This window comes from Benincasa hispida, chromosome 8, assembly GCF_009727055.1.
Source record: "Benincasa hispida cultivar B227 chromosome 8, ASM972705v1, whole genome shotgun sequence".
NCBI lineage: Eukaryota > Viridiplantae > Streptophyta > Magnoliopsida > Cucurbitales > Cucurbitaceae > Benincasa > Benincasa hispida.
Window position 1 is genome coordinate 24,352,781 of NC_052356.1, and position 72,089 is coordinate 24,424,869.

General features: G+C 33.4%; 4 protein-coding genes across 7 annotated transcripts; 3 read left to right on the forward strand and 1 right to left on the reverse strand.

The window, feature by feature from the left end:
* Positions 1 to 20,801: 20,801 nt before the first annotated feature.
* On the forward strand, positions 20,802 to 21,509 carry LOC120082490. Its single transcript, XM_039037681.1, has one exon. It carries the CDS (start codon positions 20,867 to 20,869, stop codon positions 21,356 to 21,358), a length of 492 nt encoding a protein of 163 aa, XP_038893609.1. The 5' UTR covers positions 20,802 to 20,866; the 3' UTR covers positions 21,359 to 21,509.
* Positions 21,510 to 47,579: 26,070 nt separating this feature from the next.
* On the forward strand, positions 47,580 to 49,794 carry LOC120083331 (psbP domain-containing protein 1, chloroplastic). Of its 2 annotated transcripts, XM_039039044.1 has the most exons (4): positions 47,580 to 47,787; positions 47,869 to 48,297; positions 49,239 to 49,491; positions 49,654 to 49,794. In XM_039039044.1, exons 1-3 carry the CDS (start codon positions 47,650 to 47,652, stop codon positions 49,458 to 49,460), a joined length of 789 nt encoding a protein of 262 aa, XP_038894972.1. In that variant the 5' UTR covers positions 47,580 to 47,649; the 3' UTR covers positions 49,461 to 49,491; positions 49,654 to 49,794. The 2 variants fall into 2 exon arrangements, with proteins under 2 accessions (XP_038894972.1, XP_038894971.1); XM_039039043.1 differs by lacking the exon at positions 49,654 to 49,794 and having other exon boundaries at positions 47,581 to 47,787; positions 49,239 to 49,555.
* Positions 49,496 to 52,902, reverse strand: LOC120083330 (AP-3 complex subunit mu). 3 transcript variants are annotated; one of them, XM_039039041.1, is made up of 8 exons: positions 52,696 to 52,902; positions 52,469 to 52,568; positions 52,164 to 52,268; positions 52,003 to 52,092; positions 51,098 to 51,345; positions 50,601 to 50,810; positions 50,269 to 50,476; positions 49,496 to 50,063 (listed from the first exon to the last, which is right to left on the reverse strand). In XM_039039041.1, the coding sequence occupies exons 1-8, from the start codon at positions 52,728 to 52,730 to the stop codon at positions 49,818 to 49,820; spliced, it is 1,242 nt and encodes a 413-aa protein (XP_038894969.1). In that variant the 5' UTR covers positions 52,731 to 52,902; the 3' UTR covers positions 49,496 to 49,817. The 3 variants fall into 3 exon arrangements, with proteins under 3 accessions (XP_038894969.1, XP_038894968.1, XP_038894970.1); XM_039039040.1 differs by having other exon boundaries at positions 52,164 to 52,274; positions 52,696 to 52,900; XM_039039042.1 differs by having other exon boundaries at positions 52,164 to 52,274; positions 52,483 to 52,568; positions 52,696 to 52,899.
* A 10,518-nt stretch (positions 52,903 to 63,420) lies between these two features.
* On the forward strand, positions 63,421 to 71,225 carry LOC120083218 (ribosome biogenesis protein BRX1 homolog 1-like). Its single transcript, XM_039038877.1, has 9 exons — positions 63,421 to 63,647; positions 63,976 to 64,209; positions 65,449 to 65,590; positions 66,006 to 66,084; positions 66,191 to 66,315; positions 67,990 to 68,091; positions 69,889 to 69,957; positions 70,042 to 70,140; positions 70,882 to 71,225. Exons 2-9 carry the CDS (start codon positions 64,007 to 64,009, stop codon positions 71,011 to 71,013), a joined length of 951 nt encoding a protein of 316 aa, XP_038894805.1. The 5' UTR covers positions 63,421 to 63,647; positions 63,976 to 64,006; the 3' UTR covers positions 71,014 to 71,225.
* Positions 71,226 to 72,089: the final 864 nt, after the last annotated feature.

Consider the following 72,089-nt stretch of genomic DNA (forward strand, 5'->3'; position numbering starts at 1 on the left):
GATTAATAGAACTAAATTCACTTGAAAAATGCATAGACATAAACAAAAAAGAAACTTATAACAATTAAACAAAAACAACTCAACTTATTAAAAAAAATAAAGTCAACAAGGTATTGAAACTCATGAACTAAGATGAATTATTCAATAAATACCTTAAACAACTCAATATAAACAACGTATCAAAACTAAGAAAAAGACGACTCAAAAGAAAACTACTTATCTATCCAAGCAAGTCTATCAAACTAAAAAAGAAAAACTAAGAACAACCATTTTCATTTGACAAAATATAGAAACATAAACAAAAAGATTTATAAATGTTTATTCTTTGTCCAGTCTTATACAAACTCTTTATACCGGATACCCCCATTCACATGTCTTCACATGAATGATTTAGATCAAATCGCTTGTATCACTTACAACTCTTGTAACACTTACAAAGTAGGCCGTATCCGTAGTGTCATTAGGATAAGACACCCAACCTTATCCATACACTGCAAACCTTTTAGGTTATTACTTGAATATGATCTACTTATATGTCTACCACATACTGTTCAAACTACATTAAATACCTTGGATCTTAGTTTATTGGATTGAGTTAATATAATCTAAATGTCAAATAAAATACTTCTTATTTTATTAAATAAATAGTTTGTATTTACAAAATACAAACTACGAGATACATGAGATTTAGAACATTAATCCTAGCAAACCGTTGATTCATGGATGCAAATGTATCAACTTCTTGTATTTCAACTATTGTTTTTGTGATAGTAGTGTATTATGTATCTCCCCAATTTTGATTGTTGTTCGCAATTGTCCATAATTTCCTAAGCTTCGTTCACAAATTTTTTAAAGTGAAGATCTTTCCTCTGGTGCATTCACCATTGTTTTTTAGGCTTGATTCAACCCATCATAAAATTGCTCCATCACGATGCATGTTAAAATTTTGTGATGCAGACATTTTCTTACTAACTTCTGAAATCTAATCCATGCTCCATCGACAGATTCAGATGGAGATTTCTTGAAGGATATGTTATCTCCTTTGTATTTGGCATTTTTGTCAAACAGGAAGTGTTTTCCAAGAAATTCATCTGCAATGTTATCCCATAAGGTAACGGAGTTAGGAGGCAATGAGTCAAGCCATGCTTTAGCATCTCTCGACAAAGAATAGGAAAATAGCTTTAGTCTTAATGCATCTTCAGAAACACTATTAACTTTAAAGAAGCAACAGATTCTCATAAAAACTTTGAGATGTTTATGGGGGTCTTCATTAGATAGCCCGAAAAATTGACAAAATGAGTTCAACATTTGAAACATAAGAGGTTTCATTTCAAATGTGAGCATATCAATTGGCAAATCTAGAATTCCAGTGTCCAAGGTTTGAAATGCAGGAACTACGTAGTCTCTAATGGCTCTATCTTTATCATCTGCTATGAAGATAGAACTCTAGGGGTTTGCTTGTTGTAGGCATTGGTCTCCATTCAGTTGTTCCCTGTTCATGAGAGGAATATGAGGATCGTCTCCAAGAGAAGGATCCATTTGAATTTGTCGCATGAATGCGGCTTCACCAATACTCTCTTGTGTGCTCAATTCCTTTTACTCTCGACACTTTCGCCTTTGTTCCTGTCTCCAACATCAAAAGGTCCTTTATATTTCAGGATTTGGTTGAAAAAGGTAGGGCTTTCTTCTCATGTACCAACCCCTCCTTAAAAAATAAACAACAATAAAAAGGAGTTAGATTTTTCCTGAAACAGAGTCAATGCAGTCGCATTAACCAGCTACAATCAATTGTAAAAATTTCGCTAGTCCCGACAACGATACTAAAAACTTGATCAATCATATGTATGAGCAACAAGATAGTATGGATAAGTGAGGTCACAGTACAAGCATAAACTACCGATGAAGTAATAAACTTTGAGTATTCCAAGTATCGAATTCCACAAGACTAGATTAATTTTAAATTGAATATGACTACAAATTAATAAAACCAAGGTAACCAGTAATAAGTTTAGATTGTGATGAGTGAGAAAAAAAAGCTTAAAAACAGTAAACAATAGTAACCGAACAGAAACAAACAATATTTCAAACAGTAAACAATAGTAACTGAACAGAAACAAACAATATTTCAACCTTTCGAGTGTTATGCCTTAAGTGATGCAGCCGCATCACATCTTAACAGTGAATAACACGTGAATAGAAAACTACACATATTTGGCCTTATGTCAAGTTCCTTTAAGAGATCTAAGTAGCTAATACATAATGTTTCCATGGTTAGCTGAATCTTAGATTAATTCAAGTTCAGTTTCTTTATCCTATGGTATCCCTTATTTCTAAGACGGCGTGTCAGTCCTATTTCTAGGCTCGAAGTCCCATATCCCTATGTGACATCTACTTACACCCTAACCTTCTTAACATTGGAACTCTGCTAGATCGTTAAATGAGTGGTCAGTTTAACTTATCGATTTTATCTTTTAATTCAACAAAGAGAATGTGTAAAAATAAAGTAGTGTGATATAATGCATGTCCTAAGCCATAACAACCCTAGGACATCCACATCGCCAAACCCATAGGAAAATTTAGCTCATGATATATGATAAAATAACTAACTTTATTAAATCATAAATCATAGCTACAATATAGATTTCGATCGATGAAAATAAAATAAAAGAACTACAATGAAGAAATAAATATATGTGCTGAAAAATACAACTAAGGGGTCTTGAAACAGATCCCTCAATTCCTTAGTCTTTCCCTAGGTTGATTCCTCCAAGGAAGAATCATTTCTCATCACACACTCTCACGGGATGAGGAAACTTAGAGCTGCTATGCCTTAGAGGAACTTTCATTCTTGAGGCTATTGACTTCATAAAATCAAGAAAATGTCCAAGGGTTGGTTAAATGGCAGAAACAGTGAAAGATGATGATGATTTCAGTGATGGAGAGTTATATGTCGAAATGGATAGCTTCTTCTCTTTTTTTAGGCCTTAAATTGGTTGAGGAGGGCCAAAATTCATGGCTTGAGAGTTTACCAGAAAAAATCGGGGCTGCCCAACTGATTAAAATGTAAAAATAGCACCTGCTTTTGACCGATCCGCAATCTAGAAAATTATGGCTTACTGATGCGGCTGCATCAAACAGAAATCAACAATCTGTCCTCAGTCTCCTACAAAAATCTATAAAATCAACTTCAAATAAGAAAATAACAACTTTTACACTAAATCAAACCCTCATAAACTCATTTAAACTAATTAAGACTAAATTTAGGGGAAAACACATGCATAAGACCATTTTTCTCCATAGAAGTGTACAAATAAATGCCTAACATGTATTTCATGGCATGTATTTGGATGCAAACTTGATATTTTGAGAATCTATTAGACAAAAGATTAAGAATTCAGGGACCAATTAGTAATTTTAAAGTTCAAGGACCATATAAATCTAAAAATTCATGTGCAAATTTGTGCCCCTCATGACATGAACACCTAGATCTGCCACAGTTTGAGTGCTGAATTGATTATTATAGTTAATAATTATTATATAGTCTGTGGATTATAATAGTTTGTGGATTATAATATTTTGTAGATTATAATAGCATTTGGAATGCAAAATATTTTGGTTTGAGTTATAATAGTTTGTATATTTGGAGTGAGACTATTTTAGTTTGGGTAAGTGGGTAAAAAATAGTAAACATTGTAACAAAGAGCCAAAGAGGATAAGTAGGAAAAGGTAAACAGTGTAACAAATAGAAATTTGAAATAGTAATATTATAATTAATTGTATGTTATAATAATTGGTATTATAATTGGAGCATCAAACATGAAATGGACTATTATAGCCTACCTCACCCATTTAAAGTTGGAGCCCCAAACACCCCATATAGAAATATATATAATACTGCCTTCTTTACTCACTATATAAAAGAATATTTAAGAAATAAAATACTATTTTATCTCACGATGTGCTAAATATTGAATGGAAGGATAAATGGATAAATTATTATTATTATTTTAGAAAAAATACAAGTTTAGTCTTTAAACTAACTTATTTTTAACATAAACGTTAACGAGTGTTGAATAGGACATTCAACTTAACTGTCTAATAAGTGACTTTTAATTTTTGTCTAATAAATCTCTAAGCATTTATACGACATTTTTTATAATTCATAAACATGTTAAACATAAAATGGAATTCAAGGTTAATAATAAATGTCCTTTTGGCTACATTGCTAATTTAATAAAGCTAAATTTTCTACTTATTAAAGAAGAAAAATTTTCTTTGCCACGAATTTGGAAAATAATAATTAAAAAAAAGTTGAAATGTCATTCTACTTGATCCAATCGAGGGATTCAAACTACGAACCTTGTGGTTACTAACACATCATATACTAATTGAACTATGATTCGGTTTGGCCAAATGTGTAACTTTAGTCTTTATGCTTTTAATAACACTTCAATTTTATTTTTATTATTATTAATTTTTTTTTTTGCAAAGATATTGGATTAATTGTACGGAATAGGGGAATTAAACCTCTTGATAGTACAAACACTATGTCAATTGAGTCATACTTACTTTGACACATTTTAATAATGCTTAAAATTGGTCTCTACTATTAGTTTAAAAATTAAGTGATATTAGATATAGCATTAAAATTTGTATCTTATAAGCCCTAAACATTCAATTTTGTGTCTTGTAGGTCCATGAATTATATAAAAGATAAAACGTCAAAATATGTCAATGATCTATTACACACAAAACTAAAAATTTAAGGAAATGTTAGACACATAAAATTGAAAATTTTAAAACTTATGAAATACTTTTTAAATTTTATAGACCAAATAGACATAAAATTTGAAGAGGTTGCATTTATTTAAATTTAAGAACTCATATTAAAAGACACAAACATGAAACTTTAGGAATTACACTTCTAATTTAACCCAAGTATTGTTAGTTTAAAAACAGGGAAAAAATAAAGTGGAGAGAGATTGACCGTGATTACAAATATTTTTCTAAACAAAATTATTATATTTATAAATTTAAAGAATAAAGAAGTTACTTTGATTTGTTCGATTTTAAGAAATGTTTGTTTTTAAATTTAAAAACAAGAAATATAAATGGTTATTAAATGAGTCATTACTATAATTTGTTTATACAATAAAGATAAAACAATCAAGACTTGACATCTCTAAATTGATGGATAAAATTTATAGAATAAGAAAGATAATTAGAAACCAACCACTCTAGGAAACTAGAATATCAAGAATACAAAATCATGATAGCCCACGTCTAGCAAGAGAATGAGCAGATAAATTCCAGTCCTGTTGGATGAAGCGAAAAGAAACGGAGAAAAAAAAGGAAGCCAGTTGCTATTAATCATATTTAATCAAAATATGACAATCAGAGAATATCATATAGACCGACACCTGAGACCGTCTAACAAAAAGAAAGCCTCTCAATCGCCACAATTGTCTCGACACTCAAAAGAAAGAAAAAAGAATCATGATTCGTAATCAACAGTTTTAACCCTTGCAATCTCATTAAGTAAAATCAGACCAAAGTCCAAAATATCCACACCCTCCTTACTAGATACATCCACAAATAAAACACAAGAGCCAGACACCCAAAGGGCTCAATAGTGACATCCATCCTAGAGCTCACTGTCAGTCCTTCCGAAACAACGAGGATATAGATAAAATTGTGCTCCCAAAATTTGGAGTAATGGGTTTAAAAGAGATCAAACGTGTAACCCAAGGATCATAAAACAATTTAATTGATCCCCATTCGCCAAACTCCTTACGATTCTTGAACAAAAAAAAACCCTTCAAGAAAAAGGAACTCTGAGATGAACCTCTAGTATCCAACAACTTCACATTAGGAAAATAACGCCATTTCATGATTTTTGCTACAATAGAAGTTGGATTAATGAGCACCCTGTTGGGTTTTACGTCCTAAAACTCGTAAATAGTAATTGTTATTAATTGATCGTCATCAATTAAGAGTTATCGGTGTTAATTCAATAAATGTTATTGATTGTGTTGTATTCTATTTATCTTACTAACCCTAAATCCAATAAGCTAACATCCAAGACTACCTTATGAGTCTTTAACTGTATGTGGAGACATATAAAGATCAATGTTAAAAAAATAGCTTAAAGGGTCTATAGTATAGGGATAAGGCTGGGTACCTTATCCTAGTGATACTATGGATACGACCCACTTTGTATTTGATACAAACACAATGATTTAATATGTTCGTGTAGGTGACATGCGAGTAGGGATATCCTATGCAATGACTTTGCATAAAACTGGACCGCGAAATAGTAACCACTAGATGTAACATTGTTAACTAGTTAGGTTCCTATTTCAATTGGATGACCTAGACAACTTAGTCTTAATCCTGAGTGTATTATGTGAAGGAACCCGATTAAAGGTCCTTGAGTAAAAGCGGATCGTCCTAATTTCCCGATTTTCACAGAATACAAAATTTTAAAGAAGAAGAACATACAATTATGCATCTAGTACAGAAATTACAGCATGCTAAAAAGAAATGCGAAAGAAAAAAATTGGGTTCAAGAACCCTTACCTTTGAAGATGGTTATTCAATGGATTCCCTTGAACAATACAGACACCACCACGATGGCTACATCGGTATTCTCTGGGATGATAACCCAGGAATTGTAGGCTCTGACTATTTTGATAGAGAGAGAAGAATTTTGATAAAAGAGATGAAGAGAAGAAAAGATCTCACAAGAAAATTTCTTTGTTATCTTTTCTCCGTTTTCACACACTACAGAGTAAAAGGAAGGGAGGGAGTTAATAATTAGTTTTTCTAAATAAATTGATGAATTAAATTAAATAAATTTATTTATTTTATAAAAATGTTTAATATATATATATATGATAACTACCTTATCATATAATATATATTAAACTATATGTTATATCAAATATAACATATAACCTATAGTTTCTATATTGTATCAAATATAATATAATCTATAGTTTCAATTCTCTCCAACCAATAGCTTTTAATATAAATCTCATTTATATTAAATTTAATTCTACGAATCCAATTCATATAATTAATATTTGAATCATATTCAAATATTTATTTTGTCTCAAGTATGATTTATATTATAATGTATCAAATACATTATAGTAATTATATCATATATAATTAAAATCAAATTAATTATATCATATATAATTAATTCCCTCAATTAATTTGAACAATTCAAATTAATCCAAAAACTGATTCTCATTTATTCTCGTTGAGTTACTGAGGGGACCTCATGGACCTCTAGCTTGAAGCTCCAACGGTATGTGAATAATTAATTAAAGTCCTTTAATTAAATTATTGGACTTTAATTAATTATTCACCATCCATTAACTGTAGGCACTCAGACCAACAGTTGCACTCTTCGCATTATAGATATATTTCTATGTCCATTGGATATAACCAGTTAATAGTATGATGATCCTTCACAAATTGCTCGTAAGTACATCTGGACCAAAATTACCATTTTGCCTTTGTAGTTACATCTAACTTCTTAAGTACCACTGATCCCTCTAATGAACAATAAATCATAGTCCAACTATGATCAGTGTGGTGCCACATTGTTCAAACCCCGAAATTAGTCCTTAAGGGATGAATTTATCTATTTACCTCGATGTTGGGGAAGGAGTGAATTCCTTCTTGTGTAGTTGTGTTCCCAACTCCCTAATCAGATAAATCTCCAAAATGGTTGGTTTATTGAATCAACAATCTGGTCATTCTCACCCATATAAATCAAACGGTCGCCTTCATAGGTAGGAGTTCACAACTCATCCAAGATTTAGGTCATATTACCTATGGTCATCCTGGTGAAATGTAAGTCTCTATTATGAACGGCGTTATACAATGAGACTAAACATTTTCTGGTCCAGTATTATACAAACTTCTTTGTATAGAATATCCCCGCTCACATGTCTCTACATGAATGATCAGGATCAGATCATTTGTAGCACTTTACAATAATTGTAACATCTACAAAGCGGGCCATACTCGTAGTGTCATAAGGACAAAATATCCAGCCTTATCCATCTACTACAGATTCATAGTGTTCAAATAACCCGACAACCTGAACAACTCGGACTACCCAACCCAAAATGTAAATGTTGGGTTGGGTTGGGTTCATCTTTTTCTATTTTTGTTGGTTTGGGTTGGGTCGTAGGTTAGCCAAAAAAAGTTTGGGTTGACCCAACCCAACCCGAATTTTATATATATTAATAATATATATACATCTTTGTTTAAAGTTTGATTACTCTTTATTGATCACTTTTTTATTTTTTAATATAATTCTTTTAAAATTGTTATGATATTAGTCTTGTTTAAAGTTTGCAATAAATATCATAGATATTTGATATATAACATTTGAATTTTATGAGATTTTAATTATTAGTCATGTGTTGTATATAAATTTACATATTTTTAACTAAAAATAAAAAATAAGTCATAACCTGCCAATCCAGGTTGGGTTGGGTTGGGTTGAGACTTTATTTGGGTCATTTGGGTTGACAACCCAACCAACCTGAATTTTCATGTTGGTCCTAACAACACCTTCAACCTAACCCAACCCAACCCATGTACACCTCTACTACAAACCATTTAGGTTATCACTTAAACATGATCCACTTATATGTCTCTAGTACATGTTTAAGGTACAAGATAACCTTGGATATTAGTTTATTGGTTTGTGGTTAATGCAACTAAAAATGAAATAAAATATCATATGTTTTATTAAATAAATAAGATGTTTGTACATTAAATTACAAACTACAGGACCCTACGAGATTTAAGGCACCAACACCAATATTATGAGTTTATGTTCACGAGGGATTGTCCTTTGATTTGTATAGGTAAGAGTGGCCAGTTCACCAACTCGATATGTCCACCATTTTGGGGACAAGACCAAGTGGGGAGTTGGGAACATAATAATACAATATGAAATTTACTCCTTCCCGACTTCAAAGTAAGTAGATGAGTGTTCCCTTAAGTGGTGACTTCGGGACTTGAACAAAGGGCCATACCCTCTCATTGGCCTCAGAGGGGTTTCTATTTATTAGATGAACCATAAACAAGTTGTTCATTAGAGAAGCACTAGTACTCAAGGAGTCAGAGGTAACCCAAGGATAAAATAGTAATTTAACCCAGTTGGCGTTACAAACACTCGTGAAAGACTAACTTGTTGTTATTGGTCTATATCCATGGACACATAAATATATCTGCAGTGAGAAGAGTGCAACTGTGGGTCTTTAGTGGAGTGTACCCACAGTTAACGAATATTGATTAATTTAGTTCATGAGTTTAGCCAATTAATCTCATATCGCTTGAGCTTCTGATCTGCAGGTCCACTAGGTCCCCTTGTTAGCTCACTAAAGGATATTAAAGAGGAATAATTTGAATTGTTCAAATCAATTTGAGGAAATTGTATATTAATATGATTAATATGTAATTGATTATGGATATGATCTATAATTTAAATTAAGTTGGAATGAAACATTTGAATGAGATTCAAATAATTAATTCAAGTGAATTAGATTCACAAAGAATTAATTAATTAATAGAAAGGTGTTGAACATTAACATACGATGTTTATAGTAATTAAATAGATACGTTAAATTAGATTTAATGTATAAATGGTTATTTAATTAATGTACTAATTAATTAAATAAGTGTTATTTAATTAATTGTGCACAAGGGTAAATTAGAAAAAGACTTGCAAGATTTTTTTTTTCCTTTTTTGCAATTTTTACCCTAGCCACCAAAGAAATCCTCTCTATTCTCACAAGATTTCTCTCATCTTCAACCCTTTTCAATATTTGGATACCACCTATCCTTCTATTGGAATCCTAGAGAATAACAAGGTTATTCTCGTGGTCGTGTTTAATATTGTTCGAGGAGATGTTCATGTTTGAGATCGTGTTCATTGGAAAAGCGAGAGGATTATTTAGAAGCTCGGGAATCTTAAAAAATAAGAATGGTTCTTTCTTCTTATTTTCCTTCTTCTCAAGCATGCTTTTAACATGTTTATTTTTCTATACTCTGTTTAGAACACAGTTTTTTGTTTCTTTAAAAATGAAATTTCAAGATGTAAGACGTTCACATGCTTTTGCTCGAGATTTGATCCCAACACCCCCTCGACGCCAATGTTAAACTTCACCAACTCCTTGAAATCTAGTCTCCAATTCTCCTTAGGGAGACACAATTTGTCCCAATAAGCCCAATATTTTTTTTGCTTATTAGGATAAGTGCCCCACCAAAATCTAGAAAATTGACCCATCACCTCTTTACAGAAACCCACAGGAATCCTGAAGCACCCTAGCAGAAGTGGGGATCACTTGACCCACACATTTTATGTTATACAGAAAGGTGAAAATAACTTCAATCAGTTACAAATCTATTACATTCAAGCTACCTTTAAATACATTGTGTAACTAATTGTAAAGAGAGGGAGTGAATATTGTAATTGAGTGATCAAAACTTATCATGTAGCAATCTTGAATAAAGACTCCCATTAGTTTCTCCGTGGACGTAAGCTTCCCTTGGCTGAACCACGTAAAATCATCGTGTTCATCTTCTTCCTGATCATCTTCCTCTGTCGTGTACCTTTGATCCACCGATCGTGTAGCTTTTAGCAGATGATCGTCTAGCTTTTAGACAACGATCGTTTACTTTTGCAAACCCCATCGTGTAGACGACTATCGTTTAGTCCCCATCGTCTAAACGATCTTCAATAAAGCCTTCATCGTCTAGACGACCTCCAGCTTTACTTCCCTTCGCCTAGACGACCGAAGACTCATCGCCCTCTACGATTTTCGGCAGCCTTCCACTGATCCTCTCTTTTCTTTTCTCTCGTTCTTTCTCTGCAAAAAGAAAAGAAAAGATAGTCATTCGAAGTGTACATTCAGCAGAAGTGTGAAGCTTTTAATCTCAGCCATCAAAGTGTAAGGTCGAGATCTTTCATCACACGGATTGTGCTTTCAACACATTGTTTTGTGTTTGTGTGAAGAAAGAAGGTGGTTTTCGGTATTCGTTTAAGGGCCTGTGTATTGTCAAAGCCCAAAGATCAAGTAAGTATGTGCATTTCCAGCACATTATTCTCATTTCAAGCCCAACAAGTGGTATCAGAGCCTGCAAGAAAGCTTCAAGATTAGTCAAGATTCAAAAGAAGCAAAATCTTGAAGATTTTCAGTTGAAATTTGAAACAGATATGGCAGTAGCAAGGTATGACATTGAGAAATTTGATGGGAAAAGCGATTTTGGTTTGTGGAAAGCCAAAATTAAGGCTATCTTAGGACAACAAAGGGCACATAAAACCCTAAAAGATCCAGCCAAGCTATCAGGCACAGAAACAGAAGAAGAAAAAGAAAACATGGAGCTAATTGCTCATGGAACATTGGTTCTAAACTTGTCTGATAATGTCCTAAGGCAAGTGATTGATCAAGAGACAACTTTTAAGATGTGAAGCAAATTGAATGAGCTATACGAGACCAAAAATCTGCCCAACAAAATTTTCCTAAGGGAAAGGTTCTTTACTTTCAAGATGAGTGCTTCTAAGTCTTTAACAGAGAATCTAGATGATTTCAAGAGAATAACCACTGAATTCAAGACTCATGGAGAAGAGATTGGGGCAGATAATGAAGCATTTGTGCTTCTTAACTCATTGGCTGATTCCTATAGAGAAGTAAAGACTACCTAAAATATGGGAGAGATTCCCTAACTACTGACATCATAATTTATGCTCTAAAAATCATAGAAATGGAACTGATTACAAGCAAAGAAGATAAGCCTAGTGTAGAGGACTTGTTTATAAAGGGTAAGTCAAAACAGAACAATAAGGAAAAAGGAAAATAGAGCTCAAATGAAGAAGGGAAAGAGAAGTCCAAGTTCAGATGCAAATATTGTAAAAAAAACTTAGACATTTAATCAAAGATTGTAGAACATTGAAGTGGAAAAATGAGCAGAAAAATAAGCAATCACAACCATAACCCAAAGTCCAACCTAATCAGTTAGGTGAAGCTTCAGTTTGTGAGGATTCTTACTTTTATTCTAATGCGTTGGCTACCTCTAATTGTAGGGTAGAAGAAGAAGCTAATAAGAACCTAGATTGGGTTCTAGAATCAGGGTGTTCTTTCCACATGACACCACATAAAAGCTGGTTTAGTACCTACAGAGAGTTGGATGGAGGATCTGTTTACATGGGAAATAATAACTCATGTCCAGTGGTTGGGATTGGCTCAGTCTCACTAAAACTAGAAGATGGAACAGTCAAGCTCTTAAGAAATATCAGACATGTGCCTAAGCTGAAGAGAAATCTAATTTCACTAGGCCTGCTTGATTCTATTAACTGTGAATACAGAGGGAAGGAAGGTTACTGTGAAGTTTTGAAGAACAGTAAGCCTATCCTTAAAGGGGTGAAGATTAATGGAGTGTATATAGTTTAAGGAGTTCATAAAGTTCACTCAGCTTTGATTGTACTCAAAATCAGCTGTGAAGTTTTGAAGAACAGTAAGCCTATCCTTAAAGGGGTGAAGATTAATGGAGTGTATATAGTTCAAGGAGTTCATAAAGTTCACTCAGCTTTGATTGTACTCAAAATCAGCCTACTGAAGGAGATCAATAGCACAAAAGACTCTAACACATTAGTGCCAAAGGTCTATAAGCTCTTGCCAACCAAGGTATTCTACCTGGAGTTCATCAGAGCCTATCCTTTTGTGAACATTGTGTAATAGGGAAGGCTACTAGGCAGAGTTTTGTGAAGGCTTAGTACACAACCAAGGCCATCCTTGACTATGTGTATTCAGACCTATGGGGTCCTTCACCTTTTCAATCATTAAGTGGAGCCAGGTATTTCTTAACCTTTGTTGATGACTACTCAAGAAAAAGTTGGATCTATTTCCTTAAATCTAAGGATTTAATCTTTGAAAAATTTAAAGAATGGAAGATCATGGTTGAAAATTTGTCTAACTGTCAAATTAAATGTCTAAGAACTGATAATGGGCTTGAGTACTGTGCAGAGGAGTTTAATGTTTTTTGCAAACAGTATGGTATAACTAGACACAAGACAGTTAGGTATACACCTCAGCAAAATGGGGTGGCAGAGACGTTGAACAGAACAATAATGGAGAAAGTAAGAAACCTATTGTCTGATGCTATACTTCCTGAGAAATTTTGGGTAGAGGTAGCCTTATATACTATCTATACACTGAATAGATGCCCCCATGCATCTCTTAACCTTCTACCCCTGAAGAAAGGTGGACGAAACAACCTCCTAACCTGAATAACCTAAGGGTGTTTGGTTGTATTGGTTTTGTTCATCAGAGTAAAGGGAAATTAGCTACCAGAGCTGTGAAGTGTATGTTTTTGGGCTTCACAGAAGGTGTTAAGGGATTTAGAATGTGGCACCCTACTGAAAAAAGATGCATAACCAGTAGAGATGTTGTTTTCAGGAAAGATGAAATGTATATGCAGAGATCTAATCCTAATGTTTCAGTACCTCAAGAGAAAAATGATAAAATTGAGGTGGAGCAAGTTTTAATTCCTACTTCTGATCCTTCAAGCTCTAAATCATTTTTTGATCAACTACCTCATCTAGAAGAAGAAGTAGAAGATGCTACTATTGATCCCGAGCAAGAAGAACTAGAATTGAGAAGTTACAGTTCAGCTAAAGATAGGCAGAGAAGAAACATTGTGCCACCTTCAAGGTATGAAGACTACTTAGCTTTGAATGCTTCTGATTTAACTAATGATTCAGAACCCTCAACCTTTGAGGAAACAGTGAGTTTTTCTAAAGCTAAGATGTGGATAGAAGTTATGAATGAAGAGATTGATTCACTAGTGAGAAACAACACGTGGGAGTTGACACTTTTGCCAAAAAGATGCAAGCCAATTGCATCCAAATGGGTGTACAAGTTGAAGGAAGGTTTCCCTAATGATCAAGGGCCTCGATTTAAAGCTAGGTTGGTTGTTAAGGGTTTTACACAGAGGCCAGGTGTTGATTTTAATAAGATTTTTTCTCCAGTGGTAAAACAGACTTCTATCAGATTGTTGTTGTCTATTGTGGCTCAAAATAATCTAAAGCTGAAGCAACTAGATGATAAAACAACTTTTCTACATGGCTTCCAAGAATAAGTTATCTATATGAGCCAACCAAAGGGGTATGAGGTCATGGGGAAGGAAGACTATGTGTGCCTACTTAAAAGATCTATCTATGGCCTCAAACAGTCCCCTAGATGCTGGAACAGAAGGTTTAGTGATTTTGTTCAGAAGAATGGTTTTCATAAAAGCTCCTATGACAGTTGTGTTTACATAAATACAAAATCCTATACTCACCCTATCTACCTGTTACTATATGTGGATGACATGCTTCTATCAGGAGAAACTATGAAAGAGTTGAATAAAGTAAAAGATCTACTTAAGTCAGAGTTCGAAATGAAAGACATGGGAAATGCAACAAGAATACTAGGCATTGACATTATTAGAAACAGAAAAACTAGTATTCTAAGCATTGATCAGTCACAATATTGCAGTAAAATATTAAAGAAGTACCAAATGACAGAGGCTAAAGCAGTAACTACTCCTATTGCTAACTATTTCAAACTCTCAGCAGAAAATTCACCCAAAGAATCAGATATTGAACAACAGCAAATAATGTCAACAGTCTCCTATTCCCAAGTTGTGGGAAGTTTGATGTATCTGATAGTGTCTACAAGACCTGACATTGCCTATGCTACTAGCCTAGTGAGTAGATACATGGCTAATCCGGGTAAGAGGCACTGGAAGGCTACAAAGTGGATTATGAGGTATCTTAAAGGTACTTCTAATGCTAAACTAATGTACCAACAGCTACCAGACAGTGAACCAGAGTTGTTTAGTTATGTTGACTCAGATTATGTCAAAGATCTAGACAAGAGAAGGTCATTATCAGGGTATATCTTCCTATTTGGAAGGTGTGTCCTACTCCTTTCTTAATACATGCTAACCTGTATGGATAAACATAACCTTCATGTATCTTTGGGAAAAGGATTGATGTTGAGCGTTGGATGAGGGAGGAAGACACGTGGGGGATGGCGAGCATAGGGGTGATGCATGTCGTGCACAAATGCTAGTGTAAGGGTGGGTGGGTGGTCATCGGTGGGCATGGCGTGCAGGGTCTCCTAGAAGGCTACTTTACAATCAGTAGTAGCCCTTTCTACTACTGAAGCAGAGTTCATTACACTTTCAGAGGCTGTGAAGGAGGGCCTATGGCTAAAGGGTCTCCTATGTGACTTCGGAATTAAACAGAATGCAGTGAAGATATTTTGTGATAGTACAATTCATTTATCTAAGCATCCTCAATACCATAACAGAACTAAACATATAGATGTTAAATATCATTTCATTCGACAGCAAATAGAAGCTAAACAGATTGAAGTTCTGAAAGTTCATAACTCAGAGAATGCCTCCGAAATGTTGACAAAGACAGTCACTCAGCTCAAACTCCAGAAGTGCCTTGATATAATAGGGTTTGTGCTGAGGGATAAAGGTTAAAGAAGAAGACAGTCAGATCAGAGAAGCTGAAGTAAACTTGAAGTTCATTTCAAGGTGGAGATTGTTATACAGAAAGGTGAAAATAACTTTAATCAGTTACAAATCTGTTATATTCAAGCTACCTTTAAATACATTGTGTGAATATTGTAATTAAGTGATCAAAACTTATCTTGTAGTAATCTTGAATAAAGACTCCCGTCAGCTTCTCCGTGGACGTAGGCCTCCCTTGGCCAAACCACGTAAAACCATCGTGTTCATCTTCTTCCTGATCGTCTTCCTCTATCGTGTACCTTTGATCCATCGATCGTGTAGCTTTTAGCAAACCATCGTCTAGCTTTTAGCCAATGATCATTTACTTCTGCAAACCCTATCGTGTAGACGACCATCGTTTAGGCCCCATCGTCTAGACGATCTTCAGTAAAGCCTTCATCGTCTAGACGACTTCCAACTTTACATCCCATCGCCCAAACGACTGAAGCCTTATTACCCCTATGACTGTCTCTTATACACATCTAGATGTGTATAAGAGACAGCCTTTCCGGTTCTCTCTTTTCTTTTCTCATTCTTTCTCTGCAAAAAGAAAAGAAAAGATAGTCATTCGAAGTGTACATTTAGCAGAAGTGTGAAGCTCTAATCTCAGCCATCAAAGTGTAAGGTCAAGATCCTTCATCACACAAATTGTGTTTTCAGCACATTGTTTTGTGTTTGTGTGAAGAAATAAGGTGGTTTCCAGTATTCGTTTAAGGGCCTGTGTATTGTCAAAGCCCAAAGATCAAGTAAGTCTGTGCATTTCTAGCCCATTATTCTCATTTCAAGCCCAACATTTTATATGGACCTCCTTATCTCTACAAGAGAACAAACGACCTTTCCAGTCCTGAAGAGTTTTCCACACCCTTTCCTTCAAGTACCGAAGATCCCTCCCTTTACTTCTTGAAAAGGCTAACAATATACCCATGTATAAGCTAAAGGAATCCACCAAATTAATCTTTAGGACTCTTTGTAAGAAAAGATTATTCTCATGGCCAATATTTGGTGAAAAAAGCATACAAGATTTTCAGAAATTTATGCTTTGGCTCGATGATAAACCCCAAGGATCTTTTTTGAAACCTAAAATTCCTCCATTGATGCTTTAAGAAAAATCAAATTGTCATTGACAAAAAACAAATGAGAAACGTGAGGAAAATTTCTAGCAAGATAAAAATCCGAAAAATCTCTCCTAGCCAGAATCAAAGAAATCAATGTCGATAACCCCTTCATAACGAATAGGAACAAATATGGAGATGGAGGATCCCTTTGTCTAAGACCGCAAGATGGAGTGAACAAACTTGTGAGCCTACCAATTGAACAATATGGGAAATGAGGGAACCGAATAACATTCCATAACCAAATCCACGCATTTAATAAATTTTAAATAATGATTTGGACATAAAATTTATGGGTTTAGGAGGCTTATGTTTATTGAAATCAGTATGTTAAGAGATTTATTCATTGGTCCTACATTGATTTGTTAGGACTTGATCATCTTGGTTGATATTAATATTGTGTTAGCATAATGTATATTAGCCATATTTCATAATTATTTGGACCTCATTTGGTATCCATTTTGTTTTATGTTTTGGTTTTTTAAAATTAAACTTAAACCAAAAATCAAATAGTTATCAAACGGAGCTTTGGTTTTTTGTTTTTAGTTTTTGAAAATTAAGCCTATAAACTATTAGATTATTTAATATTAAATTTACTTTCATCTATCAACTTAAGCTTTTGAGTCAACAAATGATTTCTCATGATATCAAAGTAGATAGTCTAAGGAATCATATGTTTAAACCCTTACAATGTTTATTTTCTTATCAATTGAGAATGGTTTCTACTTATTTCTATCTCAGATAGCTTTTAGTAGAGATTAATAGGTACTTGTAGAGAAGCCTAACAAAATGGTACTCGTCATAATAATAATTAAGAAAAATGTCATTTAAGTCTAAGGGAGTGTTTGATAACCCAAGGAGAATTGGGTTAAGTTGGTATTTTTTATCAACTCAATGTTTGATAACCAACTTTAAATGTTGGTGGGATTGAGTTGGTTATTTTACCAACTCACCCCAACTCATCCTAACTCTCCCCAATTCTCTCTCCCTCTAATGTTTTGAATGGTTCCACCCACCGGTCTCCGTTATTGATTACCGTTACCACACTCTAGTGACATATCTGATGACCACCTTCGGATGGCCAACTCCAATGACCAATTCCAAGCTCTGACAACCATTTCCGACGACACTCTGGCAACCAATTCTGACAACCACCTTGGTACAAAACAACTCAAACTTCCACATTCGTATGATCAACTTCGACAAAGAACTCTGGGCTCCACCAACCACCTCTGATGACAACTCTAGCGACTAACTCCAACGACTACCTCCGCACAAGCAACTTCGGGACATGGTTCAACTACCATCTTCGTGTGCCTAACTTCGACGACCACTGATAAAAATAAAACAGTGGATTTAATTATCCATCATTTTATCATTCTCACTCTCACCCATTTTCCCACGCATTTTCATTACTCTCCCAACTCTCTCAATTACTTTGTCATTTCTCTTTCTCTCATGCATCTCTTCACGTTTACTCCCCTTCTTCCATCTTCTCTCTTCTTTTGCCTTCTGGTTTGTCTTTCTCATTTTTTCTCTTCTTTCTCTGTCTAGCTCATATGGGTTTTATTTTCTCATCTCTTTCTCAACTCCTCCTTTCTCTTTTTTTATTTTTTTCTATGGTTGTTCTTTCAAATTTAATTATTCTTCTTCTATTTCATTTTTTTCTTAGATCTAAAAAATATTACATATGATGACCTATTATTATTTCACTAAACAAAAGTTCAACGATATATTTTAAACAACCTATCTCTTGATGTTTTCATATATTACATAATTTTAATGAAATAGTGGAATTTAAAATTATGGCTCAAGCTTTTTTTAAAAAAAAAAAAATAGTTTGCAACTGATGCAACATAATAGTAGAAAAAATAGACATTAATATTTCTAAAATCATTTCGTTGGTTTTAGAAAAAGGTAAATTCATATTTCACAAATTTGTCAAAAAAAACAAAAAAAAAAGACTATCTAATAGTTGGTTTTGTGATTTAAATTGTAAGATTTTGGTTCTTTTAAGATTAAGATTTAAGTGTCACCCCTTCTATCTAAAACAATGCTAATAATTAATGATTAAGTTAGGTTTTTGAATGGAATAATTACCTTTATTTGAGTGTTTAAAAAATTGAATTCAAAATTTTGTGTTCTGTATATAAATATTTTGTAGAGAATTTGTTATGTTTTGATAACAGAAAAGAATTCAAAGGTTTTTTTTTATCTTAAAAAAGTTAGGAAAATATGTGTATAGTTGAAAATTAAAATCAACAATAGTAAAAAAGGAAAAAAAAAAAAAAGACAAAATCAATTTCATTTGCAAAAATATCACCAGATACTCCAACTCAACTCTACCTCAAACACAGACAATAATTACCAACTCAACTCAACTCAACTCAACTCAACTCTGCACACCAAACACAGATAATGTAACTCTCCAAATAATAATTACCAACTCAACTCTCTGTTTTTAACGCGCATCAAATGCCCCTAAAGATTAATATTGATGAAACTTAAACTTTCGAGGAAAAAATTACAAATTTAGTTTAATATTTTTTTTACTTAAGAAACGTCTAAAAAAATTCCTGAATAAATTTTGTATCTAATAAGTAATTAAACTTTAACAACTAAATAAATCTAAAGCTTTTAATTATATGTCTATGAATTTTTAATTTTATATCTAATTAATTATTGACGCATTGGACAATTTTTAAACTTCAAATATATATTATATACTATAAAATTCTTAAACACGTGTAAAAGTATAATAGCTAATAATAAATATGTATAAAAATAGTTGGGTAGGTAGTTTGCAGGTTGGGGGCTTCAGCTATTTACAGTGTCGCATTAATAAAAATAAATATATTATNTATTATAAATTTTTTTTTTTTAAAAAAAAACCCCTCATCAACACAAAATGTGCACCGACTTTGTTTCTTCATTGTCCTAATAAATACCTCAGCCTTCCTACCTATATTTGACGTGTCACAATCCCATTGGCTATCATCCTCCAACCTCTTTTAATCTTTGCAATAAATCCTCTCAACTACTTTAAATGGCATACATCTTCCTCCAATCCTTTTTTTCCTACTAAATTACTATTTTATCCTTCTCCTACATCACGCCAAATTACAATTTTAATCCCTACGGTTTGGGGTTGCTTTTAGTGTCAACAAAGATAGCTCAGCTAGCCTATAATATATATTAACGACTAATAGGTATCTGGTTTCAACTTCCCTCATCTCCATTGTACTAAATAAAAAGGTTTTGAATTTATTGCCTTGGTTTGGTTCAGTTGGAAAAATTTGCAGTAATACATAATTGTTTTATTCAACATTTGACACGTCATTAGATGATATATTATTTTATTTTCTAATCCCTACTTTATTCGTAAATATTTTTTATGGCGAACAATAAACGGAAGTAACTAAAGTATTACTTAAAAAAAATTCCAAACTTTTAGACCATGGCTAGATATGGATTGTTTACCTAAGAATTTTTCTTTTGGCAAAGAGTAATGATGAGTTAGTACTTATTATTAGGTGTGTGAAAACTAAATTAGTTGATCATATGGGGATGAATGCATTAAAAGTTTCGACTCATCAAATTTTAATATAATCAAGCTAAATAACTCACACATTCATCTCTCTTTTTAATTAAAAATCTAAAAATTTCAATTATAGTATAGTCAAATTAATTTACCTTTTGTATATATGAAGAAAATATGTTCCACAAAAAAATGTTAATATTTTGTAAAAAGGGACATTTTGGGAGATTTGATAAACTATATTGACCAAATTAAGAATTTTAAAACCAAATAGATTCAACTTCTAATTCAACTCCTAGAATAATTCTTATTTTAAAAGGAAAAAAGAATTTATTATTATTATTTTTTTATTTGAATTTCCATGGAGAGGTGTAAAAGGTGCTTTGCCAGACCAACTAATTGTGCCTGCATGTGGGCCCATACCATACATAGCTTGTGAAGTCTCTGTCCTTTGTTGGTTCATGTATTTCACTTTATGAATGTCATTTTGGTAATTTTAATGACAATAAAGGGCAAATTAGAAAGCAAAGGGCTATATGAATCCCACTTCATCATCCATTTCCTTGGCTATACCATACTTTCATATCAAAGAAACAACAATCAGAACCAAAAGAGAGAGATGTCTGCTGTGGCAGAGGAAATCAAAGGCAAAGCAGATGAAGTATACCATGGAGATGAGATATGCCAAGAGAAATCAAAAGAATTACTCAAAGAAATAGGGCTTCCAAATGGTCTTTTGCCATTGAAAGACATAGAAGAATGTGGGATTGTAAGAGAAACAGGGTTTGTTTGGTTGAAGCAGAAAAAAAGCACAACCCACAAGTTTGAGAAGATTGGGAAGCTTGTTTCTTATGCCACTGAAGTCACAGCCATTGTAGAGAAAAACAAAATCAAGAAACTCACTGGGGTTAAGACAAAAGAGCTTCTGCTTTGGGTTTCACTCAGTGATATCTATGTTGATGATCCACCCACTGGAAAAATCACCTTTCAAACACCAGCAGGCTTATTTAGGACTTTCCCAGTCTCGGCTTTTCAAGTTGAAGAACCAGTAAAGGCAGTGACTGAGAAGAAGGAACAAGGGGTGGGAACTGTTGAAGTCAAGGAGGTCTAGAAGTAAATCTATTCTCTAGCTATGTATTTTTTCTGATTTTAAGTTTTAAAACCTTTGTTTTCTGCTTTCTGTTGTCTTTTACTTCTTACATAGTCATAGTGGTACCAAGATGAGATGATAAATTTTAATTGTTCTCTTTTTCTTTTTTATTTGACTACTAAACCTAAACTCAAAGCTTATGCATCATATTGAATAGCCTCATTCATTTAGAAGTAGAGAGAATAATCAATGATATGATCAAACATAAACATTATTATCAAAGGAATTAACCACAACCTCAGATAATAATTAAATATAGTGGACTTTTCTTTGCTTCCCACTTCTGTTGACTGGATGAGGAGGACTCTACTCAAAAAATTAGTGGGATGCTTTTTTTTGGGTCTCTGAATTTGGGATCATCCCATCCATGTTTTCTATTGAGCCTTGGCAGGGCTTGGCCGGACCTTTCAGCTTCAACCCTGTTGATGAGGCTGACATTTACATTTCTGCACTTTGCATCCATGTTGATAAGTGTCTTGATCAATCCTACACTTTTGTCTAACAATTCTATTGGAAATGGGATCAAAGTCTCGCATCGGTTAAATAAGGAGATGATCATGGGTTAATAAGGGAGGACAACTATCTCCAATGATATGAAGCCTTGTGAATATAAAGCAATTCGGTTCATAGCCTATTAGGAAAAATAAACTTAGAGACTCACTGGAATCTGACCTTTTATATCCCGGTATCATGGTGTTCCATGTAATTAACTTCTTTTAGGTCATTTCACCACAGCATCATTTTTCTTACATAAATAGTTACACCTGCAATACATGTCAAGTATTGAATTCATTGGTGGAACATCAGAAAGGAAAAGCTAGATGAGTTTGGTTCAACATCTTCCTGTTGGCCAAAGCATTCATTATTACATAAAAATAAACAAATTATGATAATATTAAGGTTAAACTAGAATTTTGGTCCTCAACCCTTTGGGTCTTCTATTTACTTCCTATAGTTGGTAGTTTCTGAAAAGTTTTCTAAGCTACTAGTTTTGTGTTTGATAAGTTTATATCACTAAATTAGTCTAACGCTTCTGTGGTGCGGTGACTATATTATTTCAGGGATTATGTTTAAACTTAGCCCACCTATGATCCTTTAACTAACACTTAGTTAGTGTGTCATAAATGCTAAAAATACTATTAAAAAAAATTTGGAGTGCAAGGATTAAATAGATACAATCATGAAAGATTAAAAGTTCATTAGAAAGTTTTAGAAGTATATGGACGAAATTAACACAAGTATAAAAGTTTATGACTCAAAAAAGAAAATTATAAGAGTTTACAGACCTATTGACCTAACATTTTAAAATTCAATGACTAAATAGACACATCTTAAAAGGTTAGGGACCATGCAACTTCTAAATCAACCCAACTTAAAAGCTCAAAATTCAAACTTGTAATATAATCTAATAATATTAACAACTCAAGTAACCTTTGTATGGTGTGCCGGAGAAATCGACTCTGGTACTTCCTATAACTATAAAATGGCTATACCAGTGTCATTTGCCTGAAAGCTTGAAGTCAGTTGTAGCCATCTCCTCTGTGAGTCAACCCTGGAATTAAAGTAGTCCATGACACAACAGTCTTCAGAGGTGTATCATTAAACACAGTCAATGCATCATCCATAGTAGCACAGCAAGTGCAATACAGGTCCAAGTGTGCATTCTGGACGTACATCGACCCGTCAATACCGTGCTTTGTGGCCAGACTATGAGCCAAAGCTCCACATGAAAGAGCTTTCATGCCTTTGCAAGCCTTGAGAACACTAGACATAGTGAAGGCATATGGGTCAATTTGACAACTCAAAATCTAACAGAACACAAACCACGCTTGAGGGTAGTGATTGCAAAAAGTAAAGCCAACAACCATGGCAGTCCAGGCGACCGCATCCTTTTCAGGCATTTCATCGAACAAGTTATGAGCTTCTTTGGTTAGGCCTTTGTTGAAGTATGGTTTGATGGGATTTGTGGCCCAAATGGATGGTCCTTTTAGCCTGAAAGATGGGTTTGATTATAATGAGAAGTTGCTTTTTAAGTGAAGAGAGTTTCTGTTGGATGTATACAATGAAAGAAAGTGAGTTTGTTGAAGATTCGAAACATAAAACGAATTTAATTGTGTAGAATGTTTAGAAACTTTCAAATTGAATTGAAACTTCAAATTAAAATGATGTTTCATGTACAATTTTAATATGTATGAAAGTTAAATTTATAGTTTTTTCAATTTGAATGAGTTATATTTGATTTTTGTCAAGTAACAACTCAATTGAGTTAAATTCGACAATTGTTTCAATTTTTTGTATTTATTTTATTTTATTTTGTAATTTAGAGAGTTATCAAGTTGCTAGCCTATATATAGCAATTTGGTTCTTCATTTATAGCGTCCCATTCCAAATTAAAGAGTTTTCTCCTTTCTTTCTTTCTTTTGTTCTTGAGTTGTATTGAGAGCAAGTATTCAAGAGTTCTGCCAAATCCGAGTAGTTCGAGGTTATAGTTCTACCAGAGTTAGTCATTGTATCCTGCTGAGACGATCAGTAGTCTGCTTGCAGCCGTGTAGAGCGAATAATTGTCTTTAGGATCTCGCTTATCAGAGGTATGCCTCGACTATGTTTTAAGTCTCCAAAGTTTACTAGTCTATTCAGTTCTATATATACCATTTTCCCTCAACAATTTAAAGACAATTAGTATATGTGAACTGATGACTGCAAACTCCTCCATCAATGTCGCTAATTCTATCATCATTTGATCGCCCATTGTCAAACCTCATGTTGAAAAACCAGAAAAATCCAAGGGAGACAATTTCAAAAGATGGCAACAGAAGATGATCTTCTATCTCACCACACTAAATCTTGCTCATATTTTGAAAGAAAATTGCCCAATTACCCCGTTGGAAGCTGTAACTCCTGAAATAGAAGCTGCAAAGCAAGCATGGATGCATTCGGACTTCTTGTACCGTAATTATATACTTAATGGTCTTGAGGACACTTCATATAATGTCTATTGCAATGTCTATAATATATCAAAACCATTGTGGGAGACATTAAACAAGAAGTACAAGCTAGAAGATGTTGGTACTAAGAAATTCCTTGTGGAAAAATTCTTCGATTATAAGATGATCGATACTAAGTTGGTAGTCAATCAAATGGAAGAATTGCAAATTATCCTCAGTGATTTGTAAAATGAAGATTGGACATCAGTGAGCCATTCCAAGTTGCTACTGTGATTGAGAAGTTGCCTCTTTCTTAGGACTTCAAATTCTATCTCAAACACAAGCGAAAGGAGTTATCCATAGAGAACCTCGCGGTAAAACTCCGTATAGAAGAGGATAACAAAAAAGAAGATAAAATTTCACTAGAAATTGAAGCCAAGGCTCACATTGCTGAAGCTTCAAAACATAAACCTAAGAAGTAGAATTTCAAAAAGAAAAATGTGTATCATGTGTCAAGAAATGATGCTAGCAAGCGCATTCAAGGCAATTGTTGTGTTTGTGGTAAGAATGGACATTCTGCTGCAATGTGCAAGCACAAGAAAGGACAAAGTTCCAACAATCAAGCCAATATCGTGAAAAATGACGATTTGGTTGATGCCATTTCTAAGGTAAATATGACTTCAGACATCAAAGGTTGGCGGATTGATACTGGTGCTATTAGACACTTGTAAGGATAAGTCATTGTTCATTACATATGAGAAGCTAGATGGCAGCAATAAGTTGTACATGCTTCAACTGAGTCAGTGGAAGTCAAGGTAAAGGTCTTGTTGAAATGGACTTCTGGAAAGATACTTATCCTTAATGGCGTATGGCATGTGCCAGAGATAGAAAGAATCTATTGTCAGAAACCATACTTAACAAAAATGGGTTTAAGCTTATATTTGAGTTAGATAAATTTATTATGACAAAAGGAGGTATGTATGTGAGAAAAGGCTAGTGATGGCATGTTCCAACTAAATATATTGGCACAAATGCCAAAGAATAATAATATATCAACTCTTATGCATATATTGTTAAGTTATGTGATGTATTGTGGCGTGTCAATTATCGTTCTTTAAATAGAATGGTAAGTTTAGGACTATTGCCAAATTTTAACATTGATAATAGACACAAATGTGAAATTTTTGTTGAATCGAAGTCTACTAGAAAATCATTTTCATCTGTGGAAATAAGTAATGGGTTACTTGATTTAATCCACAATGATGTATGTGACATGAAAAGTACTCTCAGGCGAGGTGGTAAGAGATACTTTGTCACATTCCTTGATAATTATAGTAAATATTGCTATGTATATTTATTACATAGTAAAGATGAAACTTTTAATGTTTTTAAAACATATAAGGCAGAAGTTGTAAATCAACTTGAGAAGAAAGTAAAGGTGCTCAGATCAGATAGAGGTAGTGAATATGAATCATCATCACTTTATGAATTATGTAAAGTTAATGGTATAATCCATCAAACTACAGCACCTTATACACCACAACAAAATGGTGTAGGTGAAAGAAAGAACTAGACTTTAAAGGACGTGATTAATTGCATGATAAATAGTTCAGGTTTACCTCACAAATTGTGGAGGGAAGCTTTGCTGACAGCAAGTTTTATACTAAATAGAATTCCACATAAGAAGATTAAGAAGTCGCCTTATGAAGTGTGGAATGGAAAGTTACCCTCATATAAAATGCTGAAAGTGTGAAGGTGTTTGGTAAAGGTACAAGTTCCTTTACCAAAACGGATCAAACTTAGGCCTAAAACAATTGATTGTGTCTTTATAGGCTATGCAATGCTTATTGCTGCTTATAGATTCATGGTGATTAAATAAAAAATATCTGATATCAATACTAATACCATAACGAAATCTATTGAAGCTGAATTCTTTGAGGATATTTTTCCTTTAAAGGAGGAAGGACATAAAATTATTGGTACCAAAAGAAATAATGAGGCTAGCTCTTTGAAAGGTCAAGACAATCAGAATAATGAGTCTATACCTAGAAGAAGCAAAAGAGCTAACAAAGCTACTTCTTTTAGACCTAATTTCATAGCTTATATGATAGAACGTGAGCCTCAGACTTTTCAAGAAGCTGTATCATCTCCTGATGCACCTTATTGGAAGGAAGCTATCAATAGTGAGCTAAAATCTATTTTACAGAACAATACATGGGTATAGGTAGATTTACCTCCCGAAAGTAAACCATTGGGAGTAAATGGACTTTAAGAGAAAGCTAAAGGCTGACGACACTATTGATAAAAACAAAGCCCGGTTGGTAGCTAAAGGCTTTCGCTAGAAAGAAGGGCTGGATTTCTTCGATACCTATTCTTCAGTGACGAGGATTACATCTATAAGGATGCTAATCGCAATAGCAGCTTCATAAAATTTGAAAATACACCAAATGGATATAAAAACTACATTTTTAAATGAAAATTTAGATGAAGAAATTTATATGGAACAACCTGAAGGGTTTGTTGTTAAAGGACTTGAAGACAAAGTTCTTAAACTTATTAAGTTTCTTTATGGGTTGAAACAAGCACCTAAACAATGGCATGAAAAGTTTTTTCACACTATGTTATCAAATGGACTTAAGATAAATGAGTGTGATAAGTGTGTGTCTATATTAAAAACATATATCAAGAGTATGTCATTGTTTGCTTGTATGTGGATGATATTAATAATGGGTATAAATAGAAATGTTATTGATTTCACTAAAAGGATGTTGAAATCAAACTTTGATATGAAAGACCTTGGTCTTGCTGATGTTATCCTTGGAATTCAAATAACAAGAAATCCAAGTGGATACATACTTTCTCAATCTCATTATATAAAGATGAAGCCGGTTGTTACTCCATTTGATTCAAATTGTAATTTGAAGAAAAATAATCATGAAAGTGTGTCTTCTCTAGAATGTTCTAGAATTATTGGTAACTTAATGTACATAATGAATTGTACAAGACCTAATATTGCCTATTCAATAGGAAGTTAGCAAGATACTCCAGGAATCCTAGGCATGATCATTGGAATGCATTAGTTAGAGTTCTAAGGTACTTGAAGTACACTCTAGACTATGGATTGCATTATATGAGGTATCCATACATACTGGAAGGATTTAGTAATGGTAATTGGATTTCTGATATCATGGAGACTAAATCAACCAGTAGGCATATTTTTACCTTGGGTAGAGAAGCTGTATCATGGAAATCTTCAAAACATATGTATATAGCACGTTCTACTATGGAATTAGAGTTTATAGCTCTTGATAAAGTAGGAGAAGAAGCTAAATGGCTCCAAAAAATTTCTTCAAAATATTCCACTGTGGTTAAAGCCTATAAGTGCAGTATGTATTTATTGTGACAATTTGGCAGCTTCTATTAGAGCCAAGAATAATGTCTATAATGGCAGGTCACGACATATTAGACGCAGACATAATTCGATAAGGCAATGGCTCTCTAATGGAATAATTTTCATTGGTTATGTGAATTTGAAAGAGAATACTATAAATCCTTTGACGAAAGGATTGTCAAGAGAGCAAGTCACATATACATTGAGGGAAATGGAGCTAAAGCCTATGAAATGAGTTATCTGGTGGTAACTTAACCTAGTTGACTAGAGATCCCAAGATCTAGGTTCAATAGACAAACTAGTTGGATAATTCATAGTTGAACAAACTTATAATTTCTACCTATTTTTATGATATTCTAGAGTGTGTGATCTATTGATATTAAGGTTATATTTATATCTTGTTTTACAAGAGAAGTAGTGATAGGATGCTCTTAATCAATATTACCTATATGAGAGTAAAAGTGGGGTCTCTTCTATGAGAACTTTTCAAAGGTCTTATGTTCTCTAAGCTCTCATGAATTCATCCAAGGCCAAAGTGGACACAAACATATAAAATTAAAAGATACAAGACGGGTTGTGTGTGATATTTGTTGTCTCAATTCACCAATGAGAAGGGTACTTTCAGAGCTTAGTCTCACTATTTCTTCGGTGAATTTAATGGATATTCACTAAGGAAGGTTCAAGTTCAGAAAACACTTCTCTTGATGCATAGTTTGTTTGTTTGCTCTCAACAGGTTTGTTTGATTTTTCTCACTTTCCTTCATGTGGGGGATTATTGGATTATATAGTGAAAGAAGGTGAAAGTTTGGTGAAAATTTGAAACATAAAATGAATTTAATTGTATAGATTAAATTCATTGTTTAGAAACTTTCAAACCGAATTGAAACTTCAAATTAAAATGATGTTTCATGTACAAGTTTAATATGTATGAAAATTAAATTTGTAGTTTTTTCAATTGAATGAGTTATGTCTGATTTTTGTCAAGTAACAACTCATTTGAGTTAAATTTGACAAATGTTTCAATTTTCTATATTTATTTTATTTTATTTTGTAATTTGGAGAGTTACCAAGTTGTTAGCCTATAAATAGCAACTTGATTCTTCACTTGTAGCATCCCATTCCAAATTGAAGAGTTCTCTTCTTTCTTTCTTTCTTTCTTTCATTTGTTCTTGAGTTGAGAGCAAGTATCCAAGAGTTCTGTAGATCCAAGTAGTTAGAGGTTGTAGTTCTACTGGAGTTGGTCATTGTATCCTACTAAGACAATTGTTTTAGTCTGCTTGCAGGTCATGCAGAGTGAATAATTGTCTTTAGGACAGTGCTTACCAGAAGCTTGCCTCGACTATGTTTTGAGTCTCCAAAGTTTGCTAGTATATTTAGTTCTATATATATCATTTTCCCCCAACACTTCTAACTGTCAATGAAATTGGCTCGAAATGAGTGGGAGATGCCAGTTTGTTAATTAGCACGCATCCCTGGTTTTCTTTTGATCAAACCCAAGAGCTTCAATTTATTGCGCTTGTATTTCTCATGCCAAAGTATAGCCCACTGATGATCTTATTCTCTTTTCCCTAAAAAGTGTTTTTGGGCATTGACTTGGGTTAAGTTATTTTTTTTTAACTCAACTTAATGTTTGACCCACGAACTACATAAATCTGTGTTAAATAACTCTTCATCAACTTTAACGATGTCCATATTTAGGAAGAACTCTATCTTCCCCTATTTTTCTCTCTTCCAAGCTTTAACTTTTTTAATGAATCCACTAGTTGGCCACCACCAATGACCAACTCCAGTGATAATCATCGCCAGTGGCATGCTCAAATAACTACCTCTTAAGGACTAACTCCGACAACAACCATCATCACAGGTTATTTCCACCTCACTTCAATGACATGCTTCAACAATCACCTCCATTTGCAAACTTGAAAAACCACCTTCGACATCCAACTTCACATGACTACTATTTCTGGCAGCCAAGTTTGAAAATCACATATGGTGACAAACCCTGATGACCATTAACTCCATTGATCAAATACAAAATTAAAATTATTAGTTCATAGTGTTTAATATTCCTTTTATATAGAATTTTCCATGAATATAAACATTTTGAGCATGTAGCCAAATCAAACAAAATTGTGTATAAGAACACTTTTAAGAAAATTCAATGAAATATATTTGAATTTTAAAAAAAAAATAAACCATTTTTATAAAAGGTTTATAAATGCGAATGAATTTTTTAAAAACATTTCACCACATGTCTGAAAGCTCAACTACAGATGAATACTTATCATGGCTGTATCTTCTAAGTCTCTCCACTTCTATGTTTGAAAATTGAGGATTCAACTAACATGCTAAGTGAGGGTCTGGTGTCGCTTTGTGATCAACCAAATGTGCATGAATGATAAAAAAAAAATATAAATGAATATGGTCTAGTACAAGTACATACTGTCAATAAGTATTAAACTTGAGAGGATTCTAAGTATCATATCTCAAGAGACTAGATGTACTTCAATTTGTATTATGAAAAATATGAACAATGCAAACCAATGGTAACAAGGGAAAATAAATGAGAGTTCGGTTGTATGATGAGTAATAAAGTAAACTATAGATGATAACAGGGATTTACCATCAAGTTTCAACATGTAGTTTTATGTCATGAGCTATGCAACCGCATCACATTGACATTAACTCAACATGGGCAGAAAACTACTCCTATTCAGTCTTTTTTACAAGCTCCTTTAGGAGCCTAAGTAGCTAAACCTATATTTCCATGGCTAGCTAAGTCTTAGATTAATTCGTACAATTTCTAAGTTCTATGGTGTATCTTATGTCTATAGAACCTATGTCTAGGTTTATCTTTTGTGAAATTTGTCTTTATCTTAACCTTCTCAGTATTAAGACTCGACTAACATGCTAAATTAAATGGTCGGTTTAACTTAACAAGATATCTTTTTACTTAACAAATGAAATAGAAAAGTGAATTGATGTGATAGCATTGGTTCAAGTCATATCATTTTAGAGTATTCACATGACCGAATCCCTTACAAAATTAGCCCATAACTAAAGAAGAATGAATAAAGTTCATTAATGCACAAGCCATGAGTTACAATTCTTGAGTTCAAAGAATAAAAGTAAAGAGATGGAAAAACAATTAAAGAATGAAAAGAACAAGGGTGGGAAAAAAGTAACAAATACTCCTTGTATCAAAATCTCACTTTGAAGGGTCTCTCTACACACTTTTTCACGAGCAGGGAAGACCTTAAAACTAAAGTTCTTCATAGGAACTCTTGTTCTTGAAGATTTTCTTAATGTAGCTTATGAGATATTTAAAGGAACTCTTATTCAAGAGTACCTATTAGCAGAAGCAGACCTTTCCAATTCATTGTGACAGAATTTCCACATATACATTCAAACAGACTAAAATGCATTCATAATGCTAAAATATTGACAAGCTCAAAAGAACAGTAAATAAGAGATCGAGAGATCGTACCAGTTGAAGAATTCTTCTTCATAGCAAATCTCGTTTTTGCTGAGACGGTAAGCTATTACTCAGCAAAACCCAATCGTCTACCACGAACAGAAGGAAATGGAGATGACACCACCACTCAGAGCCCTCAGTATTCTTGGAGTGAGAATCCAAAGGGTGGACTTTGTTTAGATTTGGTAGAGGAAAGGAGGAAGAGAGATCGTATACAACGATCAAGCAAGTGGGAGATAGGCTCGTCTATCGTATAGACAAAATACTTGATCGTTTAGGTGAAGTATATGATCATGTAGGAAAAAGATAAGCGATCATCTAAATGATCGTGTAGGAAAGGTAAGCGATCGTCTAAACGATCATTTAGAAAAAACTAAGCGATCATCTATACGATCATTTAGTAAATATCGGGCGTTAAACGATCGTTTAGTAAATAACGCACGCGGGTGTAATCGTTAAACGATTGCTTAGCACTACCGTATAAGTAAGCGATCGTGTAGGCACTATCGTATAGGCACAGATTTTCTAAGCGATGACACACTTCAACATAATGTTTGCGTCCTTCATGCTTAACACACCGTGAGCTATTTATGCATCTCAAAGTGATCTCTCAACTTACTCATCCGTTATTAAAACAGAAGAGACGTCGTCCCATTACCCTTTTAATCGTTCAATTAATAGACAATGAATCTGATCACATCATATTTATAATTTATGAATTAATATCATATATTAATCATAGTGTTTTTCCTCCACTAGATATAAATCATATTTATATCCAACTTCCTCCAAATTAATGTATCTCATACATAAAGTTAATTATATCATATATAATTGAACTCCCTCTTGTCAATTTGAACATTTCAAACTGACCCAAAAATTGACTCTCAACTTGTATCCAAGCTACCAAGGAACTTTATGGACCTATGGCTCGAAGCTCCAACAGTACGTGTATAACTGACTAAACTCTTTAGTCACGATATCCACCATCTGTTAACTGTCAGGCATTCCACTAAAGACCGACAGTTGAACTCTTCTTTCCATAGATATATTTCTATGTCCATTGGATATAACCAATAATCAGTACGATAATCCTTCACAAATGCTCGTAATTACAGCAGGCCAATTTACCATTTTGCCCCTATAGTTACATCTTTCTCCTTAAGTACCACTGAACCCTCTAATGAACAATACAACATAGTTCTACTATGTGTGAATACCTCTCGAGCCATGAGAAGGTGTGTGGCGCCACATCGTTCAAGCCCCGGAATCAGCCCTTAAGAGAGCAATCTATCTACTTACCCCTACTTCGGGGAAGGAGTGAACTCCATCTTGTGAAGCTGAGTTCCCAACTCCCTAATCAGACGAATCCACAAAGTGGTAGGTTTGAGTCGGCGCTCTGGCCACTCGCACCCATGCAAATCAAAGGACTGCCCTCAATGGCAAGAGTTCCCAACTCACTCAGGATTGAGGTCATGTTACCTATGGTCATCCCAGTGAAGTGAAGTCTCAGTCATGAACGGAGTTATATGACGAGATGTTAACACTTCGAGGTCAGGTCTTATACAAACTCTTTATATAGGATGCCTCCGCTCACATGTCCGCTACACGAATGATCAGGATCAGACCATCTATGACAAATCACAACACTTGTAACAATTCCACAAAGCGGGTTGCATTCATAGTGATATCAAGATAAGGTTTCCCTCCTATATCCATATACTACAGATTATTTTGGTTGTCACTTAAGACATGATCCACTTGTATGTCACTACATACATGCTTAAGTTACATAAAGACAACCAGAGATATTAAATTTATTGATTTGTGTAAAATAAAAACATCTAAATGTGTAAAGTCAAGCAATGAAGTAAATATCATATATATTATATATCACAAGCGTTCTTACAAAGTTGTTTACAAACTACATGACACGAGACTTTAGGGCACAAACCCCAACAAAAAATTTTAAGGAGTAATGATTCCTTGAAGAAAAAGGATTCCAATCCTTTACATAGGCTAAGGTAGGTGAAGGATGGTTGAAATCCATGCTTTGAATGACCTCAGGCAGTTTCGAAGTCGCTAAACGATTGAAGATTAAGAATTAAGCGAGTTTCTTGACTGTGCATGTTTTCGAAAAAATTATGGTTTCTGATGCAGGTGCATAGGCTCCTTGATGCAGGTGTTGTTAGGGTTGATTGTCCTAAATCTCGTGGGTTCCATAGTTTGTAAATTTTGTACACTAATTATTTATCTATAAAATAAGATGTTATTTTATTCAACATTTAATTTGCATTAACTCAATCCAATAAACTAAAATCCAAGGCTGTTTTATGTAGCTTAAACATATATATGGTTGACAGACAAATGGATCATGTTTAACTAATAGCCTAAATGGTTTATAGTATATGAATAGGTTGGGTACCTTATCAAGATGGAATTCATTCATTCCCATTTTTAGGGTAAGTAGATGAATTACTCTCTTAAGAGCTTATTCCGGGTCATGAACAATGAGGCACCTCACCCTCTCACTAGCTAGAGAAGGGTTTAATTTATAGTTGGACTACTACTAATTGTTCATTAGTAGGATCAATGGTACTTAAAAAGTTAGATGTAACTACAGGGGTAAATTCGTGATTTAACCCAGTTATAGTTACAAGAAATTCGTTAAGGTTCGACTTACTGTTGATTGGTTATATCCATGGACACAAAAATATATCTATAGTGCGAAGAGTGCAGTTATTGGTCTTTAATGGAGTCGCTGACAAAAATATATTTGCATGGTAGTATCTCTCGGGTTGGTGTTTGCAGTATTCTTGTGTTTGGCAAGAGTTCTTACTATTCGTGTAGAGAAGAGATCTTGATCTCAAGGAGAGAAAAATTTGTGAAGAAAAATGATCCACAAGGGTGAGTTTTCTCTCCCTTTTCAACTCTAGTAAAAGTATGTTATAAGTGTAATTGTTTATCCTGTAATTCTATATGTTTATTTCTCTATATTTTTTGTGTTTTTCAAAATTGAATGTCAATGATACAACATTCACATGCTTCTGGGAGGAATTTGATTCCTTCAATTAGTATTGGAGACAGGTTGGGCCTCTGATTTTCATTTTTTAAACAAAAATCAGAGAAATCAGTGTGTATGTTCTGCATTTTGAATGTTGGTTTGCAAAATGGATGTTTACGTTTTTTAGCATCTTAGATTTACTTATGCGACCAAAATGTATAAGGCCTGTTGTTTTGGGCATTTCATTCTGCTATCGAGTCTATAAGTCTGTGTTCTCAAGTTTGGTAAGAGTTGCTGAGGATGGAAATAAAAAAATAGAGAAATTCAGACGAAGAACAAAGCATAGGATAACATTCTGTGTGAAAGTGTAACACATAGCGTAGCTACATCGTGGTTTACACCGCAACAAAAAAGGCCCAACATAGCTATGCTATGCGACAACGATACGACGTTGATGCCTATTGTAGTAACGCTATGAGGCAACGTAGTGTTACGCTTCGACAACAAAAGCCAGCATAGCTTTGCTTCTCAAAGTGTTGTGTCGCTACGCTCCGAGGTTGAGACGTGCGCATAGGCGGTTGCCAGTTCATGGGTTCAAATCCTGGCAGGAGTAGTTTGCAACAGTTTTTTGTATTATTTTAATTTTATGTAATTTTATTATTTTAATTAATTAAAGTAATATAATTTGATTATATTAATTTAATTAATTCTTAAAGGTGCCAGAATTCAGTTTATTTTGCTATTTATTTAATTTATGCATTTGATGTATGGTTAAATATTGTATGTTACATAATGTATGTTATATAGTTTTAAAATTTCACTTTAGGATAAAGATTATTCATCCATCATTTTAATATAATTGTTATATTACATAATTGCATGATTTTATAAGCATACATATATATCATATTTAATATGAATCTTATATTATATAGTTGCATGTTTTCATAAAGCATATTCATGCACCATACTTTAATATAAATGTTATATTGCATGATAAGATATGTATGATTTCCATTAATGATTAATATAATCGTTATATTATATGATGAAAATGGAAATGCATTGAGCATGACATTACCTAGTAAATATAATTGTTATCTCATTAGATGCATTGTAAAACTTGCACCTTACTTTCCCTTTTTAATTATGTTTATTGATTGAGTTTGCAAAGTAATGGGGTTAAATATTTAAGTTAGATTGAAATTGTGGATTTTGGGGTAAAGGATAAGTTTGAAGAAGAAAAAATATCTAAGTATGGGAAACTTGGCTCTCGGATGCTTATTAAACTAGCCTTACAAAAAGGAAATTCTGGCTGAGAAGTCGTGAAGAGTGGTGGCTGAGCATCGAGTAAGCATAAGGCATGTATCAAGTAAATGTTGTCAAACATCGAGTATGAGCAATTGAGGAAGGATCGAGCATCGAGTATGAGCGATCGAGGAAGGGTCGAGCGTCTAGTATGAGCAATTGAGGAAGGGTCCGAGTATCCCATCGAGCATCAAGTTCTTCCCGTCGAGTATTCAACAAAGAACCATTAAATTTTTCATCGAGTAATGACCCTTCTCCGTCGAGTTTTTCCATTGAGGATCGAGTTTTCTTGAAACGTTCAGCTTTAAACTTTTCTTTTAGTTATCCAAACAGATGGCTTAATTCGAGTCCTTAATCTCCACTAGTGGATGAGGTGACTTCAAGAGATTTCATACAAAAGGATTGGACGGTAGTATAAAAAGGGAAGAAAAATTCAAGAGCTCGTTTTGGGCGATTCCCTCGAGCAAATCAGATGATCTTGGTACTGTTGGAAAGCTCTATGAGTCTAATTCCTAAAGTCGAGCCTTTAGAAGGGATTTCTCATTGGAAAGAGGGCCGGAGAAGGAAGGAAGAGACCAAGGTTCGTTTTCGAGTGTTTTCGAGCACTCGACAAAGAATAATAAATCTAGGTCGAACCACTTGAAATTTCAAGCTGAAATTTTAAGGTAATATTGTTATCATTATTTCAAGCAAGTTTGTAGAAGGAAATTTTGTAAGATAAGGTCTAGAGTTTGAGTTACATATTTTAGAATTTAAACCTATAATCTTTGTTCAAGCAAGGAGTTGCAGTTTAGGGCCATCAAGAAATATTTAAATGCCCAGGTCAAACCACAAGGAGTTTTACACTGAAATGTTGAGGTAACATTGTTAACAAAATTCTGAGCATGTTTGAATAAGAAACTTTCTTAAAATGAGTTCTGGTTTTCAAGTTATTGACGTTAGAAGCTAAATCTAGAATTTGTGGACGAACAGGCAATTTCTTGCTAAGTGTGAGCTTGGTTTAAAAAGAGTGGTCTCAAAAGGGAGACCAAAGTAGTAACTGAAATTCTTATTCTTATGTGTAGGAGCGACATCCATTGGGGAAGTCTACCAAGCCTAGGAAAAGCAAGCCTAAAGACCCATGAGTGACTAATTATCTTAAATATATATATATATATATATATATATATAAGGAGCATGCATTTCAAATGAATTTCATGCTAAGGTCTATGGGTTTTTCCAAGCAACCAAAGTCTATACTTATGATTTTAAAGATTTCATGGCATTTCTTAAGCATGATGTTTTAAACTATTTAATTAAGTTTTACTAATTCTAGCGCATGTCAAGGTTGAATGCCAAATTATTGCAAAACTAAATGTTTATAATTCGTGAAGCATGCATGTTGAATTGTGATAATGCTCTCATGGTGAAAGGTAGGTAAATGCTATGCCTAAAGCTTATTGTACTCAAATCTTCTATGAATGTTACGATTCTAATAAACCGGATGCCGAAGTTATAGAAGGTATCCGAGGAAGCACCTCAGGTATTGACGGTACTTAGTATACTCCATGTGCACGTAGGTAGTCCTATATGAAAGGCCGAAGTATGGGTCTCCTGGCCACAGGCTTTATAATGGGACCGAAGTATGGATCTCACGGCTATGAATGGACGTTGGGAGCTTTAGTTACGAATGCTCGTTCTCCACTAAATTTTGATAGTATGTTTGATTATGATGTTATGATCAATGTATGATACTACATAAGTTGCTTGTGATTATTTCCAACATGTTTATATGTTTAAAATAATATGTGTATGAAAGGCTTGAGACGAATTGTTTTCTATGAGTCACTCACTGAGCAACCAGCTCACCGTTTTCAAATGTTTTCCTTTTTCCCAGGTAACGGTCAAATTCCTCGCAGTTGAACCCACTGCTGCTTTCCACTCAAAGCTCGGTTAGGAAGGATGAAGCTTAGGTTAAGCTTATTTTCGATGCACACATATTTTGAGAGAAGTCTGGGACTTGTGCATTTCATTTTAGGACCCATGTTTTCGTTCTTGTGTTGTTTTGTTGGACATATGTTTGTCATCATTTCTGAATTGTATTTAAGTTACTTTGCTGGTTAAAGTTATGGTTGTTTTACCGCTAAGTCATTTTTGCATATAAAATTTTTAAGCAAGTCTTACTTAAGTTAGGCAGTAAGTGCTGGCAAGTAGGTCGGTAACTATTGCCGTCATATCCCCTTTCGATTTTAAAGGGTAAACTGGGAGGAGGTGTGATATGCATTCTATAGGTTTTAATATTTCATTAATCTATGAGACTTATATTTTTTATGAAATAAATCAAAATCTATAATCAAGAGTTGCATGCAAACTAGGTCTTAATTATTTTTAAATAGTTTAAAATTAATTCACCCAGACTTATATTAAAAATATTTCTAATATGATTAGAAATAAGTTAATCTTTTATTTTTTTTAATATGATTAATTTAAAAGAATAAAATATTAGATTTATAAAATAGTTATCTATAAGGGACCTTTGTCTAAGGAATGTTCTGTCTAGGATTTTGGTATGTAAGCTTACGAAAATGAAATACATCTACCTGGGAACCAACCTGGAAGGTAGTTAGACAAACATTTTATAAGCATTCAATACATAATTAAATTTATTAAAGTGTTTAATAATTAGTAATCAATATTGTTAATTTATTTAATATAGGAGTTATATGAGGCGAATTTAACAATAGACTTAGATAAATTATTAGCCGGATTTATCTAAGTAATAAACCTTAGGTTTAAAACATTTAATAGGTTGAAAAAGATATATATGATATGTTGATTTCTTTTCATGTTCTTCATAAAAGTTCACATCGTGGGATCTATGCTCGGCCTCGTGGCATCATTTTCTTGTGTCCTCTTTAGGAAGGTATTTGCATAGGTCAATAATAAAGTGAATGGAGCAAATCCTTACAGTAAGTGAAAGAGGGACATGTGTCAACACATCCCACGGTCTCTTTCATTAGTTAATAATGAGATTTCATGCTCAACCTAGTGGCAACATTTGCTTGTGTTCTCTTTTGGAAGGTGTTAGCATGAAATTGATCTCGAACTCTAGCAATGGATAGGATCTCTTTAGTTTTTTTCCCAATCAGTTTTTCCCTTCGGTTAGCTCATTGGAGCGGAATTTTAGGATCTAAAACGAGGGTCTAAAATGAAGGGTAACACTTACAAGAAATTATTGAGCAAGTTAATAATTTCTTGATCGAATCAATGCTAACTAATTATTATAGGAATAAGAGTTATTCTAGTGTAATAATTAGTTGAATATGTCTCAATTCATTGAATGGGTAACTAACCACTCTTCAGTGGCTTTTATCCTAAATTGCTAAAGCATCATTGCAAAATTAGATGTCAGTATATTAAAATTTTGCTAAACTTGATTGGATTTAAAGGGTTATGCATGTAGCTAATATAAATAATTTGTTTGGTTTAAAAAAACTTCATAATGACTAGCGCTACAATTAATCTTCTAAGTGCTAATAAGTTAACTGGAGATAACTATACAACATAAAAAAAATACGATAAACATTATACTTATCATTGACAACCTTAAGGTTTGTCTTACTGGAGGAGTTTTCTCAGGTCCTTGCTTCTAATGCACCTCAAAATCTTCGGGATGCATATGAGAGGTGGATAAAGGAAAATGAGAAGGCTAGAGCATATATTCTTGCCAACTTAACTGAAATCTTGGCAAGAAAACATGAATCCATGGCCACTGCACTAGAAATTATGGATTTCTGCGAGAGATGTTTGGACAACTGTCCAAACAGATCAAGTATGATGCTCTAAAGTTCATTTTTAATACCCATATGGATGAGAAGGCCTCAGTACAAGAACACGTTCTCAATATGATGATCCACTTCAACATGGCGAAAATGAACAAGGTCATCATTGATGAGGTCAGTCAAGTTAGCTTTATTATGGAATCTCTGTCAGAGAGTTTCCTTCAGTTTTATAGTAATTTTGTTATGAACAAGCTAGACTACACCCTCACCACCCTTCTTAACGAGCTACAGACTTTCAAGTCCTTGATGAAAGTTAAAGGACAAAAAGAAGATGCAAATGTTGCCACTTCTAGAAAGTTCCACAAAAGTTTGACCTCTAGAAAAAAGTTTGTATCTTCTTCTTCTGGCACCAAGAAAATGAAAAAGAAGAAGATAAGTCAAGGGAATAAAGCTAACCCTACTGCAGCTCAGAAGGGAAAGAAGGCAAAGGTTGCAAAAGAAACTTTTTACATTGCGACTAGGAGGGGCACTGGAAATGCAAGTACCCTAAGTATTTGGTAGAGAAAAAGAAGGCCAAGCAAGGTAAATATGATTTACTAGTTTTGGAAAATTTTTTAGTGAAAAATGATGGTTCGGCCTGGATAATTGATTCATAGGCCACTAATCACGTTTGCTCTTCTTTTTAGGAAATTAGTTAATGGTTGTAGCTCGAGACTAGTGGATGACCATGTGGGTTGGAATAAGGTAGGTCGTCTCAGCAGTGGCAGTGAAAGGCATGAAATTACTCTTCAAGAAATCTTTTCTTTTACTAAAGAATATTTATGTGGTTCCTGGTTTGAAAAGGATCCTCATTTTTGTAAAGTGTTTGTTGGAACAATCTTATACTACATTTTTTATATAAATAAACTTTTTATTTATAAAAATGAGGTTCAAATTTGTTTTATAGACGTAGAGAGCAATTTATACATGCTAAAGTTGTTAGCATCTAAAAGTGCTTCTAGATATTGAAATGTTCAAAATTATAACAACTCAACATAAAAGACAAAAGATTTCTCCTTAAGAAAATGCTCATTTTTGGCATCTAAGATTAGGTCATATAAATCTTAATAGGATTGAGAGATTGGTTAAGAGTGAACTTCTAAGCGAGTTAGAAGAAAACTCTTTACCTGTATATAAGTCATGTCTTGAAGGCAAAATGACAAAAAGAACTTTTACTGGAAAAGGTTATAGAGCCAAAGAGCCCTTATACATTCAAGCCTATGTGGTTCGATGAATGTTAAAGCAAGATGAGGTTTGAATATTTCATCTCTTTCATATATGAATATTCAAGATATAAGTACCTTTATCTAATGCAACATAGATTTGAAGCTCTTGAAAAGTTTAAAGAGTATAAGGCTGAAGATGAGAAATCATCAGATAAAACCAATCAAACATTTCGATCAAATCAAGGTGGAGAGTATATTGATTTACGATTCTAAAACTATATGATGGAACATGGAGTTGTATCTCAACTCTCAGCACCTGGTACATCTCAACAAAATGGTGTATCAGAAAGGAGAAATAGAACTTTGTTGGACATGGTTCGGTGTATGATGAGTTATATTCAATTATCTTATTTGTTTTGGGGTTATGCAATAATGACTACAAGTTATATTTTGACAATGTTCCGTCCAAAAGTGTTTCTGAAACTCCTTTGGAATTATGGAGAGGTCATAAAGGTAGTTTACGACACTTTTGGATTTGGGGTTGTCTAGTACATGTGCTTGAGACAAATCCCAAAAAAATGGAATAGCGTTCAAAATTGTGCCTATTTGTAGACTATCCCAAGGAAATGAGAGGCGGTTACTTCTTTGATCCTTAAGAAAATAAAGTATTTGTATTGAAAAATACTATATTTTTGGAAGAAGACCACATCAAGAAGCATAAGTTGTTGATGTTGCTTCATCTGGTCGAGCACATCCACCTCAAGAGTTGAGGATACCTCAACGTAGTAGAAGGATTCTGGACCAACCTGCTCGCTATATGATTTTAACAAAAACCTTAATTGTCATATCAAATGAAGATGTTGCTCGCTATATGGTTTTAACAAAAACCCTAGTTGTCATATCAAAGGAAGACGTTGAGGATCCATTGACTTATAACCAGGCAATGAATGATGTGGATCAAGATGAATGAGTTAAGGCTATAGATCTTGAAATTGAGTATATGTACTTCAATTCTATCTGGGATCTTGTAGATCAACCTGATGGGGTAAAACCTATAGGTTGCAAAGGGATCTACAAGAGGAAGAGGGATGTAGATGGTAAGGTGTAAACCTTTAAGGCTAGACTGTGACAAAGAGTTATACCCAGGTTGAGGGAGTGGACTATGAAGAAACTTTCTCACCTATTGCAATGCTGAAGTCTATACAAATTCTCTTGTTCATTGTCACATATTATGACTATGAAATATGGCAAATGAATGTCAAGACTTATTTTTGAATGGTAATCTTGAAGAGACCAGTTACATACAACAACTAGAGGGATTCATTAACCAAGGTCAAGAGCAAATGGTTTACAAGCTTAATTGGTCCATTTATGGATTAAAACAGGCCTTTCGATCTTGAAATATAAGATTTGATACTGCGATCAAGTCTTATGGCTTAGACCAGAATGTTGATGAACCTTGTGTTTACGAGAAGATCAGCAATAGTTTAGTAGCTTTCTTAATGTTGTATGTGGATGATATCCTACTCATTGGAAACGATGTAGGTCTACTAACAAATGTAAACGAATGGCTAGTCGTCCAATTCCAAATGAAAGATTTGGGTGAGGTGTAATTTGTTCTACGAATCTAGATCATCAAATATTGTATGCACAAAACGCTAGCCTTGTCTCAGGCATCGTATATTGACAAGTTCCTTGTCAGGTATTCAATGTGCACTTTCAAGAGGCGTTTATTACTTTTCAGGCATGAAATTGTATTTTCTAAGGAATGGTGTTCTAAGACTTCTCAAGAGGTTGAGGAAATTAGACGACTTCCCTATGCAAACTGTTGGCAGTCTTATGTATGCCACGTTGTCTATAAGACCTGACATTTGCTATGAAGCAGAGGTTGTCAGTAGATATCAGTCCAATAGGATTTGATTACTGGACTGCAGTTAGAGATGTCCACGGGGCGAGGCGGGGCCGGGGATGCCATTCCTCATCCCTATCCCTACTCCTCATTTCATTCCTCATCCCCATGAGATTCCCCATGGGGATCGGAGCGGGGATTCCCCGCGGGGAATTCGTGGGGATCGGGTTCCCCGTGGGAAATTTTTTCCCGTTACCTTTTTTTTGTAAAAAGCCAATTAATTTAAATCACTAATGTGAGTAAATTTTAATTAAATAATTAACTTTATCACGAAATTGTTTATTATGGTTAGTTTTATATGACAATTTGAATTTAAGATAAATTACTCAAATTTTGGCCTAAAAAAGCTAATTGATTTTATTTAGTAGAAATAAATAAATGTAAATCAAATTATTCACATATATAATCTAAATTTAAACATTCAATTTAAATATATTCATTATCTTTCCCAAAAAATAATCAAATTTGAAATTTAAATGTAATATTTATAAATAATAATAATAATAACATAATATTAGATAACTATACTAAATAAATATGTAAAAGCTATCGGGTCGGGGACGGGGACGGGGCGGGCCGTGGGCGGGGACGGGACGGGGAATGCCCGTCCCCGTGGGGAATACATTCCCCGTCTCGTCCCTATTTAACTCACGGGGAAAACTTTTTCCCCACTCCCTCCCTCATTCCTCGCCTAATCAAGGAATCCTCGTCCCCGTAGGGAAATTAGACATCTCTAACTGCAGTTAAGGTCATTCTCAAGTATATTCAGAGAACGAGGGACTACATGCTTGTGTATGGGGGCTAAGGATTCGATCCTTAAAGGATATACTAACTTTGATTTTATGAGCAATAGAGATTCTAGAAAATCTACATCAGGATCAGTGTTCATTCTTAACGTAGGGGTTGTAGTCTAGCGAAGGATAAATCAAGGCTACATTGTTGACTCTACCATGGAGGTAGAGTATGTAACTGCTTGTGAAGCTGCTAAGGAAGCAGTTTGGTTTAGGAAGTTTTGACAAACTTGGAAGTTGTTCTTGACATGTCAAAGCTCATCACCCTTTATTGTGATAATAGTAGTGTTGTGGCAAATTTCAATGAGCCTAGGAGCCACAAGAGAGGAAAACATATTGAGCACAAATATCATTTCATCTAGGAGATTATGTATCGAGGAGACATAATTGTTTCAAAGATCGCTTCAGAGCGCAATGTTGCTGATTCATTTACAAAGGCTCTTCGACTAAAGTCTTTTAGGGTCATTTAAAGAGTATGGGTCTATGGTACATGCATCATCTTGTCTAAAGCAAGTAGAAGATGTTACTGAGTATAGTGTATGCCCTTTATCGTATTGTGTACTTTACTTTGTTTTACACTTTGTATTGTATACCCCACTAGCTTTAAGACAAATGGGAGATTGTTGGGATTGCTACTCTAAATCTCATGGGTTTCGTAGTTTGTAGATTTTGTACATGAATTATTTATTTAATAAAATAAGATGATATTTTGATTTTTAGTTTTCATTAACCTAATCCAATAAACTAAGATCCAAGATTATTTTATATAACTTAAACATGTATATAGTTAACATATAAGTAAATCATGTTTAAGTAATAACCTAAATGGTCTATAGTATACGGATAAGGTTGAGTACCTTATCCTTGTAAAGTGTTATAAACGAAGTGATCCTAATCGCTCATATAGAGACATGTGAGTAAAGGTATCCTATACAAAAAGTTTGTATAAGACCAGACTGTGAAATGATTAGTTTCTCTTTATAACGTTGTTTCTTGAAGAGATTTAACATTTCACTAGGATGAGCATAGGTGACTTGACCATAATCTTAAGTGAGTTGTAAACTTCTGTCTATAAAGGCAATCCTTTGAACTATATGGGTGAGAGTGGCCAAATTGATCGACTCAATAAGCCTACCATTTTGAAGATTTGTCTGAGTAGGGAGCTGGGAATATAGCTACACAAGATTAATCACTCCTTCTCGATTTTAGATTAAGTAGATAATTGTTCCCTAGGGTTGATTCCAAGTCTTGAACAATGAGGCATCTCACTCTCTCATGGTCAAAAAGGGTCTAGTTTATAGTTAAACTATTACTGATTGTTCATTAGAGAGACTAATGGTACTTAAGAAGTTAGATATAACTGTAGGGATAAAATGGTAATTTGACCCAACTGTAATTACGAACAATTCATGAAGGATCGACTTACTGTTGATTGGTTATATTCGTGGACATAAAAATATATCTACAGTGTGAAAAGTACAATTATCGGTCCTTAGTGAAGTGACTGGCATTTAACTAAAGAGTTTAATTAATTAATCTCGTATCATTGGAGCTTTTAATCTGTAGGTTCATAAGGTCCTCTTACTAGCTGATTAAGAATAAAATAATGAATAATTATTTTTGGAATAATTTGACTTGTTCAAATTATTTAAGGGAGTTAAAGGTACTAATTATATTAATGTGATGAATATAAAGTATAGTGTATATCGATACATCATAGTATATAGTTAATTATAAATATAATTTATAACTAAAACTATATGATATGTGAGATATAAGTATTTGAATAAGATTCAAATATTAATTATATGAGTGAGATTCATATAAATACTATAGGTTAAAAAATTAATGTGAATAAGATTCATATTAAAACTATAGGTTATAAGAGAAAGTTGCATCTTAATATGATTAAGATGCATAATATAATGGTTAATTAATTAATGGTTAGTTAGGGGAGTTATTTTTTGTAGGTGGGAGGGAGTTATCGTAACTTCCTTCTGTAATTATCTTTATCTGTGTGTTTGTGAAAACATGGATGAAAAGGTGAGAAAAACGTAGAACATGGAAGAATCTCTCTAACACTGTTATTCTCTCATTAACAAAAAAAAAAAAAAAAAAAAAAAAAAAAAAAAAAAACTCTCTGAAAATTTACCTTCCCTCTACCAAAACTTTAAAGAAATCCCACCATTTCATTCCTTGTTGGAGAATAACAAGATCAATGCGCAGTGGTGTCTTTCGAATCATTATTTATGGTGTTCGTGTGTTCAGGAAGAGTTCTTGTTGTTCGTGCAAGGGAGATTGTGATCTCGATGAGAGGAAAATCCGTGAACGAGAAGTGATCTTCAAATGTGAGCGTTCTCTCCATTTTTCCCCTCTAGTAAAAGCATGATAAAAGCATAATTATTTATCATGTAATTCTGTATGTTTACTTTTCTATATTTTCTATGTTTTTAAAAATTGAATGTCAATGGCACGGCGTTCACACACTTCCATAAGGAATTCGACTTGACTACCAAATCCTGCAATAGTAGTTAAATCATCCGTAAAAGCTTATAAAATCAATACAAAATCGTAAAAACTAACTTAGGACTATTCCAAGACACGTGTTTGCTATTTTTTCCCCTCATTTTAGCCCATTCAGGGTTCAAAATATCATGTGAAGTCCTACTTTTACTAAAGAAAGGTAATAAAATAGATATCAAAATCATGCACTTTATGACATTTATCTCACCCTCGAGCTTAAATCTTTACTTGTTCTCAGGCAAATAAACTATATAACATATCATGAAAGCTAATGTACATGCTTGGTCAAGTGTAAGTGCAAAGTAAACAACTTTTTGGAGATGTCTCAAACTTTAGTGTCTTGCTTGTTCAAATTTCAAAAAGACCCTCACAAAAGTTTTATTGACATAAGGCTCAACTTCCCTCAACTAACTAGCCAGCATGCCAAACTAACCAGGTTACCAATCATCCAACCTCGTGTACTCAGTAATGGTTCACAAGTTTCACCAAAGCTCCATGCCAAAGTGGAAATACACCCTCCTCCAAACTTTTGCTTTTGCTAGGCCTTAAAGTTTCTATTTTGCAAGCCTTTATTAATTTCTTTTCTTGTTCTTGCCTAGGACAAATTCTTAGTGTCACCCACACCTTTTTTTCAGCTTACGCACATGAGGTGTTATGCCAAACATCTGACTACGAGCAAGGGTCATAATTAAAGCAAACACTCACTTTCCTTGTCAACCATTTTTCTACAAAAGAAAGTACGGGTTACTTGCTCGCCTTTGGCTACTTTAGTTAACTCAAAAAAGAGAAGTTTCATCCTAGCATTTATTCTCTTTTTTTTCCTCAAGGTTTAACACACAAACAAATATTTTATACATGATTAGTACATATTTTTGCTAATGAAAAAATAAGATAATAGAAATTTTCCCCCCAAATTTGATAGAGACAGTGTTCTCATTGGCTAAAAAAGGAGAGAGAAAAAAAATAGGATGTTAGTCTGGCTAGACTACAGAGCAAAAGAGTTAGGTTCTCCTAGTATGCTAGGTTGGGTGAACATGTAGAAGAATAGCCTAAGGGAGTTTTGCACTCAAAGCCTGGATTCGAAAATTAGTCAAGCTAGTAAGAGGTAAGCTTTAGATATCATCATTAAACATATTGATGATATCAAAATATTTTTGCAATTTACCCAAATATATTTAAACATTTCAAAATCATTCTCAAATTTTTACTTTATTTTTAAAAAATCTATGACCTCTTAATCTCTTTTTAGTAATACAAAAAAGAACAAAACTAACTAGATATCAAATCATTAGACACCACAACATCGATCCATGGGAGATGATCTTCAAGTCATGCACCAGAGACGTTGGTTCGTGGTGCATTACATTCCAAAATATGAGCAACGGTATTACAGATTTTTAGACAAAAAGAGAAGACCGAAACAATGTCTTGTCAATGAATACCTCTAATGTCATTAACAAATGCTTGGACTTCATTATTGAAAGAGTCCCGACCTTAAAGTAAGTTCCAAATAATCATCCAATTTGATCCAACTCATAAAAAACAAATCCATGCTTCTTCAATTGTAATAGTATCGTTTAAGAGAATAACAGTCTTGTGAAGCTCAACAATACCGATGAACTTTAGATCTTTTTTGCATGGGTATGACCTCTTAGTCGAGGGTTTAAATTTTATGTTTATTGATAAATCACTCCAAAACATGCTTTAAATAGATTGAATCCTAAGTTAGTCTCTTTTATCATTCTCTCAAGTCTAGTCCTGAAAATTGTCAGATATAAATAACTCATCTACAGTTATATTCGAGGTCAGAGATTCAGTTCTACTGATGATGATGATGATGATGATAATAATAACAATAAATAAATAATTTTTAAAAAAAAAAAAAAAAAAAAAAAAAAAAAAACCTTATCCTAAAAATCTGGAAACAGAAGTTAGTGCTCTCTTTGGAGAGATTCCTGAAAATGGCGGTAATCCTCAACTCCTTCTTACCTCCAATTCACACACTGATTTCTTCAATTCGGCAAAGGATTCCGTGCACTTCTCCTTCGCCGCGGTGGCCTATGGATTCATCCCCCAAATGTCGCTCTGAATCTCAATCGGTAATTCTCCCAAAATCACTGTAATCAATCTGGAACTTGTCACTTGCATTTTATGGCTATAGCTTTCTAATATGTAATCAGATTAAAAAAGGCGTTGCAGTTCCGAGGAGGAGTGCAATGGCGTTGATGTTGTCCACTTATATTTTCTCGAATTCTGCGTTGGCTGAGCCATCTCCATCTGTTGGATTATTGGAGTACATTGACACTTTTGATGGCTATTCGTTCAAATACCCTAAGAATTGGATTCAAGTTCGAGGAGCGGGGTCTGACATATTCTTTAGGGATCCGTTTGTTCTTGATGAGAATCTTTTGGTGGAGTTCTCGTCACCGTCTTCATCTAGGTATAACAGCGTTCAGGATTTAGGACCTCCTGAAGAAGCTGGGAAGAGAGTGCTGAAGCAATATTTGACAGAGTTCATGTCCACCAGGCTTGGGGTTAGAAGGGAATCCAACATTCTTTCAACTTCTTCCAGAATGGCTGATGATGGGAAAACTTACTACCAAGTTGAGGTAATATGCAAATTTGATACAATTCTACTCTTATCCTTTTGTGCTTCAACTCTATCCATTTTGCTGAACAACTTGTTCTTCATCTGTTCATTTATGGTTATGATATTCAAGATGATTAGTTTCTCAACTTCAACTTTCACCTTGTGTATGTTAGATGATATAATGTTAAAATTTATCTTCACCTGTCGGCTTAAGTTTTTGGAGGTTAATCGGTGTGATACAAGGAAGGAAAGTGATAGATGATATAATATTAAATTTAACTTCACTTATCAACTTGAGCTTTTGGATCAATCAGGAAGTTAAGAGTGTGATTTAAGAGTGTCATATAGGTTCTAGACTTTGAGAAGTGTCTAAAAGGTTCTTGAACTTTCAATCAATTTAGAGACCTAGTTGTCATTTTTGAAGTATTTCTACCTATTTAATACAAAATTGAAAGTTTAAGGGGTAGAGGGCTAATAGATACTTTTTAAATCTCAAAGATCTATGAGACAAACACAAGAACAAAATTTGAAACTTGTAATCTCACCTATTAAAAACCTTCTCTAATTTTTCAAAACAAAAATTGTGTTTGGTCCAGTGTAATTACTGGCTCTTCCCTTAATCCATTTAAAACAACCCTGTTGAGTGTTTTCAACCACAGAACTCACTAGCCATGAAGCTTGGTGATATACAACAGAAAACCATAATGGTGTAAGAGTAACGTTCCAAAGATTGTTGTGAGTTGTGACATTCTAGCTTTGACACTTGAAAGTTACATTTCATTTGAAATTTATTCGAGACAAAAAATGAGGTTTAAACCTAAAGTATTTCATATTTTTCTCTGCAATTCTAAATGGAACTAACACGTAGGTTAAAGTGTAAGTTAATCATAATATGTCATTTAGCTTATATGATCATTTCTTCAAATGCATCATAACGATCTGCAATCATGTGGGTATCAGGTAAACATAAAGTCATATGCGAACAACAATGAATTGGCAGTGATGCCGCAGGATCGGGTGGTTCGTTTGGAATGGGATCGAAGATATCTCTCAGTTCTTGGAGTTGAAAACAATCGGCTATACGAGTTGAGATTACAAACTCCAGAAAATGTGTTTGTAGAAGAAGAAAATGAACTGCGTCAAGTTATGGATTCTTTCAGAGTCAACAAAGTGAATGCATGAAATGAATTGTAGCAGCCAAGGGTTTTCAGATGTAATAGCTGAAAAATATTGTACTTTTCATTATCAAAGCAAATTGCTTCTGCATTTTACAGTTTGATATTGGAGTCCTGTCTCACTAATCTCATATTTCTTGATTCCTTGATTTAGTAAAAGGGCACCAAAGATTGACAAAGTATCAATTTCACTGAAACAGGAATCACTTCCGAGCTGCTAAAAGGCATTAAACAAACTTTACAAATGGGCAGATATTTTTAGTCTGTTTTCACCTATCATGAGATTGTGCTATGGTTCACAGGATTTAACAGAAGATCATGCACTCAAGATCATCACAAATTCACTGCAAGTTGCTGCTATTGTTTATGACCGAACTTCAAACTTCCCTGCTCGTGTTAGAGCTCGAAAGCCTTTGTAAGGATGATTTGGCAAGTTCTTCACATCAAGTTTATCAACTTGCAGGCCAGAGAGGACTACACCCATGATCTTAAAACGCACTTGAAATGTTGGAAATACATGAAGCTGTTGTAATCCTGTCTCAAGTGTTAATGTTCCAGACATTGAAGGAGTTTTATCTTTTGGCATCTTTCCAATTGTCCAAGAGCAGATCTGTAGAAATAAATTCCATCCTTTTTAGCTTATCAATTGCCAAATACCAAATTAAAGACACTGCAACGAAAATCAACTTAAAAAGGCATTTAGAAGAACTCTTCGGGTTGACTAGCAAGTAGGGCTGAATATAACTCCCTTTCTTCAGTTTAACGATATACATAATATATCAGTTTTTTGGAATAAAAAGTGATGCAACTATCACCTTGCTAGATAAGATGTTCACTGTTCCATAATTTGAAGTAAGGTCAGCTGATAAAACACATGAGGGCAATTGAAACTGCACATCTATTGCGTCAATCGGCTTTCCGGGATCATGTCGAATTCCTACCAACACACTGACTCGACATATCCCTGCATCTGATGTAAACTGAGGCTTTACATACATAGGAGTATTCTTCAACTTTCTCACCCTGAATGGAAGTAAAATTGATATGGTAAAAGAGGGAATACAAATAGTTAACGCACTATAACCTGGAAAAGTAGATACTTTCCAGTTTCCAGTATCTATGTTCTTCATGTTAAACTTATTCATACCTGTAACTCACGAGCTTAAACTGTCCATCAGGAGGCACAAATGACAGGATTTGATGTGATTCCCATGGGCGGAACCGAACACAGGGATGGAATCTCACATCATCAAGGATTGAAGGATTTGTAAATGAAAGGGTCAAATCAGGAAGACCAGATAGATGAGAATTTACTTGGACCTCACCATAAATTTCACACTTGACCAGGTGGCCATCCCTGGACAAGACAATTCAACAGCAAGATTGAATACAACATGTTTACTATTCTCATGCGCTTGCTATTCATTAGAACTTTAATTGAGCTGCATTACTGAAATGTTTATATATTAAAGGTCACAAAATTTTGTATACTGTAGGTTTTCAGAAACCAAACTGAAATTTCTCAATACTAAAAAATTAATTAAAAAACCTAATTTAATGGCAAAACTTAAAAGTATAGTTGGTGGATTGAATAAGTACTGATATTCATTATAAAAATAAAAACTAAAGGAAAGCTTTTAGGACCTGTTTAGAATGGCGTCCATCTCCTCAACAAGATCAACATTAACTTCATTTTTAGCATATTTTGGATCTGTAGTTCTCCATGGAACATGAGATGCGATTGCACCTGGAATGGTGTCGCTCACATTCGAACTGTTACCAGTCACCACGCTCAATACTTTGCTTACAAGGTTTGGTGGAGCTATGATTTCTCTCAGGATGTTAGGTTCTGTAGTGAGGGGGAACCCGTTGTCTATCATCTCATCCAGAAGCTACAAATTGCAACTAACAATTACTTTTCGGTTGAGGGAAATTAAATTAACAATCTAAGAATGAGTTATTTGGCATAATAGTGTCTGATATCCTCTTCTTTAGTGCACACAGGCTGTTTAATTCACGCAGAACTGATGCAACCAAGCTTCAAAGGAGAAAATCTCCCAGATCCCTCAAAGGAGTCTTTTATTATTATTCAAATTTCAAAATGTCTATCAGTACAAGAGATTAAACCACTATACATGAAGGATTAATGGGTTATCCTATCAGGCTACCACCTTCTAACTAAGTAAAAAGCTATATAACAACAAACTTAAATAAATAAATCAAACTACTGCAAAGTATAGTTCACTTAGTTGACGCATTACTTACCTCCCTATAGGCGGGAGATCCGAATCCCCCCACCCCATATTCAACTCCAATAATAATGATAAAAGATAACTAAAAATGAATAAATAAAGACTAAAAACTACAACAATTAACAATTAACAATTCAAATTAAGAACTACAAAACTACTGCTAATGATACATCAAGAACTTACATAAATAGGGAACAAATCTAACCATTCATTTTCCTGTGAAAGTTTCTAGAACTAAAGTAGTAGGTACTCCCTTAATCAAAAATTAGCATGTACGTGAATAGGTTTGGGCATTACCTCGTATACAATGACAAAATTATCCTTGACTAAATCTTCATTCAATTCCCCAAGATAATCTGTGAGAACATCAGCCACTCTGCAGAGGAACTAAGGATGAAAAGTTAAGGACTCAAATATCCAACCTGATTTCTTACTCATTCTAGAGAAGAAATTTTTACCTCAATGCCCATTAAAGGCGGCATTTCGACTTGGGTGCAGGCCAAGAAAGTGATTCCCGCGCGAACAACTTGGAAAAGATAATGGGTTGGAGAAGCAATCACCGGCTGCATCTAGAAATAGATGAAAAAACAAAACAAAGAATCAAAATCAAGCCAGCATAACGGAGTTTCAAGTGTGTTCACAGCTTAACTTTGAACAAATACTTCAAAATCAAAGACCCAGATGTCAAAATCTAAAAGCAAAACCAAGAATTCACAACAAAATAGAGCAGTTACGAATGGAAAATTTGCAATTTTAGGGGTACCTTGAAGGAATCACCTTGAGATAGGGATTGGTCCCAGAACCAAGTGCATATAGATCGGTCGACACGATGCCCAGTGAGCTGTTTCTCCAGCATAATCTCTCTGCAAATGTTAAACAGTTGAATTGGAAGACAGGATTCAAGGGGGGAAACTGTGATTGAATATGGGAAGATGAATTACAGTTGATAGAGAATGGAAGGAGTGAATGTGAAGTAGGATTATCTCTTACCCTGAATCGGATAGCAGAAATATGCATTGCAACATCGGTTAATCGGAGTCTGAAAGTGACAAATGACGAAGATCGATCGATGAGCTACGGATCAGAGAAGAGGTCTCTACCCTTGGGTGGAGAGTGAGATTTTGGTAGAAATTGTGTATTTCATCCGAATCTCTCTCATCAATCACTATGAATGTATATGCAAGGAAATATTGTGAAAATATCAATTTCGACAAAATTTTAATCTATCATTTTTAGAAAGGAAGACAATATTTAGATATATAGTAAATATAAGTACGAGACCAAATTTTTTAAAAAAAATAAAAAATAATTATGAAATAATATCAATTATTAAAAATTAATTACAAAATTAAACGATATGAAATAATCGTAAATTTTTTATTATAAAATAAATTTGATACAGAAATGAAATATCATAGCATCAAACTAATATAACATAATAAGAATAAAAAAAAATTATAACATTAAACATAACACAGCATAATAGAAAAGAAAGAATAATAAAAAAACTCTACAAGTATATAGAACTTGAGAAAAAATGAAAAAAATATTAGAGAATTCACGTTAAATTTGATTTAAGATGAAATGATGTGAAAATTCAATGAAAACTATTTGAATGAAAATATGTGGTTTATTGAAAATAATGATTTTGTATGATAAACAAGAAAAAAAAATCCTTCATTTGCACTTCCATTGAGCTAGGCATAATTAATTGCTAAAAACACTAGAAATTTCAAGAAATTGGAGGAAAATTAAAACCCCACTAAAATTTTCATTGAAATTTCAAATTTTGAACTGAAATTTTGAACTATGCTTCTAACAAATAATAAAAGTATAACTAATATTCTCCTAATATTCTCTTTTTAATGTTTTGCTCTTTCTAAATATTTTTCCTTCATATTTCTAAACTTATCAGGTTTAACTTCTCTCTCTTAGAGTTGGAGCATTAAGTTGGGTTCACATGTAGAATTTATATGTTTATGCTTCGGATGAGAGTTGTTTATATGAGTTAGAAAGAATGTGTTTGGGATGATATATTGAATTCATATGTCAGGAATATTTTTTACAATTTTTTTTACATAAATAATCTACTTTTATGGTGATTATTTTTATTTGGAGACTTTTTTGTTTGATAATTTTACAATTTTTAATAAACTATATATTTTTTTTTTTTCTTAAGTACACATCTATAGTTCAGAGTTTTGGAAATTGAGGTTTAGGGTTTTATTTTTGGATCATGCATTCCAATTTTTTTTAAAAAAAATAAGCAATCATTTTACAAATTTGTGCATGTAACGTTTCTAGTTAATTTGAACAAAATTATATTGAATTCATTGGAATAAAATAAATTTGGATGTATATTGTAAGTGGAATATCTTCAAAATGTAATTGTTCTATAATGACCATATTAATAGTCATGTTACATGGTTAGCACAAAAAATATGTAACAAATGGCCACAATCTCCGAGCTGGTTATATGATATTGTTGGGGTTGATACTTTAAATCTCATGGGTTCTGTAATTTGTAATTGTAATGTACAAACAATTTATTTATCTAATAAAATTTTAGACATTTTATTTGACATTTAGTAGTATTAACCTACAAAACTAATAAACTAAGATCTAAAGTTATCTTTGTAACTTAAACATGTATGTGAAGACATATAGGTGGATCGTGTTTAAGTGATAGCCTAAATGATTTGCAATAGATGTATAAGGTTGGACACCTTATCCTAGTGACACTACAAATACGGCTCGCTTTGTAGTTATTACAATTGTTGTAAATTGCTACAAATGATCTGATCTTGATCATTCATGTAAAGACATGTGAGCAAAAGTGTTCTATGCAATGGGTTTGTATAAGACCGGACCAAAAAAATAAATAGTCTCATTATATAATACCGTTAATATAAGAGACTTACATTTCACCAAGATGATCATAAGTGACTTACTTGGATCTTGACTAAGTTGTGAACTCTTGCCTATGAAGGTGGTCCTTTGATCTGCATGGGTGAGAGTGGTCAGTTCGCCAACTCAATATTCCTACCATTTCGGGGATTTGTCTGATTGGAAGTTGAGAACGCAACTACACAATAAGGAATTTCTTCATTCCCTGGTGCTAGGGTTGAAGGATCTCATATCTAAGTGTTTTATGAGTGTGTTTGGATCACTCGAATCTCACAGTGACCGAAATGCAAATATATACATTCAACAGATACGGTTATGCAAACAAATCTTAATTAACGGCATGTTTGGAACAAGATAAACAACAAGGGAGAAAGTTCCATACCAGTTGAAGACAATCTTCACACTTTGGAACTCCAACGCAGCGGAAAACCTCCACGCGATCTACCAACGCCCAACGGAAACGTCGACTACAGCAGCACGAACAACGCGAACTCACGACCACAACAGGGACGACACCACCACTAAATAGCCCTGAATATTCTCGAAGTAAAAACTCAAAGGGTGGTCTTTGGTGAATTTGGTAGAGGAAAGAGGAATACGAATCGTGTAGGCGATAAGCAAGTGGGAGGGAAGCAAACGCTATCACATAGCAAAATTTCTTATCATTTAGAAGGACTGAACGATTGTTTAGAAAAAGGTATACGGCCGTTTAGTAAAACCGGCACACTATAGGATCGTTTAGAGAAGCTATCCAATCATGTAGGCGACAGTGTCAATCGTTTAGCGCGAGGTGGACAATCATTTAGGCGGAGAAGAGCTATCGTATAGTCTCTCGAAGCGATCATTTTGCTTTCTACCAACACGCGCTCTCTTTCTTTTCTTTGGGACAACGATTCAAAATGAAACGATTTCATTTTTATTTTATCAGTTACAATAACCGATGGTTTCCCACTAACCCATGTCCGAACGTGAAATTTGGCTTAATTATCAAATTAACCAATTAATTAATTAATTAATATAATCATATTATATTTTTATTCTATAGTTTGATATCACATATCTACTATAGTATTTTCTCCTCTACTTGATATAAATCATATTTATATCTAATTTCCTCCAAAATAATGTATCTCATACATTTAGCCAATTATATCATATATAATTAACCAATCCAATTATATCACATATAATTAAACTTTCTCTTATCAATTTGAACATTTCAAATTAATCAAAATACTTGTTCTCGACTTTATCCAAGCTACCCAGGGGACCTAATGGACCTATGGCTCGAAGCTCCAACGGTCCGTGAATAGCTGACTAAACTCTTTAGCCACGAGATCCACCATCCGTTAACTGTCAGGTATTCCACTAAAGACCAACAGCTGAACTCTTCTTACCACAGATATATTTTTGTGTCCATCGGATATAACCAATCATGAGTATGATGACTCTTCACAGATGCTCATAAGTACAACTGAGCCAAATTACCGTTATGTCCCTGTAGTTACATCTCACTTCTTAAGTACCACTGACTATGTGTGAACACCTCTCCAGCCAAGAGAAGGTGTGTGGCGCCACATCGTTCAAGCCCCAGAATCAGCCCTTAAGGGAGTTATCTATCTACTTACCCCTGCCTCGAGGAAGGAGTGAATTCCATCTTGTGTAGCTGAGTTCCCAGCTCTCAAATCAGATGAATCCCCAAAATGGTAGGTTTGAATCAGCGACCTGACCACTCGCACCCATACAAATCAAAGGACCGCCCTCAATAATAGAAGTTTCCAACTCACTCAGGATTGAGGTCATGTTACCTATGGTCATCCTAGTGAAGTGAACTCTCTGTCATGAACGGTGTTATATAATGAGACGTTAACACTTCGTGGTCAGGTCTTATACAACTATTTGTATAGGACGCCCCCGCTCGTATGTTCCCAACACGAATGATCAGGATCAGATCATATGTGATAAGTCATAACACTTGTGACCATTCTACAAAGCGAGCCGTATCCATATCATTACAGGATGAGGTTTCCCTCATATATCCATATACTACAGACAATTTTGGTTATCACTCAAGACATGATCCACTTGTATGTCACCACATACATGCTTAAGTCACATACAGATAACCAGAGATTTTATGTTTATTGGTTTGTGGTAAAGCAAATAAAACAAGCAACTTAGCAAAAATACAAGATGTGAAGTAAATATCATATATTAATAACACAAGCGTTCGTACAAACTGTTTACAAACTACAGGACACAAGACTTTAGGGCATCAACCCCAACAAGGGTAAGTAGAGAAATTGATCCTTTAAGGGCTAATTCCGAGATTGGAACAATGTGGCGCCACACCCTTTCCTGGCCCAATAGGGGTTGGTCATGGTTGGACTATAACTTATTGTTCATTAGAGGGACCAGTGGTACTTAAGGAGTTAGATGTAATTACATAGGCAAAATGATAATTTTGGTCTAACTGTACTTATGAGCAATTTATGAAGGGTTATCGCACCATTGATTGGTTATATCCAATGAATACAGAAATATACTTGTAGTGCGAAGAGTGCAGTTGTTGGTCTTCGGTAGAGTGACAGACAATTAATGAAAGTTTGTTAATTTAATTAAAAAGTTTAATTAATTAATCAAGTACCATTGGAGTTTCAATCTATAAGTTCATAAGGTCTCCTCAGTAGTTCAACTGGGAGTAATGAGAATCCAATTAATTTTGGATTAATTTGAAAATTTCAAATTAGTTGAGAAAATTAATTATATATATGATATAATTAATATAAATTAATTATATGTGATATTATTAAAATAAGATATTTGATATATTATAATATGAAGTTTTATTTGAGAGAGAATAAATATTTGAATTTCATCCAAATATTAATTTTATGAATATGATTCATATATATACTATAGGTTAAATTTAATATGAATTTGATTTATATTAAGTACTATAGAGTAAATGAGAGAATATTAAACTATATGTTATATTATATTTGATATAATATAAACTATAAGTTATATATTGTATTGGATATAACATATAGTGTATATATGCATATAGTAAGTTGGTTATTATATATTTATATATATTATATTATTTTAGTATTAAAATTATTTTAATATTAAAATTATTTTAATTTAAAATTAAAGGAGGGAGTTATTTTTGCCTTCTTCCTTCCGTTTTCATGAAAAAAAAAAAAAAATATAGTAGACACACAAAACTCCCCTCCAATGAAAATCTCTTCTGCAAAAATCCTATCTCAATTTTCTCCATATCCCTCTGCCAATTTTAATACAAAGCTCACCCTTCACATGGATTCTCACCCAAAAGAGAATATAGAGGTTTTTACTTGTTGGTATCCAAGTCTTGTTCTAGTATTGCTGTGTTTTGGTGTTCGTGTTCGAAGGAGATCCATGAGATTGTGATTGGAGAGGATTACATGAAGAATTTTGTGACTTCAAGGGTATGTAATTCAAAACCCTTATTTCCTCTTTTCTACAATTAAAGTATGCTGTAAATTTAATGCATGATGTTTCCGTCTCTGAATTATTTTGTTTCTATAAAATAAATGAAACTGGGATCTGATCCACTTCCACTGCGAATGATCGCTCACCCTTCAGATACAAAATAATTTATTTATGATATGGGCCAACAAATGATAAAGTCAACTTACACAAAAAATTACATAAATGTCCATCCAAATCCTCTATCTAATAGATATGTAGGACAACTTCCTTCCACCTCCCAAACCTAGTTTATACTTATCTGTCATGCTACAAGCTTATGTTTAGATTAACTTGAAAAAAATGTTTTTCAAAAAACTATTTTCATTCAGACACTTTTGATAAAAATAAATATTTAAAATAAAAACAATCATGTGTTTGACAATACTTTCTCAAAAGTGTTTTTTAAATATAAGTTTGTTTTTGTTTGTTGTATGCTAAAAATGTTTTTATTAATGAAAAATTACTATTAAAAACGACAATAAAATACTATGAACTAATAATTTAAAATAATAGTTATCGAAGTTGGCGGAGGTAGTCGCCGACGGAGGTTGTCGGAATTGGCCTCCAACGGTAATGCTCAAATGTGGCCGGAGTTGGCTACCAGTGGAAGTTGCCCGAAGTGGTGGGTGGAGTTGACCGCGAGAGGCATTAATGGTGACGGCGGTTGAGTGCACTGTTACTAAGTTAGTGGACATGAGCATAAAACATTGGTGACATACAAAATTGGGTCACCAAATACTAAATTGAATTTTAACCCAACTCATAACAACTTATACCCTCATTCCAAATATTAAGTTAACAATTTATATTTATGTCTTGAAATATTTATTTCCATGTCCTTACATATTTTTTATCACTAAAGTATTTCTTAATCTCTTCAATTTTTTAAAATTGAAAATAGAAAATAATTTTCAAACAAGTTATGCTTTTTATTTTTAAAAAACAAGAAACAAAAAACAGTTATAAAACATATATAGTTTTGGTTTTTGAAAAAACGGAAAACAAATATAACAAATCAGAAAATAGAAAAAAATTAAAAGCCAAAAACCAAAAACCAAAAACCAAAAATTGAAATAATTATGAAATGGGGCCTAAAAAACTGAAAGATTGATTTTTTTTTTTTTTTTTTACATCTACTAGCAAACATTGTAGTGGAAAGATATGCAAAAAAAAAAAAAGAATCTAATAACTTATAAAATTAGTCGATAGAATTTTTCTCGCATCTTCTCACAACGAGAAGGTGCAAAAGAAAAAAAAATCAGAAGTTTAAAAAGTTTGTCGATAAATTATTTTTTTTTTCTTTTCAACTAGAATGTTTGAGAAAAATTTTAAAATCTTAAAAAATTAGTTGATGTTTCTCACATCTTTTGACAAACAAGAATGAGCGATAAAAGTTAAAAAAAACTTAAAGCCTTGTTTGGTAATCATTTTATTTATTATTATTATGTTTTTAGAAATTAAGCCTATCAACATTACTTCTACCTCCAAATTTTTTCTTTATTATCTACTTTTTACCAATGGTTTAAAAAACCAAACAAATTAAAAAAAATAGATTTCAAAAAGTTGTTTTTACTTTTAAAATTTGGCTTAGAATTCGACCATTATACTTATGAAGGATGCAAATCATTTATAAAAAATGTAGATGAAATAAACTTAATTTTCAAAAAGAAAAACAAAAACCTAAATGGTTACCAAACTGGAGTTTAGAAAAATGAATATTCAATAAATTATTATAAAAATTCAACCAATTTTATTTAGGGGAACGAAAGCGATACTTTTGAGTCTATGTAAGTTTTCTTGCACTTTCCCATTGCGATAAGCTGAGAGAGAAATTTCAGCACATAAAATTTCGAGTCCATGTAAATTTTCTCATACTTTCTTACTGCAAGAAAAAAAATTAACACCTCAAATCTTGCAGTTTTTCGCTATGAGAAGGTTGTAAGAAATATTGCAACACCTCAGATTTGAGTATCTAAAAAATTTCTCATACTTTCTAAAGACTTGTTGTTGCGGGGTTTTTACAATCAAATTCATTTATAAATTTAGATATACACTAACTACTACTACTATTAGATCGAGCATCCGCAAGAAAGCTTGGGATATGTTTCATTAAGTCAACTTTCTAATTAAAGTTGTAAATAGAGGATTTTGGGTGAATATAGATATAAAGTGCGAAAAATCTGATAAAGGGTAAATATAACTTTAGATTGGATTATCTTGTCTAGGAGCAATGGAAAAGATAAACATACATTTGATTTACATGCACATAGCGACTTGCTCAATTAACTCGTTTGCGTCGCAAACTGCCAACTCATTGGAAAAGTCAAACAAGCATCCAAAACATCAATTAAGACCAATGCCCTAATTAAACTAAATGTCTATATCCTATTGGGGTCGATAACAACCATATAGGTTTAAAATAATTGCATTAAGATTAAGAGTTCCGTTGTGACGAGTAATTAATTGGATAGCCTAATTAAATAACTGATTTATTCCTTGAACCTAGATTGAAAATGTATAGAAGATCTATGGGTAGCCAATATTTCTATCACACATAGATTCAACCTTTACTATTTAGGTGATTTAAGCCAAGATGAAATAAAGGAGATAACTAATAGAGTTTGGACTTAGAATTCAGATTACCAATAACAGGGAATGATCACAAAATGCATCTATTATTGAATGATGAAGTGATCAACATAATGAGTTTATATAGAAGACTCATTATGAAAAGAGAATAAACAATACAACAACTACTTAACATAATTCCTAGAGTTGATGAAATTGGTTGCAATAAATATAATAAACTTAATGAGCTCTCTTGATAATAATGTTCAAGCCCAAATCTATAGCTAAAGATATACATAAGTAGGTAGAGGTGTCAATCCATTCACAAAACTGTTGCAATGCATGCCTTGAGTCTATTATTTGGCAATTCGAACGACAAAGTATGAGTGTAAAATTCTAAGTTATTTACGTATTTTATACTTTCGTGTTATTTATATTTATGACCTTAGGGATTAGAGACTGCGCTATATAAACTCTCTAAACCCTATAAGCGTCTGAATTCTGTAATTTTGAATTATTCTCTCTAATAAGATTGTCCTCCCTCTATCGGTAGACGTAGCTAACACATTGTTAGTGAATTATGTAAATCTATATGTTGATTGATGTGCAAGAAAAATTTTTACCCCTAAAATTTGAGTTTATATAAATTTTCTTGCACTATTTCACTGTAAGAAAAATTCCAACATCATAAATTTTGAGTATATATAAATTTTATCGCACTTTCTTGCGATGAGAAATTGTAAGAAAAATTCAAGCACCTCAAGTTTTGAATTTACACAAATTTTTTGTATTGCGTGAAAATTTCGAGAACCTCAAATTTTGAGTTTGTGTAATTTTTCTTGCTGATGATTTTTTTTTTCGCACAAGAAGATGTAAGAAAAAATCCATAACCCGATTTGAATTTATATCTTTTAGTTTTAGTGGTATAGGTAGGTCCATTAAACAATTGAGAAAATTTTAGTACGCAAACTATTTGTTGATAGATTTTTTTTTCCATGCGAAAATGTGAGAAAAAATCCAACATGTTGAAAATAAAGTGTTACAATTTTTCTTGTTACGAGAAGATGGGAGAAAAAAACCAAAATTGTGGAAAAATGTTTCTAACATGGTGTGAGGAAAAACCCATTACAAAAGATATAAAAAAATGAAGTTGAAAAAAAATGTTACAATTAAGTTAAAGTGAGAAAACTCAAAACAACAATTTTGTAATAAAAAAACTAGGTAAGTTGCACAAAATATACGAAATTGGATTGGAAAAATATCGAAAGAAAATTAAATAAGAAAACCCAAAATCTGTAACACATGAAAAAAAAATTCTATGTAAGTTGAAAAAAAAAAAAAAAAAAAACTAAAAAACATCTTAAATATCTTTAACCCTAGTTTTCTTGAGAAATTTGTATGGTCGTTTTTAGAGGTTTAAATGAAATTTGGTCCAAGGTTTGTAATCAAATGAAAATGACTTTTTACTTACATTAGTCGTTGATGATGGTTGACGCTCAACATTTGTCATGTTCCTTCCTCCTATTTATTGACTAAAATTTTAAACTCGATTCTTCTCCTCGCGACATGATTCTTCCTCTCAGTTCTATATCTCAAATTCACGCTCCTCTCCGATTTCCATATTCTTAATTCCTCTTTCTTTTCAAAGAAAAGTCATTTTTTGACTCTAGAGAGAAAAGATACTGCTACTTGATTATGGAGAGAGGGAGAGAGATGCAAGATGAAGGAAAAAAAGAGTTGCAAAACAAGGAAAAAATAGAAAGAACAAAATGGAAGGAGACTTTATTATTAAAAAAAAAATAGAAGGGAAAAAATGGAAGAATAACGTTTTTTTTTTCTAAAAAAAAATTGCGAATCAAAGAGGAAGGATGAAGAAATGAGATGAAGGAGGAAAGGCACGAGGAAAAAAAGAAGAATGAGGCTTTAATAAAAAAAAATTGCAAATCAAAGAAGCATGATAAATAAGAAAGAAGTGAGAGGCAAGAGGGAGATAGAAGAAGAGGTTTTAATTAAAAAAATTGCAAATCAAAGAAGGAGGAAGGAGGAAAAACAAGATGAAGTAGCGAGAGACGAGAGGAAGAAACAAGATCCACATTTGAGCGTCAATCCGTTCGTGAGTTGAATCAATAATTTCATAGCACACTTGCATCGACAGAAAACTAAATTTCATATGATTTCAAATCTTGAGCCAAATTTCGTTTCGCTCTTAACAAGGGTCATCTCTATAAATTTCTCCATTTTCGGGACTTTTTTTTTTGGCAATTTCCCGTAACATTTATATTTTTTGGGACAAACTATTTTTTTAGTCCCTGAGTTTGGAAGAATAAGTGCATGTAGTCCCTGAGTTTTTAAAATCTATTCTTAAAACATTGGGAACTAAAATGATACGTTTTTTAAACTCAAGGACTAAATGCACTTATTCTAAAAAGTCATGGATTAAAAGGGTAATAATTTCTAATTTACTAGTAAATAATTTTAAAGAAAAGGGATAATCTTTAATTTAAAATAATAATAAAAAATTAATGTGGGTACTTTTTAAACTTATTTTTAAGAATTTAGGACTTAAAAGGTATATTTTAAACATAAAGAGACCAAATAAACCTATTTTAAAATACTCGAGAATTTTTCAAAATTCAAGGACTAAAATGGTAATTTTCTGATTTTGTTTTTCTTTTCTTTAACCATCCGCATCCGTTTTAAAAAAAAACCATCCGTATCCTTTATATTTCTTTCTAAACCCTACTTAAAGTTCATCCGCCATCGCACGCAGCATTCTGAGCTGCCGCAGTCCGTCTCCGGAAGAAGTAGCCGCTGCTCACTCCTTCACTCTCACACTCTCTCGCCTCTCCGAGTAACTCATCTCTGTTGTTTTTCTCTCTCAGAAACTGAAACTGTGGTTAGGCCCTCTAACCCTCGCCGTGGGTGAGTTCGCGCCGCCGCTCAATTTTCAGGTTGGAAGGTTTTCATTTCTGTCTTGTTTCGTTGATTCATGTTGGCTTATTTAGTTTAGCTGTTTTTTTTTTTTTTTTTTTGGTTGTTGATTTATTCTTCAACCGTTGTTAACCCAGTCCAAATGAAACCGTAAAACTAAGAACGTATGCGTCACAGAAAACTAAGAATGTATTTGTACTTTTTGTAATATGTTATCCAAACGTATGGAATGATTTCAAATTAGAATCCTCCTCTTAGTTCCTTTTCCCTTTTTAGTTAGTGGGTTCTCTCTTTCTCTCTCCTTTTCAATCTTTACATATTTCTTTAACCTCCCTTACTTGATTTTAGGTGTAGTATTTCTGAAGGGGTGATATTCTCAATGGTGAAGAAGAGAAAGCATAGTGAGACTTTGCCAGCAGAATCGGTCAAGAAGGATGATGCTGCCCTTGAGAGACCCAAGCGGACGCTCATGGGTTGGAAAGACAAAGAAGTCTCAAAAGAGAGTGATTCTGGTTCTGATCATGCTATTTTTCGAAATAAAGAGAAAGTTCTTGTTACTTGTTCCCGTCGAATCAATTTTAGGTACGAAAAGGCTCAGGCAGGACAATTTTATGCATACTTACATTCCGAACATGTTCACTTGAATTAAGTCAGGTGCTTATAGTTTCATTTTGTTTTATGATAAGAAGCAACATTATTTTATTATATTTTCTCTTCTGGTACAATCCGTCCTGATGTTCTATACTTAGCGATAAAGTAATCTTTAACTCAATTATTAATTTAATAATATGATTGGTGATGTTGAAGGAAGGAAGAATTGCCAAAGTCCTTGGAACTATATTTCTAAAACCATAACTTTGAAGAAATTTCTAGGTGAAAGTTGGATTAGGTACATGCGTGTAGTTTGGAGGGAGATGTGGTTAAAGGATCAATTATTAATGAAGAAATTTTCTACTCTCTTTGTTTGTTTCTCAACCAAAAGACATCCGGTAAGGGATATGACTTAAGAAAAACTGATATATAGATTAATTATAACAATGAGACCGCTATAAAATTTAGAAGCTAATAAATATAGAGAGTTTATGGTCTTACACAGTGGTGTAATCGTTTGTAGGATAGAGGACATGAAAGTATGGGAAGTTGGATCTTTGGGATTGTTTTCAATTAAAGCTTGCAGGTTTTATAGGAAGTGTTAAATAAGAAATTTCTTGATTGAATTGGAAGGTCTTTTACCAAAGAAGATAGTTTTTTTTTTTCTGCTAGTCTACTTGTTTTGAGTATATATACAGCTGATAGGATGCAAAAGAGAAGCCTTGATGGTGATTTTTCCGTTGAGTTCAGGTACTTTGTGTAGAAAATCCGAAGACAATGTTTAGTATTTATTGTAATTGTACTTTGTAATATGAAGTTATGGCACTCTTTAAGTGGAGTATTGATTTCCCTGCAAGAAGAACATGGTTCAATGCAGTGTGGAGAAGGTTTGAGAGAAAAAAAAAAAAAAAAAAGAAAGAAGAAAGAATGATTTCCATGTATCGAAGCTTTTTATGGCTAAGTGATTAGAAAGAAATAGTTATAGGATATCTAATGGTAAGTATAGACATTTTGAAGAAGCCTATTGATTTGGAAAAATTTCAATGTTCCTCTTGGTCTCCACACCTTTCCACAAATATTTAGTTGAAATAAGTTGGTGTAGCATTTTGTAAAATCCATTAAGACTTATACAGGGTTTGGTAGTTTGTGATATAACTTTTCACTCATCAATAAAAAGTTTTTCTTCCTTTTGAATAACTGACAATTTTACTAACCTTTGTGATTGATTAGGTATCGACATTTGATGTTGAATATAGTATCACTTTTGCCACATTGTAAGAAGGATAACAAGGTGGAGTCGAGGTCCAGCAAGGGTGCGACACTGAATGAGCTAGTTGAGCTCAAGGGATGTTCTTCCAGCCTATTTTTTGAGGTTAGAACTTTTTGTTTTGCACCCCGCCATGTCTAAACTTGGAATTTAATTCATAATCTGGAATTTGTATAGTACAAGGTAAGATGATAACTTTTTTGGTGTAAGGATGCATTAAATTTTCTTTTTTCGTTCTATTATTATCCTATATTCCTTTTCATTATGTTTATAGATTGTGATCACATTTTGTTTTTTCACTCGTTCTGTAACAATGATTTTGAATTCAATTTGTGTACTTGATTCTAAAGGGTCTTTTTGTCCCCTGGATTTTGGTCTTGCACAGTTGAATTAATAATTTTATTTTGAACTCTTATTGCAAGATTTTTCAGTTATTTTCCCTTTTTCTTTCTTCTGTTATTTTTCTTACATTTTATCACTCAGTTTACTTCTTGATTGATCTGTTTGTCTCTACTTCCAGTGTAGAAAACATAAAGATCTCTATTTATGGATGGCAAAGTGTCCTAGTGGACCATCTGTGAAGTTTTTAGTTAATGCCGGTAATTTTAATGTGCAACCAAATCTTATTACTTGATTTTGTGCCTAAAAATATACTGGGTCTCTTAACTAAATACAGTTGGCTTACTTTTCTATTTTTGTTTTCAGTGCATACAATGGAAGAATTGAAGCTTACAGGGAACCACCTGAAAGGTTCTCGTCCAATTTTGACATTCTCATCAAATTTTGATAAAGATGTCCACTGGAAACTTCTGAAGGAAATAATTGTTCAGGTAGCAATATATCTTTTTAAAGTAACTGTTTTTTTGTAACTATTTTTCATTTTTTGGTCAAAGGAAACATATTTTATTGATGTAGGAAAGGGGAAAAGGAGTAAAAAATCGAAACACGAGAAATGTGGATTATAAGAAAATTTGCCAATTTGTTAGTAAAGAGTAAAGACTAAATTTAAGATTTATTGAAAATACAAGGACTTAAATTGGATACATGAAAGTACAAGGACTAAAATTGAACCAAAGTATAGGGACCAAAATGATATTTTAACCCAAAAAGGAAAAAAAAAAAGGTCTCTTGGCTAAATGGTTTTGGTGCTTTTCCCTTGAGATTGAATCTTTGTGGTGTAGGATTATTGTTGGTAAACAATGCCCCTATCCTTTTGAATGGGTGTCCAAAGGGGTTAAAAGACACACACAGGAACCTTTGAAAAGATATTTCTCGAGTTCCCATCCTTCTCCCATCTAGTTCGTTGTGTGGAGGGGGAAGATAAGGAGATGTATTTTTGGAAAGATTAGTGGGTGGGTGGGGGATTGGCCCCTTTGCTTTGTGTTTCCTTGTTTATATCATTTGTCTTCTTTTAAAAATCGTTGAGTCTCTGATTTCTTTATTTGGTTAGGGAGCTTAGTGTCTTTCTCCTTTTGTTTGCATCCTTTGTTGTTCAAAGAGAAATGATGGAGGTAGCCTCTCTTTTGTCTTTGCTTGAAGAATCCAATTTAGTCTTTTGGGACTTCATGTTAGTGTTTGGAGTCCTAATTCTCTTGCTCTTGTTCGATTGTTGTTGGATCCCTCTTCGCTAGCGAGTTGATCTTTGATTTGCTCTCGATGATTAGGATCTCTAATAAAGTTAAAGTTTTTTACCTAACAAGTTTTACAATACTATGGATAGGCTTTTGAGAAAGATGTGCCCGTTAATGGGATCTCTCTCTCTCTCTCTCTCCTGGAAGGTGGAGGAAAACCTGGATCACCTATTCTGGAGTTGTTAGTTTGCGAGATTTGTGTGGAAGTATTTCTTTCAAGAGTTTGATCTTGTGTTAGTTCACTAGAGAGATGTTTGTGTGACGATTGAGTAGTTCCTCCTCCATTTGCCTTTCAGAAGGTCACTTCTTGTGGTTTGTTGGGGTGTATGCTTTGGTTCTAGGATATTTTGTGGAGACAAACAGTAGTGTGGAGCCCTAGTGATGGTTGGTCCTTAGTGAGGTGCCATGGTTCTCTTTGGGCTTTGCTCTCAAAGATTTTTTGTATTTTTTCTCTAGGTTTCATTTTCCTTAATTGAAAACTCTTTCTCTAGTGGGCGTTTTCTTATATGCCCTTGTATTATTTCAGTTTCTTTAGGATGAATTTTTATAAAAAGAAAAAGGAAATTGTAAATGCACATCGTTCATGTAATAATACTGTGGCATAAGAATATGGATTAATCAATACTTGTGTTTGATTTCACATTTTTATGCTGGTGCCTTAATACTGTCAATTTTTTTTTTTTTTGCTGCCTTTATTTATTTTCTGATTAGGGTGGCCATATTAGTTTGATTTGCTGCGCATTTACTATGCAGTGAAAAGTAATTGTAAACCCTAGTTATTTCTCCAAATAATAGTCATTTTTCCTACAAATTCAATGCTGTCTCATTTTAATTTGTCATATCATAATTTTATCTTACCTATCTTTCCCTCAGATTTTTGGAACTCCGAAGGAGCATCGGCATTCTAAACCATACCATGATCATGTATTTGTTTTCTCCATTGTAGATGACCATATATGGTTCCGAAATTACCAGGTATGCTTTATTTATATTCTACTTGTTACAGAATTTAATGCTCCCAATCGTGGGTAGCATCCAAATGCACAATTTCCACTTGACACCCAGATTATAATGGACGCAGTCCTTTCTTTTAAATGTTTTCTCACCGCTTAAGTGGAAGATGAAAGTAAAGAATGGATTCTATTCTCTGTGTCAGGCAAAGACATTGGAAGGAATTTTAGGAAGGAGTTTAGTTATAAATATAAAATATTTGTTATGATGTCGATGGTTACAGACTAACAATTCAGAGGAGGACTAAGTTAAGAGCTTGGCCATGAGCCCATCTTGGAGCCGCAGTAAGATGCCAAGACCTCTTGTGAAGAGTCACAATTATTGTCCAATAGCCTAGACTTCTTCTTCTTCTTCTTCTTTTTTTTATTTTATTTTATTATTATTATTATTGTTATTGATATTGAGACCAGGAACGGTGGAACAGATGAGAATGAGATAAGGTTTCCTTTTCAAATATCTCGAGAAACTTTGAATCCACTTCTTGGTTTGCTGTTGGTTTTCACCTAGGAAATTCTAATCTACCTTGTCCAAAGCTTTTCTGGCCAACCTTCAAAACTATGCCTTTTTTTGTTCTCCCTCTTTCTCTCCCACATAAGCTCCTTAGTTATCAGGCAAACATCGACAATTTGTCTACAGTAAGCTCGGTGAGCTAATTTCTTACTTATTAATTTCAAATATATCTCACGCTCTTGTATTCTTTCATTCTTTCTCAATGAAAGTTACTGATTTTATCCCCAAAAAAAAAAAAAAAAAAAAGGCCGTGAGATATATCTGAATTCAACTAGTTACAAGGAAAGGGTGGGGACAAGAAAAGAAACAATTAATTTTCTTGTGGTAGGTTATGCATGGAGGAGTGAACTAACATAACACTTTGGATCAGATATTAGCCAGGGAGTCCTCTTTTGTTGGGTTTCTTTGTTGGATTCTTTGCAATGGGCAGCAGAAGTCGTAGATAATTTACCCTAGCTGTGATTTTGCCTAGGCTGTGAAGTTGTTTCTTTGGGACGCTCAATTTTTGTTTTGCTAGTTTTTAGAGTTGTAAAGAGACTTTTGTGGTGCTTCTTCTTTACTTGGTTTTTGTGAAAAAGGGTTGTTTTCGTGATAGGTTGGGATTTGTTATATTTTTTGAGGTTTTTGGTGTGAGAAATAGTAAAATCTTTTGGGGTTGGAGAGTTCTTACAGCGACATTTTGGTCCTAGTTAGATTCCACATTTTCTTTTTTGAGCTTCGATGGCAAGGTGTTTTTGTAATTACTCGCCAGGCCTTATTTTATTGAATTGCAGCCCTTTTCTGTAGTTTTTTGCTTGGCTACCCATTCTTTCGTGGGCTTCTCTTTTGGTATGTCCTTGTATTATTTTTATTTTATTTTCTGTTTATGATATAAGTAGGAAGGCTCTAGCTTCAAATGTAATGACCAAGGTTTCGTTGAGACAATGAACTGGGGTAGAAGAAGGAAAAAAATGCTTGATTTTTGGAGGAATAGTTTTTGGAGAGTCCAGGTTTCTCGAGGTGGTTGGGATCTTTTCATTTTTTTTTTTCATATGTCAATAGCTCTTTCTATTAATTTTTAGTTCAATTTCCAGTACCTATCAGGCTCTTTGGTCCATTTCCGTATAATTGTTATCCTTAAATTATTTGTTTACTTTTTCACTTACTGTTGGTATATTTGTTCTTTTTGGAGTTTGTGTGGGTGTGACATATTCCCCAACTAACCATCTTTTTAGTGATATGGCTTTTGTTTTCTTTGTTTGGTGTGATCAGATAGCTGTTCCACATAATGAGTCAGATAAAGTAGCTCGAGGAGGACTAGACAAAATGACTCTCATTGAGGTTATTAAATTTCCTCTTCCTGCTTAGTTTATAATTGAGTTTTCATGAATTTTTGGTTTGACTTCAAAGATCTGTATCTTACAGGTTGGCCCCCGATTTTGTTTGAATCCAATCAAGATATTTGGTGGGAGTTTTGGAGGTCCAACCCTATATGAGAACCCCCTTTATGTATCACCAAACCAGGTTAGATGACTCAACTTTTTTATCATTTGGGATTACACTCCTTCGCTATTCCCTTTTAAACCTGCATTCCAGCATAATATCTGAGAGAGTACTTTTGCATCACTTATAAAGAAACGAAAACCACATTGAGGAGGCATTAGCAGCTATGTTTTTATGGTTTCTCAACTCTAAAATCATGTTTACAAGAGAATAAAAGTATCAGATTTACAGAAAAATAAGAATGTCATTGCTAAGGCCGAGTATTTCATTATCTTTTTCAATTCAAGTTTCTTTGAGAAACAATCTGCTCACCTAATTTATTATTATGCTTTTAAAATCTTGTTTTTATTCATGGTTGAAAACGTTGGATTGGCCTAGTGGTAAAAAAAGACAATGAGTTCTATAAGATACTTAGAGAGAATGAGTTCAATACATGATGATCACCTATCTGAGATTTAATATCCTGAGTTTCGACATTCAAATGTCATAGGGTCAGATGGGCTGACCTATGAGATTAGTTGAGGTTGCGTAAGCTGATCTGGACACTTAATAGATATAAACGAAAATATGGTTGAGAACTTGGAATTGGAATATTCAGAACAGTTGCTCATACAATACAAATTGCAATCGAGCAATTTAGAGTTCAATAGATGAATACTTGTGATTGTGATCTACCAACAGTCAGAACGAAGTTCTATGTTTTGAACTTTTAACAATAGACATAGACAGACTACTTGCTCATGTTTTTCCATGTCTCCCTAGATTCGAGCGTTGGAGAAGAAACAGAAGGCTGGGAAATACTCAAAGAAAGTTAAAGCGAAAACGAGGAGGAAGATGCATGAGTTATCGAATCCATTGGAACCGGACGAGTTTGCCGACATGTGGAAGGAATAGATCTTTCAATGGACTTCATTTTTGTCTAGAATTAATTACATTTCCTTACCTACCAAGGAAATGAGAATTTGTTCTATAATACTATTGTTATCTATAAGTGCAAATTTTGGCCTTGTTATTTATTAAACCTCGAATTCTTTTTCTGTATGTTTAGTGTTTCTTAGAGTTAAATACTTTATATATATGATAATACCAGGTAAAATATTATCTCATATTTATTTTTAATTTTTAAGGAATAGTTTGAAAAGAAAAGGCACAGTTCAATTTAGATCATTTTGTGATTTTACGAAATTATGAATAAGATTATGCAATTTAGCTTTAATGTTTAGGGAAAAATCAATTTATATCCCTAAATTTTTTAGTTGTATTAATTAAAATTCTTAATTAATAGTTATATCAATTTTGAAGCAGGAATTATTATAAGTGGATTAAATTTCACTTGATTTTTTTTTTAAAATATTAATGTATAACTTTTCACATTGTATAAGATTCATCAAATGCAACGGTTAATGTAAATTAAAGAAAAATGTAAGGATAAAATATGGTTTATTTCTATTAAATTTGAAATATTTCTTATATGCTCGTGTAATTACCTACTTCTTAGGTCCTACTATTTCTCTAATGGATAGCTTGCTTATGGTCTTATCATAAATAAATCTCTCGAGTGAATGAGAGAAAGGGGTTCATTGTTCGTGACTCGTAATCAGTAAACAACTCATATACTCACTCTAAGGACGAGAACATTAAATTTCATCTTGTATAACTATGTTCCTAGTTCCATACTTGGAAAAATCTCCAAAATGATAGGTTCATTGAGTCAGTGAGTTGGATCATTCTTACCTATACAAATCAAAGGACTGTTCTCTTAGATAGAAGTTCATAAATCACTCAGGATTAAGGTCGAGGTAGGTATAGTGATCCTATGAAATGTTAATCTCTTTTGTCAATGGTGTTATAAAGAAAAATTAATCCTTTCGCGGTTCGGTATAGGATACCCCTACTCACATGCCTCCACGTGAACGATTTAGATCAAATCGTCTGTAAGACTTATAACTCTTGTAACATTTAGAAAGTGG

Coding starts and splice junctions, on each gene's coding strand:
- LOC120083331 (XM_039039044.1), top strand. CDS start 47,650: ATGGCGGTAATCCTCAACTCCTTCTTACCTCCAATTCACACACTGATT. Junction 47,788..47,868: donor GTCGCTCTGAATCTCAATCG/GTAATTCTCCCA, acceptor ATATGTAATCAG/ATTAAAAAAGGCGTTGCAGT. Junction 48,298..49,238: donor AAACTTACTACCAAGTTGAG/GTAATATGCAAA, acceptor TGTGGGTATCAG/GTAAACATAAAGTCATATGC.
- LOC120082490 (XM_039037681.1), top strand. CDS start 20,867: ATGTCTGCTGTGGCAGAGGAAATCAAAGGCAAAGCAGATGAAGTATAC.
- LOC120083218 (XM_039038877.1), top strand. CDS start 64,007: ATGGTGAAGAAGAGAAAGCATAGTGAGACTTTGCCAGCAGAATCGGTC. Junction 66,085..66,190: donor GAAGTTTTTAGTTAATGCCG/GTAATTTTAATG, acceptor TTTTGTTTTCAG/TGCATACAATGGAAGAATTG. Junction 66,316..67,989: donor TGAAGGAAATAATTGTTCAG/GTAGCAATATAT, acceptor TCTTTCCCTCAG/ATTTTTGGAACTCCGAAGGA.
- LOC120083330 (XM_039039040.1), bottom strand. CDS start 52,730: ATGTTGCAATGCATATTTCTGCTATCCGATTCAGG. Junction 52,275..52,468: donor CTCAAGGTGATTCCTTCAAG/GTACCCCTAAAA, acceptor ATCTATTTCTAG/ATGCAGCCGGTGATTGCTTC. Junction 50,477..50,600: donor TTTAAGCTCGTGAGTTACAG/GTATGAATAAGT, acceptor ACTTCCATTCAG/GGTGAGAAAGTTGAAGAATA.